General features: G+C 38.8%; 1 protein-coding gene across 1 annotated transcript; it reads right to left on the bottom strand.

The window, feature by feature from the left end:
* Positions 1 to 24,100: 24,100 nt before the first annotated feature.
* LOC148881173 (SPFH/Band 7/PHB domain-containing membrane-associated protein family) lies at positions 24,101 to 52,082 on the bottom strand. Its single transcript, XM_088963471.1, has 10 exons — positions 51,809 to 52,082; positions 51,466 to 51,710; positions 51,111 to 51,354; positions 50,861 to 51,010; positions 42,625 to 42,682; positions 42,449 to 42,541; positions 42,089 to 42,187; positions 41,726 to 41,817; positions 25,311 to 25,370; positions 24,101 to 24,734 (listed from the first exon to the last, which is right to left on the bottom strand). The coding sequence occupies exons 2-10, from the start codon at positions 51,684 to 51,686 to the stop codon at positions 24,471 to 24,473; spliced, it is 1,281 nt and encodes a 426-aa protein (XP_088819597.1). The 5' UTR covers positions 51,687 to 51,710; positions 51,809 to 52,082; the 3' UTR covers positions 24,101 to 24,470.
* Positions 52,083 to 72,089: the final 20,007 nt, after the last annotated feature.

The following is a 72,089-nucleotide window of genomic DNA, read 5'->3' as shown; positions in this document are numbered from 1 at the left end:
ATTTGCATTCCATCTAAAATCTAATTCTCTTAGTAGGAAATATGACCACACCTACCAAAGATCAATTCAAAATCCAACAAGAAATCAAGGAACTATGAAAATCAGTGAACCTGTTAACCTTCAAAGTTGATTGGCTAATCTCCCGTATAAGAGTAACACTACCAGTTTTTGTTTCGAATCTTATGCTACCGCCTCAACCATCCTAGAAAGAAGTGAAGAAGTTCAGCCCGTTATCTTGCCAACCTTCCCAACTTTTTCCCATTCTAGTTAAGAAAGGATACCTTCATTTATTGCTTTGGAAGTCGCATGAGGATCCAAAGAATTTCAACCAAAAGGCTTAATGTGCCTACGATAAAGGACCAGGACATGAAACCAATGAATGTTGGTAATTGAAGTATGCTATCCAATGCCTCATCAATGATGGCCAATATAACCCTGCGGCTCAAGCTTATGAACATACTGCCACCTAAAGAACATTCGCATTGAACTTTGTTCTTTTTTGTAACTTAAAAGCTTTGTGTACTCAATTTTTGCTTAATGAAATCTTGCTTTGTGTCTTTTATCAATCTATATTTGTGTCCAATTGCTTACTCCTGACAAAGCAATGAATTCAACTAGGCCCAATTTAACTTTCCACTACATCTAGATTTGATGATGAAAAACTCGCAACAAGTCTTATGGATATGTCCTTGAGAAAAGTTAGCCTCTAAGTGGAAATTCAAAAAAGGTAATGTTTGGCAAAGGAGACAACCCTGGGTAGCACAAGAGTTGAAGGCACAAGGGCAATGGAGTCAACTCACAACGGCTACTCCTAAGGCAGCATAAAGGCATCACACCCAATATTAATTGCTCATCGATTAAAGAAAGGACTAGAGGCCATTTTTGGTCGATCATTTTCCTCGATCGCTTATCATTCATTTCAGACGATAGTCAGTCCATTTGAGCCTTTCACCTGAACCCTCTTTTGACAAAACCCAAAACTTTCTAAAGATGCTTGAATCAAAAGGAAAATCAAGAGGCAAAAAAAAAAAAATGAAAGAAAAAGCATGAAAAGAGCATGAAAAAGGAAAATGGCAAAAAGAACTAGGAGCAAGTTAACTAAAGGGCCCTACATTGTCAAAGAGTAATACTTCTCCCTTGAAGGATCAATTGGGGATGAGCTTAACATGTATTTCATTTCATAAGTCTTACATCAATCTAGAAATGAAGGGAGGCCATTTATCAATCATTTCACCGTGTCTTTGATCCACTAACCAATCATCTGAACCTCATCTTTGACTAATTCCCTTTTCTCAAGAAATTGATGTCAAATGTTCAAATGCCCTTACATCAAGTCAAAAAAAAAGAAGGAAAAACTAAGGCAACAAAGTGCAATTTTGAAGGAAAAAAAAAGTGGAGCACTTAAGCTAAACATCTGTTTCCAATTTCATCTTGACCCCACCTCATTTTCCACCCCAACGAAAAGTCCTCTTGGATCAAGATAGATGTATGGCTCATGGCATCAAAATACATAAAAAGCATTTCTCATCTGAAGGAAATAAAAAAGAGAGAAAAAATGGAAAAGAAGAATAACTAAAAAAGAAAGTGCTAAAGGCCCCATTTGTCAATTTAAGCATCTGAAACCTATGTAAAAAGAATATTTGAGCCTCCTATCTTTCGATTCTGAATCATGTCCTAAGCCATGTTTCATCCTGATGGAAAAAAATTTGGCCCGACCTCTTGGCCAGCCAACACGTGGAAACAACCAAGGGTGACCTGGCAGGAACAACAGCTTGGCACGGCAGTGCGCTCAAGGCGCGAGCTCCGAGAGGAGGAACCAGCGGACCAAGCTCCCCAAAAGAAGCCCGAACTCTCCCTTTGACCCCGAGCCTTACGAGGAGTGCAAAGGACAACAACCCAAACTGGCCCACCCCAGGGCAATTCGGGCCACACTTCTACCCGAACGCAAGATTTCACCTCGCACACCACTCTGACACTTCGTCTCTAGGCTGCCAAACTGAACAACCGTACTTGACACCAAAGGAGTTCGTATCCTGAGGCGGTGTGCCTGACTGACTTAGGATCTGATGCTTGACAACCGCACTTCAACGAACACCTGCCACCGCCACCTCCAGTTATAGAGACGGCTCCGACAAAGAGAGCGGTGGCGGTTGTCTGCCCCAGCAGAGGTGATGACACCCGAACTGGCAGAAGTGCATAGGTAATGATACCCGACCTGATAGGAGCTTGGGAGTGAGTGCGCGGAGTGGTTATAAAAGACCCTCTTCCCCCCAAGAGTGGAGGTATGTGATAACTTTGTGCCATCTGGTTTTTCATCTTGCCTTTGAGAAAATACTAACTTGAGCTTCGGAGCTCTCTCACCGGGTTCCTCCCTGGAGACTACTCGCTTTCTTCCCCATTTCAGGCACCTTTTGTTCCTGTCAAAGGCAATATTGTTGACAACTAGGACCGATTGGATTGCGCTCCATCAATTGGCGCCGTCTGTGGGAATGCTTCTAAAAGCCTCCCTCTAAAGCTTTCATAGCACCTTTTTTCCAAGAAACCCCAACACCCATGGCTTCTTCCAGCAATGCTGGATGTAGCACGAAAATGAACGCCACTAGGGAACAACTTCCAGTCCCCGTGGTGTGCATCAGACAGTTCACCATCCCCCTTCCGGTGGATGGGATCCCCAGCCTGAATGCCTACGAACCTAGTGCATGGCATGCAGGCCATCCAAGCCCAAATGCAGCAGCTTCAACAACATCAAATCTACCAGCAGCAAATGCTGCACCATGTATCCCAATACCACTGCCAGCAGTAGTTTCCCCAGCTGCCTCAAAGTCAGCCGCAACTCCCACATCGGCACCCTGCTGATAGGCGAGCCAAGCCCTCCCCTCGAGGCGGGCGCCCCCACTAGGATTCCCAAGCTCGGGCCTCCCAGGCTCGGAGGCCCTCTAGAAGCCAGGACTCAACCTTTAGCAAGAGAGAGAGAGAGCAGCTGCCCCAGCCTCGCCATGCGCCGGCAGACCAGGAACTCGATCCATCAAGTCAGCATCACCTCGTTGTTCTCAGGACGGGCCCCTACACATCAAAAATTGGTTCAGCGCTTTAGCCGCGGACTACCTCCAGCAGTCCAGGCCCATCGAGCTACAGTTTCCATAGAGACCACGATCATAGTACCGAACATTGTAATAATCTCCGCGACGAGATAGAGGAACTCATCCGTCTCGGGTACTTAAGAAATTTTGTACAACAACAACAACAACAACAACAACAACAACAACAACAACAACAACAACAACAACAAAATAATAATAATAATAATAATAATAATAATAATAATAATAATAATAATAATAATAAGACAGGTTGGCAAGGGGAGCACGACAAGGATGCTCCCGAGTCCAGTAGTAGGCCAGTCGAACAGTTCCAAAGACAGCCTTCGGAAGAGAGGCCAGTTCGGGGAACCATCCACGTGATAGTTGGAGGTTCGGTAGTAGCGGGTTGTACTTTGGTAGTGGCCCAGGCATCAGTTCAGGAAGCTACCCGAGAAGAGCAGAACCCTCCGAAGAGGCTGAAGACGGAGGAACCGATTTTCTTCATGGAAGACGATGCACGTGGGGTCCACTACCCCCACGATGATGTGCTTGTCATAAAACTAAGGATCAACGACTTCGAAGTCAGGCGCGTGCTTGTTGACTCAGGCAGCTCGGTGGACATTATCTTCAAGTCGGTGTTTGACCAGCTTCAGTTACGGGGAAGCGAGTTGAAGTCCACAAACATTCCTCTGGTGAGATTCAGCGAGAGGAAGTTAGGCCCCTTGAGAAAGTGACAGTAACTGTGGAAGTCGGCACAAGGCCCTGTACGGTCAGACTCAACCACGATTTCCTGGTAGTCGCGACCCCCTCCCCAGACAATGCCATAATAGGGCGGCCAATCACTCATGTTTTACGGGCAGTGGTCTCCACCTACTACTTGGCAATGAAGTTTCCTACAGACTTCAGTGTGGGAGTAGCGCAGGGCGACCAACTCGAGTCCCACAAGTGCTATGTTGCCGCCCTGAAGGGAAAAACCAAGGTGGCCGACGACCTCAAACTGGAGTGGCCTACGGAGCAAGGCGAAGAACGAGTTGCGCCCACAAAAAAAACGGTCGCGATCCCAACTTCATCTGCGGACCAAGCTTAAACACTACAGATCAGTGCTTCCGTCCAGAAATCTCTACGATCCGAATTGGTAAGTTTCTTACCTCAAAATTTAGATATTTTTGCATGGTCCACGGCCGATATGCCCGGTATTGACCCAACCTTATAACTCACAAAATTAATACCGACCTTGAAGTTAGGCTTGTTAGACAGAAGAAACACAACCTAGCCCCAGAGTGATGGAAAGCAGTCGACGAGGAGGTCGCGAAGCTTCTCGTAGCCGACTTTGTGAGAGAAGTCCATTACCCGAGCTAGGTAGCCAACCCCGTTCTGGTAAAGAAGGCCAACGGAAAGTGGCGAATGTGCGTCGACTACACCGACCTGAACTGGGCCTGCCCAAAAGACTGCATCCCACTACCCAGAATCGACCGCTTGGTTAGACGCGACCTCGGGGCACGAGTTGCTGAGCTTCCTAGATGCCTATTCGGGCTACAACCAAATCAGAATGGATTCGGCCGAGGAGGAAAAGACCTCATTAATCACAGAGTTCGGCCTATACTGTTACAAGGTTATGCCCTTCGAATTAAAAAACACTGGGGCAACCTTTCAAAGGCTTGTGAATAAGTTGTTTCAACCCTTAATTGGCACAAAGATAGAGTGCTATGTAGACGACATGGTCGTCAAGAAACAATTCTCGCACGAATTAATACACGATTTGTGTTCTGTATTGCAAATCCTGAGACAATTCAACAATAGACTAAATCCAAACAAATGTATATTCGATGTCACTTCAGGCAAGTTCCTAGGGCACATCGTTAACCGGTGTGGCATTGAGGCCAACCCGGACAAGATTAAGGCAATCATAGACATGAGACCGCCCAGGAAATTGAAGGAGGTCCAAAGGTTAAATGGCCGCATAGCCGCCCTGGGCCGCTTTATGTCCAAATCGGTAGACTGCTGCCTGCCTTTCTTTAAGGCAATTAAAGGCAAAGGGTTCGAATGAACCCAAGACTACCAGCTCGCGCTCGACGAGCTAAAGAAATACCTTGCTAGTGTGCCGGTCTTAACCAGGCTCGAGGAGGGCGATGCCTTAGAACTGAACCTCTCGGAAAAATTTTGCAGGGAGCAGAGACGAGATACCAGCAGATAGAAAAGTTGGCATACGCATTGATAATTGCAGCTCGGAAACTCTGCCCATATTTCCAGGCTCACACTGCCATCGTCTTGATTAACAAACTTCTGAGGCAAGTCTTACTCAAGCCCGAGGTTTTCAGTCGGCTGACGAAGTGGGCCATCGAGCTCAGCGAGTACGACCTCCAGTATAAGCCACGAACTGCTATTAAGGCCCAAGCCTTAGCCGATTTCATCGCCGAGTGCACGTTCAGCTCCGAAGTCCCCAGGCTGGTTGAGCCCGAGATCCCCAGTTCTGGTGAGCCCGGAGCTCCCAGGCCAATAGAGTCTGAATCCCGTGAGGTAGTAGCCAGGGTGGCATCTCTCCTAATTAGGCCAAACGCTAACTGGGATGAGGAGCCCTAGATCCTTCACGTAGATGGCTCCTCGAACCAACAGGGTAGCCGGGCTGGAATAGTCCTGCGTGGCCCGGGTGGCACAAAATTGGAATACGCGCTACGCTTTGAGTTTGTGGCATCCAACAACGCGGCGGAGTATGAGGCATTGATAGCCGGGCCGGCCCTAGTGCAAGCGGTAAGAGTGAAACACATAGTTGTCTGTAGCGATTCCCAGCTTGTGGTCAACTAGGTTACGGGCGAATACGAAACACGCGAGCTAACTATGATCACCTACTTGGCAAAGGTAAAGGAGGCTCTACTCAACTTCCAGTCACACTTCATCAAGCAAATCCCGAGGTCAGAGAACACTGAGGCTGACGCCCTGTCCCAGTTAGCCAACACCAATCACAATGCCATGAGAACCGTGTACATAGAGGACTTACCTCAGCCTAGCATTCTCGGGGGGGGGGGGGGGGCAGAGGAGGTCGCTTCCGTCTTTGAAGCAGAGCCGAGCTAGATCAACCCATTCACGAACTTCTTGCTAGACGGGACCCTCCTTGCAGATCGCAATGCAGCCAGAAGGGTGCAACGCCAGGTAGCCAAATATGTCATAATAGACGAACGACTATACCGACGATCCTACACGCTCCCCTACCTGTGTTGCTTGCGACCTGCCGAAGCCGAGCTTGTACTCCGCGACACTTTGTGCGACGGACACTTGGGGGGCAGGGCCCTCGCCCAGAAGGGACTTTGACAAGGGTACTATTGGCCAACGATGAAGGCTGAGGTCATCGAGCTCGTTAGAAAATGCGACAAGTTCCAGAGGCACGCCAATATCCACCATCAGCCTGCCGTTGACCTCAAGTACCTCACTACTCTGTGTTCCTTTGCACAATGGGGCATCGACCTACTAGGACCATTCCCGCCAGCAACAGGTGGGAGGAAGTTCCTAGTAGTGGTGGTGGATTACTTCACAAAGTGGGTAGAAGCCGAACCTCTCGCGATAATCACAGATCAAAACGTCCAGAACTTCTTTTGGAAGAACATAGTATGCCGCTTCGGGTTACCTCGGGTACTGATCTCCTACAATGGAAAGCAGTTCGAGGACATCAAATTTCTGGAATGGTTCCAAGGTATGGGGATTCGGTAGAATTTCACATCGGTCATGCACCCGCAAGCAACGAGCAAGCAGAAGTCATGATTGGAGATATCCTCCACGAGCTGAAAGCGGGACTAGACCGAGCTAAAGGGCTGAGGGCGGATGAGCTACCCAGTGTTCTATGGGCCCACCGAACTACGGATATAACCGCCACGAGGGAGACCCCCTTTAACCTCACCTACGACACCGAAGCAGTATTACCGGTGGAGATCGAAGTACCCACACTGCGACTAGAAGCATATGACGATCAGACAAACGAAGACGAGCTATGTACCAACCTTGATCTACTCGACAAGGTAAGAGATCTCGCGTACATCCGGACTGCAGCTTACCAGCAAAGTGTAGCTCGGTACTATAATGCCAGAGTAAAAAAGTGAAACTTTCACGTCGGCGACCTGGTCCTTCGTAAGATCATGGCTCCTGAGCCTGGCGTTGGCAAACTCAAACCGAACTGGGAAGGACCCTACCGATTAAAGAGAACACTCGGGGGAGCATACGAACTCGAAACCCTAGAGGGCAAACAAGTACCCCGAGCGTGGAACGTCGTCAACTTAAGATGATACTACCTATAAATCACCAAGTGAAGTGGACTAGGAGTCGCTACTAGAGCCTGAGGGCCAGAATGCCGAGCTAACAAGGACCTCGACACCATAAGACTTAGTCACCTCTTCGGCATGGGCAAGCAAAGGCAAAATGCTAACACCAAGCTGACAGGCAAAGTGCTAACAGTGAGTTAATAAGGACCTTGACATCTCATCATCAGAGGCATATAGTCAGTTCGACAATATAGTCAGTTCGGAAAAAATAGAGGGTGATAGAACAACACTTAACCAAAAGGAGAACATTTCATTATAGCATACTCTGTCTACATTAAAAAAAAAAAACAACAAAAGCGAGTTCACAGGCCTGGAGGTACATCTTCCTCACCCTCGGAAGGCACTTCAACGATACCCGAGGGTCCTGCCTCGTCCTCAGAATCTGGTTCACCGTTGGCCACGTTGGCCATCTCCTAAGTAATGCACGAAGTGGTTATGGCGCTGATGTCGAGCTTGGGGTACGTGTTCATGATCATCCACCGGCTCAGTTTAAAACCACTCTTGTACGAGTTCACCATCGGGTCGTTAAAGCGCAACGAGGCGATATAGTCATCAATGACCTTCTTCTTGGCATCCTCGATGCCCTAAGAAAAGATCTCAGTCCTCTCCCTAATATCCTTCTGAAGGTATTCGACCTGATGCTACAAGTCCAGCCTCAGGTCCGCCATGTGCTTCACCACCACTCCCATGGCCTTGGTGTCTCTCTGAGACCTTGCTAGCCTGGCGTATGCAGTGCAAGAAGCCGCTTCGGTAGCGCGGGAAACCTCTTCGGCAGCTCGTGCCCGCCTTGAGCTCCTTTCCACTTGGGCCACTAAAGCATGGATGGAGGAGTTCACCTACCAAAAGTAAAAATAACGACAATGTTAAAAGAGTAATAGCGAGAAAGGTAATGACAAGGAGCCCGATAAGAAGTCGGTGACTTACCACCATGGCATAAGAGGCAGCACGCCCGACTACGTGGTTCAAAGGGAGCTCGGCCCATGCCGCGACCTCCTTAGGGTAAACGACCTCCCTACTTTTTTGAAGAGCGTGGTTCAGCGACAAGACGCTCCTGAACTCACCTTGGCCTCCCGAGCCTAAAGGCCCAGCCCGGGTATAAGCAGCCTCAGCGTAAGGAGCCCCCATATAAGCAACCTCGGTGTAAGGGGCCCCTGTCGCTTCTTGTACTGGAGAGGCCATCTCGGGCTCCCTGGGCGGATACATTGGCGGAGAGCTCGGTACCTCGGGCTCCACATCTTGGGGCGGTTCGACACGAGCCCGTTTGGCAACTCGCTTCCTCCTCTTCATAGCATAAAACAGGTTCCCACTGCGAGTATTTTCTGCGTCCATCATACCTGTAAAAAGAGCTTGACATCAAGAAAATGAAAGAATGGAAAACAAAGGCAAGCATCTGAGCAAGGAACCTACTCAAACTCAGGCCGGCCTGGATGAGCTTGGCCTCCGTCAGATAATGGTGACATTTTAGCCTGAGCCGGGCCCAGTCCCGGAGGCCCTTTGCCGTCTCCCTATCTAGCGTAGCACCGGGGTCGGGGGCAGCCAACCCCCACCCAGTTTGGAACGGCCACCCCGTTGCACTTCGTACCACGAAGTAGTCCCGTTTTCACGCCGGGACCTTGTTGGGAAGATCATGTAAAAGCTTGAACCCTGGGCGAGGATACAGGTAGTATGCCCGCTTATGCCTGGGAAGGGAACCCGCTTGCTTCTTAAGCATGAGAATAAAAGAGAAGACCTCTAGGTCTAAAGGCAGAATGTGTTCGAAAAAGGGGGAGATAGTCCCAACCAAACTGCAGATAGAGTTTGGGTGGAGCTGACCGATGGTGACACCAAAGTGGTTCATAACCTCGACGATAAGAGGGTGGAAAGGTAGGCGCAGCCCGGTGACGATCTGCTCCCGGAATATCACGATCTCGTCCAGACCATGTTCCCAAGGGAAGTCGCCCGAGGGTATAAAGTAAGTATACTCCCCGGGCAGGTTGAACTGGGTGATAAGGGAGTAAAGCCCCTCAGGTGTCATGGTTGAGGACCCAAACTTGTCTAACGTCCGACCTCAACGGGAGGAGGACGCCAAACTACCCGAGGCGACTCGGCCTACGGGTTCAAACTCTTCCTCAAGCTCTACCTTGGGCTCACTAAGGCTGTCGGGGGCTGCAGCTCGGTTCGTCGAACCTGCATCTGACCCCCTCAAGAAGCTGTCTAAGCTGTCCGAGCTAGACATCGGGAGGAAAGGAAAACCAGGAAGAAAATACTGGCTCACCCGGAAAAAGCTAACGGACTACGGAAGGTTGATGCGAGCTGAAACTTGGACGCGAGCTCAAGAAGCGTACACAGGAGAATGGCGATGGAAAGCGACTGGGGGTCCCTGCTATTTATACCCACAGTGACCGAAAACCGACGGCTCTGATCGAGGCAAATCCAATGGCTCACGATCAAGCTGACCGCACACCTCTTAAGACCGAGACGTGACTGACCGCATATCTTTGGAAACCGAAGCGGCACCGGTACACGTCTCCCAGCATTGAAGGCAGTAGTGACACATTTTTTGAATTTGAAATAATGCCCGCCATCACGTCACCTAGCATTTAAAGACGGATTGGCATGTTTTCTGACTTTTTGGCGCTCGAGGAATCCGAAAATCTCCTGACGTATGCACACTTCACGCCATCAGTCAACCGGTTTGAAGTATGAGTCAAATCCACCCGTTACCTCATGAACTCCCCGCACTAGGGCAAGACCCTTAGCGTGAGGAGTGGGGGGCAATTGATGGAGGAAGATTTGGCCTGACCTCTTGGCCACCCAACACATGGGAATAACCGAGCGTGACCTGACAGGAGTGACAGCGTAGCACGGCAGTGTGCTCAAGGCGAGAGCTCCGATAGGAGGAGTCAGCGGACCGAGCTCCCCAAAAGGAGCCCAAACTCTCCCTTTGACCTCGAGCCTTACGAGGAGCGCAAATGGCAACAACCCGAACTGGCCCACCACAGGGCAGTTCAAGCCACACTTCTATCCGAACTCAAGACTTCACCTCGCACATCACTCCGGCACTTCGTCTCTAGGCCACCGAACTGAACAACCGTACCTGACACCAAAGGAGACCGTATCCTGAGGCGGCGCGCCTAACTGACTTAGGATTTGACGCTTGACAGTTGCACTTCAATGGCCACCTATCACCGCCACATCCAGTTACAGAGACAGCTCCGACAAAGAGAGCAGTGGCAGTTGTCTGCCCTAGTAGAGGTGATGACACCCGAACTGGCAGAAGTGCAAAGGTAATGATACCCGACCTGACAGGAGCTTGGGAGTGAGTGCGCGAAGTGGTTATAAAAGGCCCTCTTCCCCCCAAGAGTGGAGGTACGTGATAACTTTGCGCCATCTGGTTTTTCGTCTTGCCTTTGAGAAAATACTAACTTGAGCTTCGGAGCACTCTCACCGGGTTCCTCCCCGGAGACTACTCTCTTTTTTTCCCGTTTCAAGCACTTTTTGCTCCAGTTAGAGGCAAGATTGTTGACAGCTAGGACCGACCGGATTGTGCTCCATCACATCCCATCTAATAAGACCTCCTCAATCTTTGAGAGATTAGCAAACTGACCTCAGGCACACCTTTTTTGCTAACAATGACAGGATCAAGTGTAGGCCCCCCAAGTAAAAAGAAGAAGAAGAAGAAGAAGAAGAAGGACCTAGAAACACTAAACTAGGGGCAAAAAGGGCAGAACAAAAAAGTGCATTCCAAACTCGGGGCTAGCATATCAAGGCACAAGAAGTTCAGTTCAGCAAAATTGTGAAGAGTCAACCTCTATTTGATGGGGCAATTACCTCTTGCTTGAACGTTTTCCTGAAGTGAAATTCCAATTGGTATTTGACATTTCTAAGACACATATCTCTGAAACCAACAGTGTTATTTTCATCAAATCTCACACCACATTAAGGGTAAGCATATTCTTTTGAGTGTCATTGTTTTGTCAGAAGTAAGCTATCACTTTCATCTAATCTTTGTCAACCTCTTGTCATCATTTTCCATCCGGCATCATACGCATTATCCTTTTCTCCAGCCCAAATGATCCAAAATGGCCAATCATCACAAGAAAAGAAGAAAAGGTTCCTCACCTGTTTATCTTGCTTCCAGATGGGCATATCATTTCTTGCACTATGGCATAAAAACTGTTTGATCATCGAATCTGTTTTAAAGTCCTTCATAGCATTAAAGTCCCTCGTGCCATCAAAGTCCCTCGTGGCACCAAAGTCTCTCATGGTATCAAAGTCCTTTGTGGCACCAAAGTCCCTCGTGACACCAAAGTCCCTCATGGCACTAAAGTCTCTTGTGGCATCAAAGTCCCTCGTGGCATCAAAGTCTCTCATGGCATTAAAGTCTTTCATGGCATCAAAGTCTCTTATGGCAAAAAAAAAAAGGTCTTGCATCATCACATAACATCCTATTTTTTTCTTGCATATAAAGCACCCAAAAATTTGTTTTCAAATCATCCAAAAGTTTTTCAAAAAATCCAAATTCTTTCACCCCAACCATCCAAAAACCTTTCATTAAATCCAAAATTTTGGCATGCACCATCTATCTAAATCCAAAGCCACCTTTTTTTTTTATAGTCCTGTGCAAGTTGCTTTCATTTAAGTTGTCCAAATCCAAAAGTAATTAATCATCCAACTTTCTCCCATTGAAATTCATCAAAATCGAAATCAAATATCATTGAAATCTCTTGCTTCGTGCAATCCGCCTTCGGGCACAATCAAATACCCATAAAAAATCATCGAAATCTCTTGTTTTGTGCAATCCACCTTCGGCATAATCAATACTCATTGAAAATCATCAAAATTAAAATCAAATATCATCAAAATCTCTTGCTTTGTGCAATCTGCCTTCGAACATAATCGAATATCCATAAAAAATCATCAAAATCTCTTACTTTGTGCAATCTACCTTCGAGCATAATCGATTACCCATCAAATATCATCGAAATCTCTTATTTTATGCAATCTGCCTTCGGGCATAATCAAATACCCATCAAATATCATTGAAATCTCTCACTTTGTATGATACGACTTCGGGCATAATCGAAATCGAAAATCATCAAAACCAAATACCCATAAAATATTATCAAAATTTCTCTTTCTTTGTGTAATTCGCCTTTGGGCATAATCGAATATCCATAAAAAGTCATCAAAATCTTTTGCTTTGTACAATCCACTTTCGAACATAATCGTATATTTATCGAAAATCATCGAAATCTCTTGTTTTGTGCAATTTGCCTTCGGGCATAATCGAATATCCATCAAATATCATTGAAATTTCTCACTTTGTTTGATCCACCTTTGGACATAATCAAATACCATCAAATATCATCAAAATTTCTTGCTTTATGCGATCCGCCTTTAGGCATAATCGAATACCCATCGAATATCATCAAAATCTCTTACTTTGTGCGATCTGCCTTTGGGCATAATCGATTACCCATAAAAAATCATCAAAATTTCTCGCTTTGTGCACTTCACCTTTGAGCATATTCAAATACCCATCCAAATTTATCATAATCTATTACCATCAAAATTTATCATCTTGTGTGGCTTGCCTTCATGTAAAATCTTGGAGTCAATCAAAAGCAATCACTTGGCCTAATCCAAAAAGGAAAAAAAAAGAAGAAAATCTCATGTGAGATACAATCGATCAATTGTAGAATTCATAGATCTTTTTCACCTGATGCGTGGCAGTATGTCCAGAAGCACAGAAAGCTTGATAAGTTATGACCAAACCACCTTATCCTCAAACCACCTTTTGTGAAATCTAGATCGTTGCTGGGGGCATTGGACTTACTTTAACACCGTACACTTTACATGACACAGTTTTCGTCGCCTGAATTACAACACACGCTATAGCAATCACAGGACCTTTGTTAAGTTTTCAAAATGATTCCAACATCAAACATCAAAAATCAAAACCTGAAAAAAAAATTAAAATCCATACTAAACTTTCATCAAATATTTTCAAAAATCAAAACCTGTAAAAACTCAAATAATAAACACTCAAAATCAAACAACTAATTTCAAAAATCGAAACCTATAAAAAACCCAAAACTGTTCAAAATCAAAACCTGTAAAAAACCCAAAACAGAAATCAAAATCCATTCCAGAAAAATCAACATACATAAAAAAAACAAAATCAAAATCCTTTCAAAAATCAAAACCCGTAAAAACCCAAAACAAAATCCATATTAAACATCCATCAAATGTTTTGTAAAATCAAAACGAACTAAAAAAAAGGGAAAATCAAAACCCATAAACTTCCATCAAACATTTTAAATAACTGAATTCAAAAATCAAAACCCGTAAAAACTCAAATAAAAAAAATCAAAATCCATATTAAGTTGGTAAACATCCATAAAAAATTTTAAATCAAAATCCAAAATCTATCAAAGGTAAAAAACCATCAAATATTCAGATCAAATAACCAAAAGCCAAAATTCATCAAATATTCAAATCAAATTCAAAAATAAAAAGCCATAAAAATCCAAGTAAAAGGTCAAAAACCATTAAATATTCAAATCAAATAACCAATCAAAAGCCAAAGTCCATCAAATATTCAAATAAAATAAAACCCATAAAAAATCAATTATTTTCAAAAATCAAAACCCATAAAAGTTCAAATCAAAGGTAAAAAACCATCAAATATCCAAATCAAATATCTAATCAAAATCCAAAGACCATTGAATATTTAAATCAAATCAAACCCATAAAAATCAAATATTTTCAAAAATCAAAACCCATAAAAATTCAAAAACCATAAAAAATTCAAATCAAATAGCCAATTTCAAAAATCAAAATGAAGAGCCAAAGTCCATCAAATATTTAAATCAAATAAAGCCCATAAAAAATAAAATATTTTCAAAAATCAAAACAAATAAAAATTCAAATCAAAAGTCAAAAACCATCAAATATTCAAATCAAATAGCTTATCAAAAGCCATAGCCCATCAAATATTTAAATCAAATAAAACCCGTAAAAATCAAATATTCTCAAAAATCAAAACCCATAAAAATTCAAAAACCATAAAATATTCAAATCAAATAGCCAATCAAAAGCCAAAGTCCATTAATAAAAAAAAAACTGAACAAGCTTCACCCTATACTAAAAAAATATCGAATCCTTCAAAACATATGCAGGCAAACATAAAAAAAAACCAGTCATCAACTAATCCTAGCTATTTCTGGGATGACACCACTATGTTTCTCTCATATTTGTTTAACAGTTGCAATTGCCTTCCAAGGCTTGGGGCGGTACAACACTTTCCATAAACTTCAACCTTGACTGAAATTCCAGCAATAAAATCTCCTCCTCCAAACTCTTAGCCCTCACAAAAATCTTCATGTGCTTTTTCTTTGTTGTTCGACAGCTTGCTACCTTCAACAAAGAGGGGCAGCTATTAGCACCCAATTTTTGCTCGGTCCCTTTACCCTACCTCTTTATACTCCCCTTTTGCACTCCAAAAGCTTGAAACACAACCTGACCAACTTGAGACTTTCGAAACCTGAAAAAAAAAACCTCTTACACACAATTCACAAGACAAACAAGAACCTTGATCAGACATCATCCCCAGACTTGAAAAAAACTATAACTTAGTTACTCATCAATTTTCATGACTAAACTCTAAAGATCTACCATTCATCACACTGACTTCCTTTCTAACAGCCTTGATATATGTGATATCCAAATTCCAACTCCTCCAAAATCAAATCCAACATATCCATCACCCCAAGATCACTAGGAAATAATCAACTAGCGAGTTCCACCATGAATATTCAACAACCAACCGCAAAAACATCAAGATCCCATTTGGATGGCCCTGAATGATTACCAAGATCAACCATATTTTTCTTAGTTCAGAACCATCCACTTGACTCCTCACCCTAATCCATGCCTATCTACCAAATTGTAGCTCAAAATTCTCTCATTTAACCCCCCATCAAGCCTAGATCATATTCCAACAAATCTCATTAATTAGAGCCTTCCATTCATCATCACAACCTCACATGACAAATCAGACCTTACCATTGTGTTCGGAGACCCAGAAAACCCTAGCATGTCAAATCTTACAACCAAACACCTCCTTTTGACCGTTGAAAAAGTAAAATTCCATAAGCTAAGACCATGATCTGAACTAAATCAATCAATCTGCACCCCTGATCAAAAGCCCATCACTTCCATTAGATTCAAGATGATCAAAAGTGCCAACCCACTAAATTTCATCCCAAAATTTCTTCATTTGTCCCTTCATCAAACAAAGATTCTATTTCAACAAATCGTGTAAATCCGAACTTGTCAACCATAGATCTCCATCATTTCAACCCCATTTGTCCGATCAGACCTCACCACTATGTTTTGAGACCCAAAAAACCCCAGCACGCCAAATTTCATGATCAAACTCATTCATTTAACCGTTAAACTAAAAATATACCATTTCAATACACTAGATCAAATTGCCATGTCATCTATTTCAACCTGAAGTCTCAAAAGGGTGTGACTATGTCAAACTCATTCTTGACCCATTAGAACACCTTGACCAATCAAACAAGGCCTAATAGACCCAAAAAGCTCAAAATACCAAACAAACCCCTACTTAAGACCCAAAAAAGATAAAATAGCTTTTAAAAGTTCATCAAATTTACATTTTCTACCATTGACAGTCCCAAATACGAGACTGCAACGTCTGACACTCCCCAAGCTCTCATTGAACACACAAAACCTGTGAAAACCACTCCCAAATTGAAAAAAAAAATGTTTCACCAAACAGGTAAGTTTGGCTGGGCACTTATTTCTTTGAAGAATCTTGGCCTATTTGTGTGTAAAACCTCTACTAAATCCTAGGCCCTATACTTGAACGAATTCAGACTTGACCACCCTCCCTTTCTCTACAAATAATGATCTAATTCGAGCTCAAAGGAAGGGCCGAGGGGACGGAAGAGAGGGAGGAAAGGAAACCTAATAAAGGCTCCAAAAAAAAGAAGAGGGGAAGAGGGCAATTTTCCAACTTCTGTAACCCACTTGTTCTACTTAAAATCCCAAAGTCCCTAAAGCCAAGCTGAAGCCTCATCTCCTGTCTTCCAAACTTAACACCAAAAAGCTCAACTTAGTTCTGTGCCTTACTCAAGTTTAGTTTGAATTCCTTTTAGTTGCTGGAAACAAGGTTCAAAGTATCAATACGAATTTCGATACTTTGAACCATGGATGGAAATTTTTCAACAAGGTACATACAAAAAGGTGTCTCTTTTTTAGTTTTTCTGGGTTGCTTGAGGTTCTAAAATGTTAGAGAAACTTGGCTTGCAATTCCTTCTTGACTGAGAGTAGAGGCAGAAAGGCGAGGGTCTTAGGGAAATCAATACCTAAGACTCGATAACATCACCTCAAAATCAGTCATAGGAGAAGTTGAAAGCATGTTCCTCCAGATCTAAGAAATTCTTGCAACCATTTCTGTTTTTCCCCGAAAAAAGCTGAGTCTGAATAATTCCCGTATCGGGCTATTACAGCAACTTGGAGAGAGGGGTGCCTAATACCTTCCCTCTCCCAATCCTTGGGACCCGAAATCTCTTAGTTGTGTGCCTTTCCAAAGGAAAACGGAGTCACTATCAAAGACTCAGATCGATATTTTTCACAACTGAAAATGAGGGCCCATTTACTCTAAAAAATGGGTGGTGACTCCAAACCCTTTTGAGCCGGCCATGAGCTTCATGGAGCCCACAATGAGTGAAATGCTAGTGTGTTTCATGTGTAGAGAGCTAGTATTCCCAATGTGTGACTATAATGGTCACTATGGGTGTTCACATTAAATGTCAAACTGATCAAGCTAGCCCGACCCAACCCGAGTTGGACGGTTTTTCAAAATCACTAGTCGGTTTTGGTTTGTATGAAAAAATAAACCGACAATTGGGTTTGGTTTCGGTTTTCATGTGTGAAAATCGAAGCCAAACTGAACCGAATCGATCCTATATTTTTAAGTAATTATTAATTAGTCCCTACCCTATATGTTAAATGTTGATATATTTATTTGTGTTTTGTTTGAACTTAAAAAAATGGTTATTTATGACAAAAACTAAAAACACAAAACCAATACAAATATAATACAATGGTACAATATTTATTTCAGTTTTGTATAATTTAAATATATATTGACAAAAAAATCAGTTTTGCATAAAAAATTAATCGATTTAAATATATATTTTGGTTTTTCATAAAAACTAAAAAGAAATAAACTTAAATATAAATAGATATTTAGATATAGATAATTTAGTTTAAAACATATGTAAAAACCAACTAAACCGATAAATCGACCCAAAATGACCCTTCATGTTTGGGTCGGTTTTGCTTCAGCATCAGTTGGTTTCGGTTTAGTCAATGATCAAACCGACTGGGTTGGGTCAGTTGAAAAAATGACTCAAACCGACCCAACCTGACCCGTGAACACCACTAATGGTCACTCATTCCATAAAGGTTGAGCACCCTACTAATGGACATGTACTTAGCAATGAATTAAGCCTTGAACTTTTCCTTTTTTTTCAAGTTGGCATCTAACTCTTGCAATTTTGCAGGCCATATTGTCTCATCACGTAGGCCTAGGCGAGCCTGTGTCAGGCTATGGGCCTAGGCTAACCCAGGCCATGGGCTTAATCCATTTTTTTCTTCCTTGTTAAATATTTTCACTTTTTTGCTAAATAAAAAATTAAAAAATTTTGAAAAATATAAAACATTTAGGGAAAAATTGCAAGTTAATACCCTATACTTTGGATCTAGTCTCACTTTGGTCCTCAAACTTTAAAATGTGTCAATTCAATACCTAAAAATGACATGTAAAAAGGCAAAAATACCCTTCATGTGTCATCTAATTTTCTTTATTAACCAGTTCTTTGCACTAATTCTAATACATGGAAGATGACATCTGAAGAGGAAATTGTTGGATTTTAATCTCATAAGAGATTAAATCCAATGGGTTTGATTGGTCAATTACATGAGAAATTGCACCTACACACTTGATTGAAAAATTAGCTTTTCTCTTGCAAAACCCAGTTTTGAATTTGTCCCACATTAGAAAATTATAAGCTTTGTTTTCAGTGTTTTAATAGGAGCTGAGTATGGGGGTCTGATACCGCACAACGTGCGCGCACGCATGTGTGGGGCGCAATGAGACGCGCTTCACGTGCACCCGCGTGGCTCGCGAAGGGTGGCTTTGGTTTTGGTGCATTGCTGACCATTGATCACCGTTGATGAGATCAACGGTTACGATTCGATCGGGTGTGATCAAGTGGCACAATTCAAAGTTAACAGTCAATCATTAACTGTTAACTACTTTCAAACAGTCACAATGTTTAATTGCAAAGTTATTCGATCAATGCATTCTGATTGAGATTTTGGCCTTGACTCGATCAATGTTGTAGGGAGAAGAGTGACAGACTTACTTGCTTGTACTCCTTTTGGACTGGAGAGTAGCCCAAAAATATGCATTTGGTAGATTTAGGGTCAAGTTTTAGGTGAAAAGGATTCATGTCATGAACAAAACAGCTATGACCAAAGACATTGAAAGGCATACTGAAAATAGGATTCTTAGGAAACAGAAGTTGATGAGGGGATTGAAGAGAAAGGGATCGTGAAGAAAGTTTACTAATGAGATACGCTGCTGCTTCAACTGCATCTCCCCATAATTGAGTTGGTACATTCATTTAGAAGATTAGGCCTCTAGTCACTTCAACATGTTTGTTTTTTTTTCTCTTTACACTATTTTGTTGAGAAGTATGAGAACGTGCGCTTTGATGAATTGCTCCATTTTCTTTAAAAAATAATCACATATGCTTTTCAAAATACTCCATAGCACTGTCAGACCTTATTATCTTGATGTACTTTTCAAATTATGTTTTCACCATCTTGAAAATGTTTTGAACAATGGATGGAACTTCGTCTCTACTCTTCATCAAGTATAGCCAAGTATATCTAGAGTAATCATCAATGAATAGTATAAAATATTTATAAGTACCCATACATGGAATAGAGTATGGGCACCAAACATCTGTGTATCAAGTTGAAAGCAACATCACTCATTTTATTACTTGCAGGATACATAGTTCTACTTTGTTTTGAGAGATGACAGACTTCACATTGCATACCCAAATTAGACATAGACTGGCATAAATTTGGAAACAAAAACTTAATGGACTTAAAAGACACATGACTGAGGCGACAATGCCACAACTTCAAAATCTCAAATTTTCATCTTGGCATGACTCAATCTGGCACAATAATCCTTGCTCAAAGGTTTGATTAAAAAGGTAAACTCCATCGGCTTCATGTCCAGTTCTAATCATCCTCCCCATTCTCAAGTCCTGAAAAACACAACAAGAAGGGGAAAATGTCACTAAATAATTATGGGATTTGTTAAGAGTGCTAATAGATAAAATATTCTTGTACAATTTGGGGAACATGAATGACAGAGCTCAAGGAAAGATCATGAGTAAGTTTAACTTCCCCTAGACCAGAGATTGGGGTTTAAGATCCATCAGCTATAGTAATTTCTCCTTCCCCTAGAGCCAATTTATAAGAGGTAAAGTGGGAGGCATACCAATCATATGTGCACCAGCTCCAGAGTCTACAATTTAAGAGCTAGTAGGAGAAGATTAACAAGTGCAGTATCTATTTTTGCAAAAGCATTGGAATGATTACTAGAACCAGTAAAAACAAAGGGCCCAGACTTCTCAATCTAAATCAATAGAATCATGAGCTTCTCCATCACATTAGAGGAACCATGTGTCAGAGCCTATACATTAGGGGGGCAACCAAATCCAACTATAACAAGATGAGCATTACCCTTCTTTGTTGTTTTAAACTTGTTAGGCTTCAAATGGGGATTCAATTCCAACACTTATCCTTCATATGTCTTGGCCTCTTGCAATAATCACATGCCACATCATCATGCTTTTCATTAGTATCCTATCTATTTGCACTCAGCTTGGACCTTGAAGACATGTAGGCAGAATGATCTATCACTAAGGTTTACATCATAGCAACCTTTCTACTCTCCCCTCCCTACACCAAGGACTATGCAGTAGCAAGAGTAACAATATTTGCACTCAAAATATACTATTGAATAAAATCATACTCACCATTCAATCCAACGAAGAAGTCAAACACTCGATTCTTCTCAACATACTTCTGATATTGCTCACCGTCCTTAGCATTCTTCCATTCCAAGTTCTCCAAATGGTTTATTTTTTCCCATAGAGACTACAAAGAAGAGAAATACATGGCTATAGTCCTCTCCTCCTGACGCATATTACAAGCTTCTCTTCAGAGTTGGTAGACTCAAGTTGTAAAGTTTGGGGTCATCAGCTTTTGGCTTCACCTCTCTATCAGTAATAAATTCTAGCTTACCCCTACCTCTGATAGTAAGCTTGGCTGATTGAGACAAACTCTAGGAAGTTGGTTCCATCAAGTTTTACAATGGTTATCATACTATTAGAGACATCGGCATTACCCGAAAGCATTCTGAAAATAGTTTGTAACTCCTTAGGCACATCCATTTAAGTTGGGTAGGCCTTTTAATAGTTCTACAACACTCCAACAGCCAGCCAAGGCATACAAGACCCACAAACAAAATGGGAAATACTCAGTTGGAGTCCAGTGGGAGGCCCAAAACTGAACTAGCGGCAATATATGAGGGAAAATAGACCTCCCGAAGAAAGATTATAGGTCATAAAAATGTGGAACCATTTCCCATACCTTCAGGGACGCCAAATGAACCAAAACCAACAAGTTTCAAGCATGCACCGAACTTAGACAAGGAGGAAAAAATCTAAACATCGAACCAGTAATTTTCTGTAATTTCTTATTGTAAAATCCGGGAAAAACATAGACACATCAGATGAAGATAAGGACCATACCAAAATAACCCTAAAATTAGGGGACCACAGAGTATATCAGTTTCAAGGGTTGTTGCTAGTATCTGTATGGACTACTGACATCAAACTGCAACATCATCCGATGGCGGTCTAATGCCAGCAAGTCTTCTCGAGTTTGGGAGTTGATAGAGAAACCTAGTCCAAGATTTCTTTCCGCTCTGATACCAAGTTGTCGAGTGTAGGAAGAAGAAGAAGAAATTGCAGTTGTGTCCCTATAAGGGAGCCCAAAATACAAATAACAAAAAGGACAACAATACCCCTAAGCCAAATGCATTTTCTCAACAAAGACAAATGGATTAATAGTGTGTGGCTGGACTATAATACCTATATACAATAGCATTAGTAGAGTCAGATTCGGGTTGGGTTAAGCTTGAGTTCCCAGCCCAAGCTTTTGTCCTCTGTTTCTCTTCTTTTTTCTCTCAGGTTTCTTCCTCTATTCCATCGGTCATTAAAGCCCTGCAACTCCAATGCATCAAACTAGTTTGAATCTCCAATGCATTGACCCAACTCTACCACCTCACCATCAATACTGCTATAGTCGCCATCAAACAGTAATCCATGGCCCCCCATCCACACCTACACTACTACCCCATCAAGCTTTGGCTGTTTAGGTTGATATGAGAATCCACCTTTTCTCCTTTGTTTTTATCATCAAGATGCTGTGATAATGGTTATTAAATCGGGACGACCCATGGTGAGGTAAGGGGAGAGCTACATCATATTGGGCTAAGGCATGAAGACCGGAGTTGAGGGAATGGTGAAGTACCGAAATATGAATAGCACCAGGCTGTAGGTTGGAGTTAAGATGTAGAAGTTGGACAAACTATTCTGGATGGATTTACTAAATAGATGGCACTATAACTAGCAAAAAAAAAAAAAAAAAGATGGCATTCTCAAGATAAAGTAATAAAAGGGGTGATCGGTTGCAATGATTGGATTAACAAGGCCTATTCTATGCCATGTTCGATCTCTGTTTCCTATTACAGACTTAGAGCAGCAAAGAGGGGAGGATGAAAAGGGAAAAAAAGGAAGAAAAGAAGAAGAACAAAAGAGGGGGAGAGGGAGGCAGAGGGAAATGTGGTGGTCAGAGAAGTTTGGATTTGGATTTGCCTTTGTCTACCAACAGTGAAAAAGATAGGAAAGAATAACGGATTAAAAAAAATAAGGCCCCATTCCTTTGTTGGTATTTAGTGGGAGCTAAGTTGGTCAAATAGGTAATTGACCACAATTCTTGTGTTTGTATGCCACTATATTGGGTCTCATGGTAAGTCAAGCTACTAGAGAGTATCAGTTACCTAGGTACCTAATACCCTCCTGGAAGGTGGGTAAGTAATTTATCGGTACACCAATAATGAGTTCACCCTCCCGCCCAAGGTTCAAAGTATTGACACGTATCGGCCTGTATCAGCCAATATGTATCGTTCTGGGACCTCTCCGATACACCCCTACAGTGGGTGTATTGGGGGTTTGACCAGTTCAGGGGGTGGAGGAGCTATAAACCGACCCCTCTGAATCGGTTTTGAAAAAAATTAAAAAAAATATCGATTCGCCCGATACACCCATACCGACGTATCAGGTGCATCAATGTTTTGAACCTTGCTCCTGCCTCTTTCTTTACCTAGATATCGTGTATTGCACAAGAACACTAGAACCTCACTTGCCTAGGCAAGTGAAACATGGGAAACACTTCTCTGAGTAAACGTACTACCTAGGTAAGTGAAAACAAACGAGACCTAAAAGAAAAAGAACAAGGAGAGAGAGAGAGACCCACCACTCTAAGTTGAAGAGGAATAGTAGCTCACTAGCTCTTCCATTAGTTTTGCAAATGCAACAGTCTCATGTGACGGAAGAGGTGGCACCCACGCATTTTGTTGGAAGTGTGGACTCCCAACAGACAATTTAAGAATGAAATTTACCCGTGAGGCGTGAGCAAGAAACAAGACCGCGAAGGTTGAAACCGCACTAGAGCTGGGTTACAAATCAAAGGCTTTGATTCGATGATTTGACTGCCCGGGCCAGCGGGTCACTGACCAAATCAACTGTTTTGGCAAAAAGCGGTTTTAAAGTAAAACAGAACCAATTACCTGACCATTCCTGATCAACCGGTCTGACCATCCAATCTGGACCGGTTTTCAAAACCATGGCCAACATTGTAGGAGACTGTTTCTTGCTCAAGGTTACATTTCATTCTTAATCTGACATGGGTGAAGCTTTGGGACTTGCTCCTCACACCCACCTCACAACGTTTGCAAACGTTTGCAGTTGTGCATTGGAAATATTTTCCAAGTCCGAATTTTAAGCTTTGATATAAAATCACCTCATTGATCGGTAAGATGTAAAATCCATATAAACGAATAAGCCAAAGAGAAATCCTAAGATTGCAACAACCAAAAAAACATCAATGATCCACAAAATGCAATTGATCGAAAATGTAAAGTTTGTGTGGTTTCAACCATGTTCACGTTGAGCTCAGATCGAGTCCCAACACAGGATCTCAACATTCATTAAAGCCGTGAATTGGAAAATGAGATTGTTGTCTTTCATGGCGAGAAGTTAGGACCGGTTGTTGAGTCTTGAGACATTGTGTTGGGACCAGATCCGGGCTCATTCACCTTCACCACCCACCAAAAAATAGGTCAACGTCAGTGGTTGGCTCAGTCAATGGAAGCAGTAATAAGGTAATGTTTCAGACTTCAAAAATCGGTAACGGACTTACGAACACAGAGAACACGAAATAGTCAAACCTAAAATGAAACCACCAAAACAACTATAAAAATTAGGCAAACCGAGAAAGAGCAATGCCATTACGAACCTTGTCATTCGCAAAAACACTAAAATCACAAAAGGACAATCAAGTTGCTGGTGGAAATAGACGAGGTTATGCAGGTGTCTCCTTTATGATTTTAATGTCTCCTGATGAAGAAATAGCATCCTAGAAAACGGTCAAAGTGGCCAAAGGTGCAGACCCCTAAATTCTGCTGTAACAAAGCAGGATTATCAACATCAAGACTAACAAACCGCTGTTTCCCCCTTTGCCTTCATTTGAATCTTCAAAGTCAATTATAGAAAATGAGTAAACAATAGTGTTTCCGACAAAATTGATTTGTATGACCGGGTCTTCATCCTTACGATAATCATCAACAGTATCAACTCTTCTCTTCCTTCTTGGGGCTCTGCAGGGAGAAAACTGGTTCTCTCCAATCAGCCTCTGCTTCTGCATCAGGTGCAGGGATCTCGACTCCAGTTTGCCCAGAATGATCACTGTCCGTGTTGCCTGAGGGTCTAGACTGGGATACCTCATAGGTGCCAACACCGGTACTGTTGCCAATCAGGCTTTTGTATATGGTCAGAGCCTGGGCCATCATACTCGCAGGATTGGCAGCAGTGCTAGGGAGCAGCATTGTTGTTCCCTGTGGAGAAGTAAAAAAGTAAAAACATCAAAATCATGAAAAGATCGACTATTCCAAACATTCAGAGGGTGTTCGCCAACATGTATGATATTGTTTTTAAAGCAAGAATAACTGCCACATCAGCAAAATCATATTTTTTGCCAATGCTGCAGAATTCTTGTTCCCTATGAAGAAGCAAACAAAAAAGTAGAAAACATCAAATTCATGAAAACATTGATTATTCCAAACATTTAGAGGGTGTTCGCCTATATGTATGATATTGTTATTCAAAGCAAGAATAACCGCCACATCAGCAAAATCATATTTTTGCCAATGCTGCAGCATGGTTGTTCCCCATGGAGAAGCAAACGAAGCATAAAAATTAAATTCATGAAAACATTGACTATTCCAAACATTTAGAGGGTGTCGCCAACATGTATGATATTTGTTTTTCGAAGCAAGAAAAACTGCCACATCAGCAAAATCATTTTTTTTCCCAATGCTGAAGCATTTTTGTTCCCTTTTTTTTATTTTGAAAAACAAAACCATACACATGCACGGAGACGCCCTTAAAAGTACTGCAAGTCCGCTACTAACCTCCTTGGCAATGTTACTGAACGCTTGGATGTATTGCTCAGCTATTCTCAAACTAGCTGCCTGAAAAAAGTCCAGAAAAACCTTGAGATTCAATGCTAATCAGAAACATTTTTTTCTTGAGAGAAAGTATTGAATTGTATTATATTGATAGATATAAAGAAAAGATACAGTACAACAAGATGCTGTGCTCAAAGGGAAAAACAAAAGCTGCCCCTGCAGCACTAACCCATCAAGCCGTGATTTATAAAAGATTTCTCTGTACAAAAAAAAAAAAAAAGAGAAAAATTAAAATCCACACTTTTAAACAGTCTGTGTATCCAGCCATTAAAAGACCTTCCTCAACACCTTTTGAAAAACTGTATTAGCATAGCTGCATTTGTTGTTGAACATTCTTGCATCTCTCCTGCCATAAACACCAGAAACCACGTCAGGGGTCATATTTCAAGCTAATTTTCCTCTTTTATTCAGCCCTCCATCCCTGCACAAACTCGACTGGCCCTGGATTGCTCTTTACTTCAAACAGATTCCATATATTAGTCCATACTTCATAAGAAAAACGGCAGTGTAGTAAAAGGTCGTTCAGTAATTCTGAATGTCCTGCACACAGCGCACAGTCAACCAAGTCCAACAACATTCCCTTCTGTACCAAGCTGTCTCTAGTCAGAACTCCATTCAGGTAGGTAGTCCAGATGAAGAAAGCAACTTTTGTAAGTACACCCTCACACCAAATGATATTGACAGGGACTGAATGTTCTAAAGCCAACAAGTGCATTGTAAAGAGAATTCACAGAGAACATTCATGATTTCTCCGACTGCCACTGTCTTCTGTCTGAGCTTCCAAACTCCACCCGTGTGCTGTATAGTAAGTGCAGAAATTCCACCATAGCATCCAGATCCCAATCATTTAGGTGCCTTCTGAACTGCAGGGACCATACCATCCTTCAAAAACTTCATCCATGTACCTTCTAAACTCCTGGGACCCAACTGAAGTTTCTATCTCCATATTTGGCTTGCACCACCCTCTTCCTCAGCCCACCCTGATCTTCCCCAAATCTTCAAAACCATTTCCCCAAAAGAGCAATATTCACATTCTTAATCCTCTTCACATCCAATCCTCCTTTGGGTCTTGGTTTGCAAACCTTGTTCCAATTGGCAAAACCCTCATTTTCTTTCAATGAGAGCCACCATAAAAGCTGGGACTGGGGGCACCCTTTTTTTTATTCTTTTTTGGGAGGGTGAATAAACATGTACAAGGGTTGACTTTACAAGGGAAGTATTTATGGAGCTGGAGAAGATTAAATCTTTTAAGATCATGACAGTGAAGCAGGGGTGGGAAATAATTGAATTTGGGGTCTAGAAGGCCACAGAGGTGGTTGTAGGATTGTAAAGGGAGGGACGAAGGGGATGTAAGCCCTCTATTGGGTGGGTGATTTTTGGAGTAAAATGTTGAGAGTTGTGTTGGGTGAGTTTTGCATCTACACGAATCCTGTTCCACCATTGCGCTCTATCAAGAACCATGTTTTCTGTCAAGTTGTCTTACATCTCAAGCCCAGATAAATAAGAGTTCTCAGTTGGCAGTTGGCATGATCAAAGCCCCTCCTTCCCCATGACAAACACATCAAATGGATAGACCACAAAAGGTTGGGATCAAGGCTGAGAAGTGGTAATCTGCAAATAAGAACAGTACGCCAGAAAATATATCTATTCTATAAAGCAGATATCCCACTAGCATGGAGGACACACAGAAAATCTACAGTGAACCTCCTCATATTTTCTGTCCACTATTAATATCACATGTAACACATGCCTTCCCTCTCACTTCAATAATGCATGTATAAATTATCAAGATCGAGAGAGAGAGAGAGAGAGAGAGAGAGAGAATCATCTAAAGCATGGACATTAATGCTTTCTTGATGTATGACAAATAACGTATCTATCAACAGAGTAGGTACACAATAAACTACTGATACACAAAAGAAGGTTTATTATCTGTTCATAGTATGGCATCAAAAAATGAAATTTTATTTTTTCATAAAATTTTAAATTATATGTTCATAGTATGTGAAAGAAAAAATATTGCATGGGCCCAAACTAGGCCAACCTTGGCTTGGCTTTGGGTCTGACACAAAAAGTAGGGGGTGGGCTTATCAGTTATCACAAGCCCATAATGACTCACATGTGGGACTTGGCTTGGCTTGTCTTGTCTATCCTTTTATGGATGAGGGCCTTACACCTCTCCACCCCTTGCTTAGCTAACCCGTCAGCAAAAGAATTAGCTGATCTTTTTACCCAAATGATTTTAACTTCCTTTCCTCGAACCAGCCATCTAAATTTCCTCCTCACATTACTGAAATGCCATAAACCACTGTTGTCTTTATTCAGCCATCCTACCACCACCTCCGAATCCCCCTCATTTATGAGTTTGTTGATATTCATCTCCCTAGTTTTCTGTATTCCTTCCATAATTGCACGGATCTCGGCTCTGAGAGAGTCACCCACTCCAATTGGGCCTGAAAACATGGCTAGAACAACCCCATTCTCATCCGTAAAAACACCCACAATCCCTGATTGCCCAGGATTCCCTCTGCGACTCCCACCAAAGTTTAGTTTTATGAAACCTGCAGGTGTGGGGGGGTCTAAGACATATTCATCACTGTTTTGGTCTGGGAACAGTTAGCAATCTCACCCCACTTCCTTAACATGTCATCCATTGTATAATCTGTGAATAGCTATAGGGGTGTCATCCACTGTACGACCCTTATAAGGATCAGAGCCCTCAATTCTTCAGCACCTCTCTCCACATCAGAGAATATCCTGGAGTTTCTTTCTTCCCACAAGGGCCAGCATACCGCAGCCCTCAATCCTCTCCACATAGTCCTTCCCCTTTTCATACGCCACCTGAAAAAATAAGGGGAAAACAAACTTTGCAAATTTGATGGAGGGTTCCAACTACACCCAAATAGACTTCGCAAATTGGCAAGACACCAGTAGATGAAAACCAGTCTCCCCATCAGCTTTACAAAGAACACACCAGTGAGGAGACAAACAAGTATTGGGTATTTTCTTTTAGTGTTGAATCTTTCTAGAAAGGCTTCCCAGCAAAAACTACCAACCCTAGGAGGAATTGGTCAACACCAAACCTCATTAACAAGAAAAGGGAGGGCTACAGGACTGGTGGACTGGTTTAAAACTTTGAAGAAAGAGGCATAGGAGAAAGAACCAATGGGGGTGGGGGTCCAACTTCTAGAGTCCACCATTGCAGGGTCCAAGAAAATATTGTCAAGAAGCTGAAGGAGATTCGAAATCTTGTCAAGGTCTAAGTCTCTCACAGTCCTTCTCAAGCCCAAATTCCACCCAAACCCAGAGATTGAGGAAGAAAGGGTGGTGAAAGAGGAAACTGACTCATTTTTAAGGTTAAATAGGGCATACAAAGAAGGAAACCGGTCCTTTAGGGGGCCATCCCCCACCCAAGTATGTTCACAGAATTTTATGGAATTACCTGAATTCAAATCATACTTGGTAAGAGGGGAAACAACTGGTAACAACTCATGGATGGCTTTCCAAGGTGAAGCACTTGTGGTCCTAGCTCTGATTCCCACATCCCATCCATTCAGCTCTAGCCATGTATGCTTGCCATTATCTTGGCCCATAATTTCTCCTTCTCCAATGGGAATCCCTATAGCCATTTCCCCATAAGGGCCAAATTCCTTTTTCTAATGTTCCCGAGCCCCAAACCACCATTGTCTTTGCTCTTGGTCACCATCTCCCAGCTTACTCTATGGTCCCTCTTCTCTTCTCCCGGCTCCCAAAGGAAGTCTCATCATCTTTTCCAATCTGCTAGAGACCTTTACTAGGATTTTGAACACTAAAAGGAAATAAATAGGAAAATTTGCAAGTGTAGCCTTAATTAGTGTCATCCTCCCTCCCAGAGAAAGGTAATTCCTTTTCCAAGAGACAAGTCTCTTTTCAAATCTTTCCACCATTGGATTCCAGAAACTCTCTCTTTGGATTGTCACCCAATGACAACCCTAGATAATTCAAAGGCCATTCTGAGGCTTCACATCCTAGCACTTCTGCATTCTCCCTGATCTCTCCCTCCTCCATGTTCACACCCATAAACTTTTCTCAAAATTCACCTTCAAATTTGACATTTGTTCGAAGAGTTGTATCACCAATTTCATGTTCCTTATATACCCCATATTTCCTCTTTCACAAAACAGAATCGTATCATTTGCAAACTGTAGATAGGTGAGGGGGGTTTCCTCCCTTCCAACTCTCCAACCCTTAATAAGACCCCTAGAATCTGCTTTGTGAATCAATCTCCCTAAAACATTAGCAATCAGTGTGAATAAGAAGGAAGACAAGGGGTCTCCTTGTCTTACTCCCCTAATGGCTGGAAAGAAGTCAACCATTGTCCCGTTCACTAGTACAGAATAATGACAATTCCGAACACACCCCATAATCCATTTGCACCATCTGGTCCCAAATCCAAATTTAGTCATAACTTTCCTCAGAAAATCCCAGTCCACCAAGTCATTAGCCTTTTCCAAATCCAACTTACATACCACTCCCTTCTTCCTATCCTTCCTAAAATTCACCACACTCTCATTAGCAATTAGAATTTAATCTGTAATTTGTCTTCCACTCACTAAGGCTCCTTGATTTGGTGTAATAATAGCTAGCAATACTTCCTTCAGTCTCAGTGACAACACTTTTGCAAGGATCTTATACAAGCTATTTACCAAACTAATTGGCCTGAAGTCCTTTCGATGCAAAGCGTCTTTCTTTTTTGGGACCAAATCTAAGAAGGTGGAATTTACACCCGGGTTAACCACTCCTCTCCTATGAAACTCCTCAAACACCAACCGAAGGTCACCTTTCACCGTATCCCAACAGTCTTGGTAGAAAGCCACTGTGAACCCAGCCGGACCTAGAGCTTTTGTTCTATCCATAGCAAACACAACCTCCTTAATCTCTTCCAACTCAAACCTTCTCTCCAACCTTCTCCTGTTATCAAACCCTATTTCTGGCCAATCCAATCCTTCCAACCATACCCCCTTGCAGGCCTTCTTAGAATGGATTTAAAATGTCTCACAAATGCTCCTGCAATCTCATCTTGGTGTGTTAACTCAACTCCATCCACTTCCAGTTTGGAGATAAAATTTCTCCTTTTCTCCCATTTGCCAAAGAATGAAAGAAACTGGTATTCCTATCTCCCTCCTGTAGCCATTTACATTGAGATTTTTGCCTCCAGCTAATTTCCTCCTTATGTAGGCAGTCCTCAAGCTGACTTCTCAAACCTCTTCTTTGTTTCTTGTCTGCCTCTCTAAAATCTCCCCTTTCTTCTTTCAAGTCAAGGCTCTCAATTTGGTCCATTAATGTTCTCTTTCTTCTAACCTTCCAAACTCCAATTGATGTAACTCCTTGATCTTTGCTTTCAAAAATTGTAACTTCTTATGGAACCTCATCCCTTCCAATTCCACTACTGGGTTACACTCATTCCACCACTCCTTTACTCTTTTAGTTAACCCAGGGTGGAGCAACCACGTATTTTCAAACCTAAAGGGGGCAGGTCCACCACTCCTTTCCTCCTTGCAAATCATTATAGGCCAATGGTCAGAGGTCAATCTAGGAAGAGCCCTAGATTCTAAATTTCCCCAATGTTCTTCCCAATCCAAAGAGAACAGAAACCTATCCAACTTAGAGCATATGGGACTCGATTGGAGATTTAACCAAGTGAATGTCTTATGGGCTAAAGGTAACTCTTTGAGTTCAAAGGCATTCACAAACTGATTATCATTCCTCATACTAGTTGTCGCCCTTTGATTAGCATTGTTGGTTTCCTCCGTGAATCTAATCACATTGAAATCCCCACCTACGCACCAAGGCCCATCCCATAGCCCTCTAATATTTGCCAGTTCCTCCCACAAATCCTTTTTTTCTCTATAATCATTTGGTCCATAAACATTTGTGAACACCCACACAAAATTATCCTCTTGTTGCTTAAACTTCATTGAAATTGAGTATTTTCCAATCAGTTCCTCCAAACCTTCCACCACATCCCTTTTCCACATTGTCACTATCCCCCCTGAAGCACCCCAAGAGGGAGCAGCCACCCAGCTAATCCCCCTAGCTTTCCAAATACTCCTTAACCATCTATTATTAAACTCCATTCTCTTGGACTCCTGCATTAGTACAATGTCTAGGTCATACCTCTTTGATCGTTGCTCTTTTCCTCGCACTTCCTATACCCCTCACATTCCAACTCATTATCTTCATGGTCTTCTTTTTTACTCCCTTCCTCAAAAGCTACTACCTCCCCCCTTTCCTTCTATCTCCCTTTACCCCGAATTTCTTGTCACCTTCCACATCTCTTTTCAGTCTCTCAACTTCACTCAGTTTCCTTTCCTTTATTTTAATTTCCTTCTTCTATAGACCACCTTTCAAAACTGTTGAAGATTAATTAGTTTTATGATGTTCTGAGTAGATGTTTTATGTTAGTTGTTAGATAGGAGGTAGGGACCACAGTAGTTATGTGAGTCCAAATTTTGTTATGTTTTTTGAGTGATATATATGTTGTTTTATGTTTTTCCGCCCTATAAGGGCATAGTTGTCTTTGTACTGTTATATTCTTTTAGTATAAATAATAAGTGAAGGGGGCAGCCAGATTATTGCTCTCTTTTCCTTCAACTTCTCCTTCTCTCTTCCTTCTCTCTTCAAGAAACTACTTTCTTTCATATTTTTTAATTCAGCAGATTTCTACTTGGTATCAGAGCATCGCTAGGGTTTCTTGAAGCATTCTCATGCAGCCCTAGATCAGCCGACTGCATGTAGTAAAGGGCTGATCGATCTGCTGTAGATTGCCCAGTTTTGGAGTTTTTGGTGGGACCTATACATCAGGAAGGTGATCTACTGTTCGGCATCAAAATCATGAAGAACTGGAGTACAAGAAAGAGTCCCAGAAAAGTTGGACTCTTTGTTTTTTATCTAATCTTGGGCGCCCAGGTATTGTTAGTTTTCTTTTTATTTTCTGAAGAGGGCGGTTTGGTTTCTGAAATTTTCTAGGCCTCCCGGAGTGATCGATTCACTTTTCTCTCTGTTGGAAGGCATGGGGAGGAGAGAGATTTCCCTCCAATTAGGGTTTTCTTCTTCCGAAAGGGTTGGTTTCTGTGTGTGTGGTATTAAATTATTTTTGAAGGTCTCTAATCTATTTTTTCTTACTGTTGAACTGTTCAAAGTAAAATGGAGAGTTGGAATACCGAGATGAAATCTACCGGTACTGTGGGAATGGGTGTTGGAGGTAGTAGTGATATTTTTGGGTCTGGGATCATTACTATAGTAAAACTTGAAGGTACAAATTATTTGGAGTGGGCAAATCAGCTAAGATGCTATTGGTACCTGTGGAAAATTAGGATATCTCACTGGGGAGAAGAAACCTGATACAGACTCTTCCCGATGGGTGCAAGAGAATTGCATGGTAATGTCTTGGCTGTGTAATTCAATGTTACCTCATATTGCAAAAAAATTTCCTATGGGCTAATACTACTAAGGAGATTTGGGATGGAGTGACTGAAACCTACTCTCAGAAGCAAAATGAAGCCAAGACTATCAGTTAAGAAATCAGGTGATAAGTATGAAACAAGGAGAAAAACCTCTTGTTGTGTATTTCTCCATGTTGAAAACCCTATGGCAGGAAATAGATCACTTAGAAACTGTGGTATGGGAAAGTGTAGAAAGGAATAGGGTTTTTGAGTTCTTGGCAGAGCTGAACCCTGAATTTGACATTGCTAGGCAGCATATTCTTTCTAGGGGGGGGGGGGGTGACACTCTCTCAGGCCTATGCTTTTGTCTCTAGAGAGGAGAGTAGGAGAAATGTAATGCTGAGACCGCCTGGGATTGACCAACCGGCTATGGTTGGTACAATAAAACCTAAGCTGAATGGAGACAAGGGGAGTAGTGAGACTAGAAGGGAAGATAAGGACTTGGTGTGTGATTATTGTAAGAAGCCTAAACATACCAGGGACACTTGTTGGAAGTTTCATCCAAAACTTATGCCTGCTCGGATAAGAAACAAGAAGGGAATGCAAATGTAGCCACTACAGGAGACTCTTAAGCGCCTCTCCCAAACTGATTGGGAATCCATTGCAGTAGCAGCAGTGAGAACAGAATTGGAGAGGTTTGGACAGCATATGAGTAAGAAAGATTCACCCAGCTCTAGCCTTCCAGATGGACAGTAGAATGCAGGAGCCAACTACACCACTTCCTTTGCACATACAGGTAGTTCATATGCAACTGCGAATCTTGCATCCACTTTAGGTAAGGAGGGACCTCCCTGGATTATAGACTCAGGAGCATCTGAGCATATGACTAATGCCCCTACCATTTTCAGTTCCTATCGGTTGTGCTCTGGTAGAGACAGAGTCTCTACATCAGATGTTTCACATATGCCCATTGCTAGGGGAAGGAGACAGTTAGAGTGACCAATGATATAACTCTGTCATCTGTTTTACATGTCCCTAGACTTTATACCAACCTATTGTCTGTTAGTTCTTTGACAAAAAAATTGAATTGTTCTGTGACATTTCTTCCTGGTAATTGTGTTTTGCAGGATCTGGAATCAAAGAAGATGATTGGGAGTGGTCATGAGGTGAATGGAGTCTACCTTCTGGATGAGATTCCGAGACATCAGGGCCATCATGTTAGCAGCAACAGTAGTAGTGGGTTGGAGTTATTAAATTAGATTATGCTTTGGCACAATCGCTTGGGACATCTTTCTTTTAGTTCTTTGAAATGTTTTTTCCCCGAGTTGTTTGAGTCTGTTCAATTATCTACTTTGGAGTGTGAGAGTTGTTAGTTAGGAAAGCATTGTAGACAGTCTTTTAAACCAAGTAATAAAATAAGTACTGCTTTTAATATTGTTCACACTGATGTATGGGGGCCATATCAAATCTTCCATGGGAGGATTCCGTTACTTTCTCTTGTTTGTGGATGATTATACATGATATTCTTGGATATATTTGATGAGGTTCCTAACTTAGTACAGCAATTCCACCAGATGGTTTTCACACAATTTGGAGTGAGAACTAAGGCTTTTAGATAAGATAATGCCAGAGAGTACTTTGAGAAGGACCTAACCACGTATCTCTTAGAACATGGTGTAGTTCATCAGAGTAGTTGTGCATATACACCGCAACAGAATGGAGTTGCTGAGAGGAAAAACAGACACATTGTGGAGGTGGCAAGGAGTCTTATGGTGTGTGCTTCAGTTCTTGTGCAGTTCTGGGGAGATGCAGTTCTTATAGTCGTAGATGTGATTAACCGTGTTCCTTCACGGACTTTGGGGTTTAAGGTGCCATTTAGCCTCATTTTTCCAGATGGAGAGATATTTCATATACTTCTGATGGTTTTTGGTTGTGTTTCTTTTGTTCACATTCTTGGCCCTCATCGCAAGAAATTGGATCCTAAGGCCAAGAAATGTGTTTTTCTTGGGTATGCTCAGAACCAAAAGGGGTATTGCTATTATGACCCAGTGTCGAGAAGCAGATTTGTCACTATGGATGTTACCTTTTTGAATCCACATTTTTCTTCTCGAGAGGTTCTCCTCAGGGGGAGAGTTTTGGGGAGAACTAACAATCTGTTCCTCTTCCTGTTTCTGTGGTGCCTCCATTAGTTCAGCCAGCATCATCATCAGTTCAGCCACCACCTGCAACATCAGTTCAGCCAGCATCGGTTCAGCCAATAGTTGCACCTCCAGTTTCATTACCTGAGCCACTACAGGCAGCCTCACAGCAATATCAACGCCGACAGATGATGGTTGACTCCACACATCCTCGACCAACACCACTCTCTGTCAGTCCTTCTGAAACTCTAGATTCGGGAGATACAGTTCCAGGCATTTCTCTTGAGCCTGAGCCTGAGCCTATTATGTTTTCTGATGATAATGTTTCTGTTCCTAACACCATTGTTGCAACTGATCCCACTAACCTTGATCTTCCCATTGCACTTCGTATGGAGAAGAGAAAGTGTACAACCCACTGCATTTCACACCATCTTTCCTACAATGCCTTATCACCCTTCTACGATGCTTTTCTTTCTTCCCTGGATTTTGTGTCTATACCAAGGAATGTTACTGAGGCCCTCTCCAAACCTAAGTGGAAAACAACCATGCATGATGAGATGGATGCTCTGGTCAAAAACCAAACTTGGGAAGTAGTTGATCTCCCCCCAGACAAGGAGGCAGTCGGATGTCGATGGTTATTCACAGTGAAGTATAAGGTCGATGGCAAGATAGAGAGGTACAAGGCAAGGTTGGTAGCAAAAGGGTATACTCAAACCTATGGTGTTGATGATCTAGAAACCTTTGCACCAGTAGTTAAGATGAGTTCAGTTCGTATCATTTTATCTCTAGCAGCCACCTATTCATGGCCCTTGTTTAAGCTTGATGTCAAAAATGCTTTCCCCAATGTTAACATACAAGAGGTATATATGGACATTCCAGCAGGCTTTTATGAAAATGTTGGTAAAGGAAAGGTGTGCAGACTCAAAAAATCTCTGTATGGACTGCAACAGTCACCTAGGGCTTGGTTTGACAGGTTCAGAGGGGCACTCATCTGTTTTGGATACACACAGACACAGTCTGATCACACCCTCTTTATGAAGAAGAGAGATGCTTTGGTGTCAATTATGATTGTGTATGTGGATGATATAGTAGTGTCAAGAAATGATCTGGAGGAGATTGATGATCTCAAAAAATCATTGCAGCAAGAATTTGAGATCAAAGATCTTGGTGAGCTCAAATACTTCTTAGGGATTGAAGTTGCAAGATCCAAGCATGGGATCTTCATTTCACAGAGAAAGTATGTACTTGACCTACTGCGAGAGATTGGGAAGCTAGGGACCAAACCAACAGACTCTCCTATTGATCCAAATCACAGAATTAATGGTGTGGATGGTGAATTGGTAAAGGATGTGGGGAGATATCAAAGAATGGTGGGCTGACTGCTGTATTTGTGTATGACATGACCAGATATTTCTTATGCCGTCAGTGTTGTGAGTCAGTACATGCATGCACCTCGGGTTCAGCATTGGGAAGCTATTGAGAGAATACTTACATATCTGAAAAAGCACCCTGGCAGAGGCATTCTTTTCTCAAATCATGAGAATCTGAAGCTAGAATCCTATACAGATGCAGATTGGACAGGATGCTTAGATGACAAGAGGTCTACATCAGGAGTGTGTACCTTTGTAGGTGGAAACTTGATCTCCTGGAGAGTAAGAAGCAAGCGGTTGTGGCAGGGTCAAGTGCAGAGGCTGAGTATAAATCCATGTCTCATGGTGCCTCTAAACTTCTTTGGGTTAGATCTCTTTTGAGTGAGATTGGGGTGAAAGCAGAGGAACCAATGATGTTATACTGTGACAATCAGGTTGCAATCAATATTGCCCACAATTCATTTCAGCATGATAGAACAAAACACATTGAAGTTGATATACACTTTATAAGAGAAATGGTAACAATTGGAGAAGTTTGTTTGCCTTATGTCTCTTCAGAGTTGCAGCTGGCTGATGGTCTCACTAAAGGGGTGGCAACGAACAAGCTTGAACATGATCTACGCAAGTTGGGAATGTGTGACATTTACTCCCAACTTGAGGGGGGGTGTTGAAGATTAATTAGTTTTATGATGTTTTTTTTTGAGTAGATGTTTTATGTTAGTTGTTAGATAGGAGGTGGGGACCACAGTAGTTATGTGAGTCCAAATTTTATTATGTTTTTTGAGTCATATATATGTTGTTTTATGTTTTGCCGCCCTATAAGGGCATAGTTGTCTTCGTGTTGCTCTATTATTTTAGTATAAATAATAAGTGAAGGGGGGCGGCCAGATAATTGCTCTCTTTTCTTTCAACTTCTCTTCTTCTCTTCTTCTCCTTCTCTCTTCCTTTTCTCTTCAAGAAACTACTTTCTTTCATATTTTTTAATTCAGCAGATATCTACTAAAACATTCAAGTCCTCCATTCTACATCCCAACTTCCCCATAAATTCTGCTATCAAGTCCTCTCTATTAGATCCCTCCACCCCTGTCCTCTCTAAATACTCCCCTCCATTTCTCTCCACCTCTTCTCCCCTTCCAACTAATCCCTCCCCTCTTCTCTCCTCTATATCCTTCCTCCACAACATATTTTGGTCAACTTCACTAAACATTTTCTCAATAATTTCCCACACCACCTCCATCCTATACCTTCCTTCCCTTACCTCCCCACAGTCCTTCAATCCCATCTCCCTAAACATTGAAGATCCACCACCTTGGTTGGTTCACATGCAAGGGCTGCAGGACTTGGAACGGGAACGAAATCTAGAGCATAGGACACAAAAAACACATTAGTATCACAAACCGAATTCACTTGGTTACCTGGGTTTGACTAGAAAGATGGAAGATCACATGAGAAGTTGTTCCCAGCCTCCCTATCTTGTTCGGATGGTTGGTAAATATCTGTCTCCCTGAGTTGGTTGGTAAGCATTTCAGTCCTTTGGGCAACATGGTAATCTGTCCTCTCTACCCTTTGTTTATCCCTTACTGATGCGTTCCTGCTCAGCCTTAGGTTCTCCCAATTTACCCCTTATTTGCGCTTTGCACAACCAGAAGTGTTGGGGAAGTGTTATTCCGATTATCATCTTCATCCTCATTTACTTCAACAGACCTAGGTCTTCTGCCATCATCTATTAGACTTCTCTGGCCATCTGGATTAAATCCCCACTTTTCCTATATGTCCCCCTGGAATATACTTGCAATGTTCAGCAGACCCAAATCACCTTCATCGCACTCATCAACATCGTTCACGCTTCCAATGCTGGTATCTTCACCTGAACTGTCTTTTGATTCATCGTTTATTGCGCAGTCCACCCATCCTTTGTCCACCTCCGCCCTTTCTTTCGTTCTCTCTCTTACATACCTTGGGTTCGGTTTCTCTGAGGAACATTGCAGTGAGCTAACGTCCTCATGATTTCGGCATAGCACCCACCGTAGGTCACCTTGCTCACTTTCTCTCTGCCGCTGCATCTTTTTCCCTTGAGATCGCACGACTATGGAAGAAGATAGACCATATGGTCTGTCTACAATCGGCCATTTTTCTTTCCTTTTGCCCCGACCTACGTGATGTTTTAAGTTATCACGTGGGTCACTTAAGTTGCACCCCGGTTTAGTAGCCGATCCGCCCAGAGATTCAATCGGTTCAGACTAGGCCTTTTGGCGGTTTGGTCCACTTAAATTATTCGCCACGTCAGCGAAAGAAAAGTGGCCCGCCTTATCTTTGTTTAATTCAAAACCATTTGAATTAGCTTCCTTAATGGGCAGCCTTGTCGCTTGGTATTCCCCGGCCGAAAAATTAAAAGCTTTCTTGGTTTCCTCCTTCAACTCCTTTTCACAACTCAATCTCTTACCTCCACGTGTCCACCACAGATACGATATGTATTGGTCGATACGGCCCAATACATATTGATATTTTGAACCTTGGGCCTTGCCTAGGAGGAGATTTCTCATATGTGATCTATACATGTGTCAACTCCTGAATATGTATAATATAAATTAAAATTTTTATATAAAATATTTAAAATATAAATAAAATGTATTTGTATATTAGCATATAAAATATATATTATATAGATATAACATTAAATATATTATTGTATATAGTAGATAATATAATATTTTATAACATAAACATATTATATGTACACATTATTAAATATATTATATAGACTGCATGCTGGGCTGGGCCTGAAATGTTGGGCCAGGCTCAGCCTGGAAATTTGTGGGCCCAGATTTGATCTGGGCCTGAACACAAAATCTAGGCCCAAAATTTCTGAGCCAGGCTGGGCTGAAAATGATCACCCCTAGTGGAAACCCCATCACAACACCATCAAACATCAGTATGAGGTAGAACAGGATAGGGAATCCTAAACTTTCAGCTCTGGTTTTGGACTTTGTGGGGTAAAGAAAGGACTTTGGGTGATAAAGGATGAAAAACAGGGATGGAGAAGCAACTACACAGTTTACTACCCACCAAAGAGAGCCCAAATATCCTAAAAGAAAAAACTCGAAGAGCATGGCATCTAGCCACACATTAGGAATATCACCCATACATGTATATTAAATTCATGGGGAGATGTTTCCAATGTGCGGATGGATGCCCATGCTCTCAGAGTGTTCGCACCTTTCAGGAGATCCCATCTCTACCAAAGAAAGAGCAACTCTTGCTGCACCAAAGAGATAGGAGAAAAAATAGGTGAGAGAGAGGGGGGAGGGGGAAAACTGGCAACAATTAGAATTCACTAAACCAACTTTATTTCATCACAATTACAACGGTTCTATTTATAGACCCACCATGTAGGATGCCCTTTACAGACTCCACCTATCCTACCAAAACTAACTTAACATAAAGACACTGGAAATTATCAATAATAGTAAATCATGATTATACTATAAATAGAAATATATGAAATACTATATATAGTAAGCCTAAGAGTTACCATAAATAATAATTTTTAAAATGACAGTAAATTTCTAGAAAACTTAAAACACTATTCCTGAGACACCTAAAACTAGAAAATAAATTTTAAAAACTAAAAAAATATCAATATCCCTATCACCCAAAAATTCTGAATTCTGAAATTGGTTAGGAATTGGATGATTTTTTTTTTATGAATAACAGAATGAATTTAGGCTGAGGCCACCATTATTTTATTAATCCATAAATTGTGAGCTGTGACCTGATTGCTAATGTGTTGCCAGAATGGGTGTGTCCTCTGACTACAATAGTTCTGCATATTGTTTTCATCAGCACTTTTGTAGTGACTGTATTGGTCAGTTAACATACCCATGTCATATCAATGGACTTGCAACTGAATGCAGTGCAATCTATGAACCTCTATGAAACCCAACTTGTGACAACCTATGTTGCATATGAAAGCCTATGAAATATGAACTAATGCAGGAGCCAAGTGGGCAGACATAGAATATCTGAAAATTTCATGTAGTTTTGTTTTTGTAGACAATAGACGTTTCGTGGTCATTTCTAATGTTGTTTGTTAGGTCTGGACACCTTAGGTTGTGTTTGGTAAGGCTGCCGAGTGCATCTCTTGGTCTTTTTCCATTTGGTACAAACAGCTCCACATAGGGTGGCTAATGGGTGGGTTGGGTTGGGTGCGGGTTGAATACCAACCCACCCATATTGACCCGTTGACCCAATTGCCACCCATATTTATTGGGTGTTAGTGGGTCACAATCCACCTTGACACTGACCCACCCTTATGACCAGCTAACTCAATTCAAATATTTTTTTATGAATAACTCAATGCAAATATTAAGAAGATACAAATATTTTAACCAACAAAAAATACAAATATTAAGAAAAACACAAAAAATAATAAAAACGCAAGATTATAGAAAAACACAAATTGATAAAAACTGCAGAAAAAACAAGGAAAATGATAAAATTATTTATATATATAGAAATTGCATAAAATGCATAAATCGATAAAAATTCAAAATAATTATATATTTCAATTCAGAAATTGTTGAAAAACAAAAAAAGATAAAAAAACAGAAATTGTATAAAACACATAAAATGATAAAAAAATAAAAAAGTATATACTTCAACCAAAAATAATAAATCGTAGAAAAATACTTAAAATTATAAAAAATCAAATATATATTTCAGATAATGCCAAAAATACAGAAAATAATAAAAAATTAATATTTATAACCAAAAAAGTAGAAATTGAAGAAAATACATTAGCTGAAGTGGCTGAAATGAATGACACATTATTGTGCCTTTTAGTGAATAATATAATCAAAAAATATTATTCATCAAAAAGAATATAATAAAAAAATATTTGATTTGAGTGCACATTAGGGGTGCAACTTGGGTGGGCTCAGTTGAGCTTTTGTAAAATTTTGAAGGGTCCTAGGCTCCTATCCTTTTTCTTTTGAAGGATAAAAAAGGAAATTTCATTAACCCGAAAAAGGCAGTACATCTCAAAGTGATGGTTGTCAAGTTGACAAACCAAATACAAATCAGATATCAAACTGTAAAGGAATAAAAATTACTAGGCTCCTAGCCAAATGCAGTGTAAATCTTCATAGTACTTTGTTCTCCTTTTTAATAAAATCTTCTTTTATTTTACTCCCCAAAAAATACTTTTCATGACTCCTAAAATGATTTCATATAGCCATCTATAAGTAGTTGGGCTAAAGATTTCATAATAAATTATGATGCAGTTAGTTCTTTTATAGTCTAGACAAAAGAACTTTCTAAAATAATCCCACAGAACAAGTGAATAGCATCCAAGAGAGAGAGATCTTTGTCACATAAGACAGACTAAATTGCTAGACCTTTAAGAAAGAGAAGGAAAACAATCTAACCTCAACACCTCCACCTGTTTTGATGGCTTCAGATAGCAAAAAGATCCCTTTTGCAGTTGCTTGTGCTCTAGCAAGGATGGCTTCTGCTTCTCCTGATGGTTTGAACAAGAGTTGTCAAAGAACCAAAACACAACAAGTTTGATATCTCATTACTGTTTTCACCACTATCATTGTCCAAAGCCTTTCCCCAACAATTGGGTTGACTAAAAAATAGTGACCATCATCATCTGGCCAACTATAGAACTTCTCTAAAACATGAATACATGATATTTACTGCCCATTTGGACTTAAGCTCACTTTACATGAAAACAAAACCTACATATATGCAAGGTTAAAAAGATAGATAAAAGTTGACTAAGTTACCTTTTGCTCTATTCACTTGATCCATCATTGCAGCTTCTGACTCTAAGATCACTGAGCTTTTTTTCCCATCTGCAATGTTAATGTTTGCCTGCCTTTCTCCTATCAATTCGAAAATGAGATCTCCATCATCAGAAACGTTAGAAAATTGAGAAATGAGGGGCTTCACCTAAATATCGGCTTGGACATAAGGCATAATTACGCAAGCCACTACCCCATCATTTTTTAAATCATTAACCAAATTAGTAGAACTTTATAAATCAAAATAAAACAAAAGAAGAAAAGAGTTCAAACAATAGGTAAATGTAAAAGAACAAGTACTTTCACTTCAAAAGAAAAAGTTATTAGGGACAAAACGAACACCTTCTGACTCAAGAACTTGAGCTCGCTTTCTACGTTCTGCTTCTGCTTGCATCTCCATAGCTGCTCTCACTCCAGGAGGAGGAGATATATCCCCTAGAAAGAATATGACCATAAATATGTACAAGCCGCTAGGACAAAACATCCACTAAATAAAGGAAGATAAGACTTTGTCTTACTTATCTCATAACGTAGACACTTGAGGCCCCAATTTGTGGCAGCCTCATTGATTGATTTCTGCAACACCAATGTGTGGAACAACCACTTAACATAATTAGAGATGAATCTGAAGAACAACTTTACTAGAAATGTATGCTGTAGCAAATACAAACATCTAGATAGGGTGACAGGAAAAAAATGGTTTTATAATTGGTTCAAGCATGTGAAACATTCAATCCCTTTATTTCTCTACCAATCACATTACTCTAACTCTATAAGCCGTTTTGTACCAAGCCACTTGAAGCGTGCCCAAACAAGTCTATGCCAGGATTAAATTCTCAAATATGTACTTAAAAAGTTGGTTTTATAATTTAGTTATAGTTCCTTATCTGTCAAAATATGTCTTGTATTAGGAAGAATGAATTAACAATATTTTTAAAATATTTCTTGGAGGCAAGATGCAGGCCATAAAGTGCAAGGTGCACCTTTTGAATCACTGCTTTTTACTTTCTGTTATGTCCTATGATTATTGAAAGCATGCAAGACCCCAAGGTTTCTATATAAAAATATTTTTTATTATCTTGAAACTTGTTACATACACACTTTATTACTATAAGTGTTTCAGTCAATAAGCTAATCAAGAGTTTTAATTCATGTGCATTAGTATAAACCTAATGAAGGGGCCACAATCAGTGCTTTATCTATAGTCAACCCTAGAGTTTGATTCATAGCTTGTTCTTGATCCATTCTTCATAGCATCCAACCAAGAAAAAGGTACTTCTGGCAAGCTAGGGGTGCAACTTGGGCAGGCTAGGCCAGGTTTAAAGTCAACCTAAGCCCAACACTAATACATGGGCCTAAGGCCTGAGCCATATCCTAATATTAAGCCCGATCTGCCCAACCCAGGGCCAGCCCAAAGTAAAACTTGATACACTCAAATTGGGCTCTAGCCTAAGTTGGGATTAGAATGATCAATGGGGCCCAAGTGGCCCTATTGGGCCCAATATATTAAAAATGACCCAAAACCTATCTAACTATAGTTGGGCCAGGTCTGACTATTGAAGGGCTAAACCTGGGCCCAGCCCAACCTAAAAATGACAAAAAAACAGGGTTTTGGGCCTAGGCCCAGCCCTAGTTACAGGTTGGGTTGGTCAAAGCTCGGGTTAGGCCTGCCCTAGTTACACCCAAGGTTCAAAATTTCATCACATACCAGCCCATATCAGCCAATACGTATCGTATCGAAGGTTCATTGATATGCAAAATAGGGATGTTTTGGGGTTTGACCTATTTCAGGGAGTAGACAAGCCTAAGACCTAACCCCTAACATGTTTCTGAAAAAAAAAATAAAAGAAAAAGGTGGCCACAAGGTTCAAAGTACCAATACACCCTTTGCGCCATATTGGGGGGTATCAATATTTTGAACCTTGGTTACACCCCTATGGCAAGCATTTGGGAACTAATGGCAAACCCAGTATTCAAATAATTGGCACAAAACCTGATTGTAGTTTTTTGTAGGGTCTTGATTAGCCAACATGTCAGTCAAGCATCTCTTTTCCAAACTTTGGCTCACGCCTTGCCTCATCAGCATCATCTTCAACCTCTCGCATTTCCCCCCCCCCCAGCAATGCTTCGTGTTCCAATGCAATCAAAACCTTCATCCAAACTCCATCCTAAAAGACATCAAGCGATCGAGGTACTTCTTCCAACTTCACTCCAGCGATTTCCACCATTGCAGAGCTTAGATTTGAGGTATTACAAGATATAAACATCCCTCCTATCGTTGTCACTACCCTCTCCAGCATAGAATTCTCCCATAGATTGAAAAGAAGTCCAAACAATCTGATGGCAAAGACTCCATTATGAAACACCTTGTTGTTACAAGAGGATGTCTAGTTCTGCACCAAAATCACTCCCAACTCAGTTTCTAACCTGTCAAAATCCATTGTTCTTTCTCCAACATACAATATTGTTCGTCTTTTGTCAAAAGGGAATATCATAACTCCTGCATCCACTTGAAGTTTCTTTTTCAGCTCATCCGGTATGATTCCCTAGTCTGTAATCTCCTACCTACTTCCAAAACCATTCTTCTCTGTTTCCTTCTAACAACATTTTTTGCACTTTATAGACGCTACTTACGAATTACAATCACTTCTCGTTCTACCTCTTTATTTTGATTGCTTTGATAGACTTCTCCTTTGGTTAAACTATCAACCTTCATCGTCATATATTCTTGTAGCTTCTGAGCGAACAAACTCCAACCTAGAGTTGTAAAATGAGTCGTGTTGGGCCAGCACAGCACAGCCCACGTGCGGCCTGTGCAAAGTGCAGGTTGGACCAGGCCTCCCCTCCCCTGGATATTTTGGGGTCGGTCCGAGCCCACACAGGCCCATGTCAAGCCATGGACCAGGCCAAATCTATTTATTTAAAAAATTGAAAAAAAAACTTAAAATTTTAATTTCATATGAATTTTGATGTATAAAATTTATATACAATAATTAAATAAAATAGTATAATAAAATTGAAAACAATTGTTTATTTTATTAATATATTATTATATAATTATAATTTATATAATATTATATATAAATATATAAATATATAAATATATAAAAGATATAAATATTATATGTATAATATATATGGGCCAAGCCAAGCCAGCCCACAGGCCATGGGTGGCACGGCACAACAGTGCGAGTCGTGTCGGCCCGACCTGCCGACCTGAAACCCCAAGTCCGACATGGCACAAATGTCACGGCCCGTGGACCATTGGGCCGGACCAGCCCGATTTACACCTCTACTCCAACCCGACCCTTGTTTTCCTTTTGGGAGACAAACCAATTGTTTTCTATTGTTACCAAGAAACTCACTCACAGCCACAAACCAACCCTTGTAGTTGTATTTCAGAACCACCTAATACTTTCTTCTTGGAAGTTCCAACGAACTCATCCAACCATTTTTCTTCACTAAGAAAATTACTCCATTGATGAACCCTTTCAAACATTATGTAGCTTCCCCTGTTAAGAAAATAGTTGCTCTTCCCTTTTCTCTTAATTTCAGAACTGAATGGTCTTTGCTTCTTCCTTCTTCTAACACCAGCTTCTTCGTTTCAATCATGGTCTCAACTCTCCATCTCATTGCTGAAATCTCCATTGTCATTGTCTTTTGTCAAACTTGAAATCTTCACTTCGTTTCAATCATGGAGAGCCCTCTTTGGGAGGATGAATGGGCTGTAATTGGGAAACTTTGTGAAATCTGTCCAAGGTGATATAGTCTGACTGAGCATCAGATTACCATTGATCAGTGCTACAAGATGGGGGGGGAGCAACTGGTTTGGAGCCAGAAATTCAAAAGGCCCCTGCATGATCAAGAAGTGGATGAGTGCATTCAGTTACTAAGTAAATTAGAACAATCAATGTCTCTTCTACTTTAGAGGGTGGTCTTTGGTGGAAAGAATGTAAGGATGGAAGGTTCTCGGTGAAGTCCTTTTATTTGGCATTGGTCAGGGACAACCAGGCTTTGGATAATGTAAAAGGTATGGGGGGAATCTAGTGCCTCCAAGAGTGGAGACATTTGCTTGGCTTGTAGCTCTTGATAGCATCCTGACCACAGATCACTTGAAGAGAAGAGGATTCATCCTTCCAAGCTTCTGCTACTTGTGTAAAATGGACGAGGAGACAGTTTGCCATATGTTTTTTTCCTGCAAAGTGGCAAATATCGTCTAGAAATTCTAATCTTTCCTTTTTGGAATGAGTGTTTTCAGCCATCATCTCCTGCAGAAATTTTCTCTAGGTGGTCAAAAATTAGAGGAAGCAAGAAAGCCAGAATCATGTGGAGCTGCATTCCCTTCATAGTCTGCTGGTCTTTGTGGATTCCTATAGTGTTATGTAGAACCCGAGCTTCATCATCATTGTCTTCTTCCTTAGTCCTTATGCCCCTCCTTCCAAAGCTCAGCATCAATAGAGCTGACAAGCCAGCACTGTACACCAGTCCACCTGATTCAACTTTTTTCTCCTTGGGATGTATTCTTACCTTGCCCCAACAACTTTAATGACCGCTGAGTACAAATCCCCCAAGAACAAACCCACAAAAACCCCTCTACATAAGTTTACCATTAGGCACAAAGCATACTATGACCAGAGATGAAATGGTTGCCCTAAAATTCTTATCACTACTCCTGTTGCAATGGATTTAGCATTCGCCAAAGGGAACCACTTCGAGATCATCATCTGCCCTTCTTCAGTTTCTACAGCTACTGCATTAATCTCTAGTGAGTCATCAAGCAAATCCAAGAGGGCTTTTCCTTTGTCAAAGGGAGTTGGCATTATCGCACCTTTTGGCTTTAATTTTCTACTTATTTCTACATCTACTTTGCTCAATCCAGCACCTCTTTCTTGTCCATCAACACCAACCATTGCTCAAACTCACCTTTGCTCTGGATGATGGACAGTTTTGACATTCCAGCATAACTGACCATATTAAGCTAATCAAAATATTTTTCGGCTTCTCCCCCTTTTCCAGCTCCACCTTGTGTTTTCCTTGAACAACACTTCTCTGCTGACCTTCAGCTGTTACAAACCTACTTTTTTTTTTTTTATAAATATGTTAGAAACCTACTTTGCTTCTCATCAACAAAAATCATGAACTGTTGAAACAATCTCAACAGGTACAACCATCCCTCTGCTTTCCTCCCTTCAAGGATGCATACTATCTGCTTTGAGCCCTGGCCAAAGAACTCAGACAAGGTTAAAAACCCGCCTTTCACATTTCTTCTTTCAGCAAAATATCTCCTTCCTTCTGTTTCCATTGATCCTTTCCAATCCAGATTTCTTTTGGAAAAGATTGCACCATCAAGAAAACCTTTAAACCACGAAATTGACTCCCCTACCAGCAAAACTGTTTTTTATCTTGCCATTCTCAATCCCCTAAACTTCAAAGTTGGAGATCCTCTCACCACCAATTCCTCAACTACAGAGGTCTTTGCTTCAATCTTCAACGTTCTTCTCCATCCTACAGCATGAACAAAACCTTCCTCCACCATTAAACTTTCAAAGGCACAAGAAAATGGTTAAATGGTCAACAGAGAAAGCCTACACATGAAACCACCACAACTAAAGACAGCCAAAGCATGTGTCAGAGGTCCCAATCTTCCATGTACATAATTTACAATTCCACTTCCAACTTTGAGAAAAGGTGGCCCATCCTTTCTCCCTGAGACCCCTTAGGCTGAAATAACATTTGTTATCAGTAAAGAAGATTTTTTATTAAAATATGAAGAAAGTTTAGTACAATAGCTTGGTATATTCTAAAAGCCTAATATACAAAAGATTTACACCAAAGCCCAGGATAAAACATCAATGTCTATAACCCCTTGTTTTACTAATGAATCCGCCATCCTATTTGCAATTCTTCTGACCCAATTATAGGTGTTTAACTCCCTTGAAAGACCTATTTCCCTGAAAACATGCCTATATATCCAAGGAACTTGTCACAAGCCTTTTGCCATGTGATTATCAGTTTCAAGTCCCCCTCTACTTCCAAGAAATGGAAACCAGCTTGCTTTGCTAATCTTAGACCTTGTAGTAAGGCCATCAATTTCAGCTTTCAGAGAGTCTCCCACTCCAATAAATCCGGAATACAAAGCCACCACCCTTCTTGAGAAAGCTCTAAATACACACCTTATACCTGCCAGCCCAAGATTGCTCTAGAATTCCTGTCAAAAAAAAAAAAAAACCTTTAATGTATTGCTTGGTGCCACTGCCTACCACATAAGTCTCCCTCTTTTCTTCAGCTGCCTCAAAAAACTTGGGCTAAAGAGATTTACCACATCTTGAGAGGGAATCCACCTGCACCGGTGCACCCAGAAAGAGAGCAAAATTACTCCCAAATAGAAAGTACAAAAGGGCAAGAGATTAGTAGATGGGATAAGTTTCACCACTTGCTTTGCAAAGGAAGCATATTTGAGGAGATAGGCATTTATTTAGCCTTCTTTTTTGCAGCATGTCACAGATATTTAACTTGCCAAGGAAAGCTTCCCAACACAAAGCTTGAAATTTAGGCTTACTCCAAAACTCTTTCACCTGGAAGTTCTCCCTCAAAGGATTAGAAAGTAAAAGGTAATTGAAAAAGGAGGTGCAAGTAAAACAAAAAAACACCCAGATCGGCTGACCAAACTCTAGAATCCCCCAAATTCTAAACCAAAAAAAAACTAAGTCCAATTTAGCTAGTAGTTGAACAAGGGGATCACATTCATCATCTCTCATTGCCCCTCCTAAACCCAAAGTCCCAATTTAAACCCACATGAGAGAAGGACCCAAACTTTGAGACAAGTTCAGGTTTACAACTAGAAAGAGTATAAAGTAAAGGGAATTGCACTTTGAGAGGAGACTCACCCAACCAAAGGTCCTCCCAAAAAAGGACTTTATTCCTACCACCTATATCAAAACGGGTAAAACAATGGAAAGTTGGGTATTCCAAGGAGAGTTTCAACTTTGAAGGGGAGAAAGGAGCTACCTTTGCATCCCAGTTGTTGTCCCACACACCATGAATACTTGCAATAACCCTATGCCACAACATCTCCCAAAGCCATTTTCCTAAGAGAGATGTGTTCCTAAGACTCAGGTTCCAATACCAAGCCCAACCCAATCCTTAGATTTTCTAACCTATTCCCATTTCACTAAATGGTCTTTCCTTTCTTCCTCTGGTTCCCAAAGAAGTCTCTCATAAACTTCTGTAACTACCCAGGTACTCTAACTGCAATACGGAAGGTAGAAAGGAAATAGATGGGTAGATTAGCTATTGTGCCTTTAATCAAAGTTATTCTCCCTACCATATACACTAAAGGCCAATCAATGATCCAAGGTTCAAAGTATCGATGCACACGAACAGGTGTATCGGGTGCTTCGATACTTATTTTTTAGTTTTTTCCAAAATTACTTCAGCGGGTCAATTTTAGGCATCCCTACCCCCTGAAAGTGCTCAAAATCCAAAACACCCCTTATTTGGGGTATCGAAAAGCGCCTGATAAGATACAATATGCCCGATACGAGGCATATCATATCACATTCTACTTAGAACCTTAGCAATCAAGGTGAACAAAAGGGGGATAAAGGTCTCATTGCCTTAGTCCTCTTTTTGTTGGAAAGAAATCTCTAGAAACATCATTTATCAAAATTTAGTAATGCACTGAGTTTATACATCCTTTTATCCACATTCTCCAATGATCACCTAAACCGATCTTCTCTAAATTCTCTAGGAGGAACTGCTAGTCTGCCAATCCACTAAACCATAAGCCTTTTCTAAGCCCAATTTTCAAATCAGACTCTTCCCTCCCAACTTCTTATCTGCCACACATTCATTTGCAATCAAAATTCCCTCAACAATTTAAAATTGGGAGATTAATGAGGGAAAAACTTTTTAAATCTTTCAGAGAGGACCTTCGCTATTATTTTGTAGAGACTCCCCACTAGACTTATGAGTCTGAAGTCCTTCGGTCTTGGCTTCCTTCTCTTTTGGCATCAAAGTTGAGTATTGCCACTCATTTTTTGGGTGGAATCTCTACAAATAGCAGTCAATTTGATTAATGGATTGCCATCAAAGGTGCTTTATAACCAGTCTCCATATCAGCCTTTTATGCACAGATGCACTTAAGAACTTGCCTTCAGTCTTCCCTTAAGTATTTGGGTGTGCGTGCATGATATGAGTCCCACAAAAGTCAAATCCAGCCCAAGGTTCTCAAGTGTCTTTCTTGGTTATTCCTAACCCTACTTCTAGTAAGTAGCTTGTCTATAAAAATGTTACATTTTTAACCAGTGCCTTACTTTTCTTCTTATGCCTTCTCTTATCCTTTTGTTGTCCTTATTCCTAATTCTTCTACCATTCTTATTAATGTATCAAGGATAGAATTTTAGGTGTATACCAAGCATAAGAAGGTAGTGTAAAATTCCCTCAATGGAAGAAAGCCATAACTCAAGAGATGGAGGCACTAGAAAGAATCAAACCTAGGAATCGACTGAACTTTACCAACACAAAAAACATGTTAGATGTGAGATGTACACAATGAAATTTGAAGCAGACGTATATAGCATTGAATTTCATCAAGAGCAGTATTTCATTGGGATTTTGGCCCTTTTTCCTTTGTTAAGACTACATGTTAAAGTTTTGAAACAGAGAACAAAAGCAGGCATCCATACGTGATACGACTAGGCACTCTTAAATAGAAAAATAGAAATAAAAATGAAAGGAGAAACCCAAACCAACCACAATGTTTTCATTTAGTGTATCCCTCTCTTCAAACGTCTTATCCAATGTGATTTTTCCCAGTTCACTACGCATTGTCGTCTGAGCGAGCTGAATAACTGCAAATATCGGATTCTCAACACCATACGATGCTAAGAACGCGTCGACAATCTGTAACCAAGAGAACATAATCATCAAAATAAACCCATAAAAAAAAAGATACATAAAGAATTTGCAAATAACAAAGGTAAATAAGTAATTTAAAATGCACCTTTACGTACAGTACTCCGTCAATCAAGATGCTGACATTATCTTTTGTTATAGCAGATTGGTCAGGAATGGGAATGGCCTCTTCCTTTAGGGAGTGCACATAAGCGATTCGATCAACGAGAGGAATCAAAAAGTGAATTCCCGAATCGAGGGTCTTCACGTATTTCCCGAATCGTTCAACGACGTAAGCCTTCTTTTCCGGGACAACTCGGATGCCCCAATTGGTCGGGGGCGTAGTTTCATATCTATCCTCAATTTCCCAAAATTAAGAAAGTAAATATAGACTAAGGTTCAGAGAAAACAAGAAAGAAGAATGGGACCAAATGATCAGAGTTTAGAGATGGAAACAGGCTGACCTTACACTGATATCATCTCGATGATGACGACTGCCTCGGAAATAGCGAACCGAGGTACGGACTGGGGTTGGGATTTGAGATGACCGAAAGGAGAGGGGTTGGGATCTTATCTCAAGCAGCGACGGCGACGACAGTAATGAGAGCTTTCTGCAGTCTCTTGATGCTTCCCCAATCAAAGATCTCAAAGCAGTCTTAACAGAGTTAACTTTCCAGATTGGCATTTCTTCTGTCTCGTTCCGTTAGAACTTAGAAGTAGGAAGAGAAAGAGAAAGTAAGCTAAATTAACAGCTTGGAGAGGACCCCAAAAGCCCTTGAAAAAAGCCCTTATTGCACGAAACAATACCTGATGTGAATGCGCAATCCTGCTTCTTCTTGGGCTTGTCTTCCTTTGTTACAGAGCCCTCAGTGGGAACTTGGAACCTGAAACTTGGAAGCAAGAAATGCAAAATACCCCTGCTCGGAGGTTGGAGCTCAGGGCTCACTCAGCATTGTAACCTGGTTGTTAGCAGACTTTGGCCGGGATGATCATTTTCAGCCCGGCCCGGAAATTCTGAATTGGGCCTAGGGTTTGCAAAATTCTGGACCGGGCCGAGACCAATACTAGCCCGGCACAGCCTGCACAAGTATAGTATCATACTATCATTTATAATTTTAAACTATATTGAATATTTAATGGTGTCCATCTAAGTTCAATTCATATATTATTTTTTGGGTTATGCTTAGTTTATCCAATCACAATCTAAATTGCGCTTGAGTGAGAAAGTGACCAATTTCTTATTTTCTAGATAAATTTATATTTTTTTATCTTAATACTAATTTTTATTAATTTTTTTGAAAAATAATTATTTATTTATTTTTATTAGTTTATTATTATTTTTGTATCATTTTAGGTAAAATTGTAAAACAAAATCCTCTTATAACAATTCTATAAACCACCTTTGTGTTATGACCCTAACAAAGGCCTCCCCTTTAGTTTTGAGAAAAATGTGCAAATACCTCTTTTCTCTTGGCTTTTTGGGTAACAAAGACATTGAAGTTACCAACTTTACCCTCCCCTATAGTTTTGAGAAAAAAGTGCAAATACATTATAATACATAATTTAAAATTTCAACCTTACCCTTCACTAATTTATTTTGCAAGACAACTTTCAAAGAATAATCCCCTTGACAAAATAAGGTAAAAAGGTTGAAGTAAAGTAAAATTAATGCATTATATCAATATTTTTTATTTGGAGTGTTGATAAAAGGCTTTTGTTAAGGTCAAAACACTGGGGAGTTTCATAGAATTGTTATAAAAACCTAAGGAGTAGGTTTTTCTATAATTATCCTTATTTTTAAATGGAATTTCAATTGATTTCAAAATAATTAAACTATATTTAAAATTAAATTTATTTTAAGTGTATTAAATTCTGATTAAATCGAAATTACTTATAAAATTTAATTAACTATATAAATTTTTATTTTTCTATGGATCTTAAGTTGGTTTTAAATTAATAAAATTTAATTATAAAACTAATAATTGTTTGATAATCTTGTATTAGTTTTATATTAATTTTAAATTGATATCAGTTTATAATTTATCTTAAATTCTTTTTATTAAAATAATAAAAATATGTTTATCAATAATTATAATTATTTTTATTTTATTTAAGTGACTCACAAAATTATTTTTATTATGGTTAATTAATTTTTATTATTTTCAAATGGGTTATAATTTTAAATGGAAGTAGATTATTTAGCGCAATAATTAAATAACTTGATTTTAAATGGATTATAATTCTCAATGATATAATTGAATATCTCAATTTTAATATAATTAATCTTTACTAATAATTATAGTTTAATGCAAATATATCTAATATACATATTTTTTTTTGTGGATCTTAAGTTGGTTTTAAATTAATAAAATTTATTTATAAAACTAATAATTGTTTGATAATCTTGTATTAGTTTTATATTAATTTTAAATTGATATTAGTTTTTAATTTATCTTATTTCTTTTATTAATTAAATTATTTTTATTAAAATAATAAAAATATGTTTATCAATAATTATAATTATTTTTATTTTATTTAAGTGACATAAAATTATTTTTATTATGGTTAATTAATTTTTATTATTTTCAAATGGGTTATAATTTTAAATGGAAGTAGATTATTTAGCGCAATAATTAAATAACTTGATTTTAAATGGATTATAATTCTCAATGATATAATTGAATATCTCAATTTTAATATAATTAATCTTTACTAATAATTATAGTTTAATGCAAATATATCTAATATACATAAAATTATAGTTAAATTGAAATAGATATATAGATAAAATTAATATTTTATGCAATTTAATGGAGTAATGGAGATGAGAGAGAATTAGTAGCATGAGTTATTTTAATGAGGAGAGATTATTAAAAGAGTTAATGAGAGAGAGAGAGAGAGAGAGAGAGAGAGAGAGAGAGAGAGAATGGTGTATTAATGAGTGTTAAAAGTTTTAAAAGTGATTGGTCACTTGAATTATTTTGTTCAATTTAAAATTAGAAAATTCAAAAAAAAAACTGAAAAATGATAGGCCCCACGTAACATATATTGAGGAATTAATGTTTAGAACTTGTATTATATTGCCCCACAAGTCTTATGACTAAAAACCAAAACATAGAAGTTTCCTATGTTAAACAAAGGGAAGATTTAAAAAAAAACACAACTGATAACCAGTTCTATGATTAATACCTCCTTTTTTATACTACCAATATTGCTCCATAAGTTCTATGACTAATACCTCAATTTTTTGCATTACTTCAATAAATGATAGGGACGACCAAAAAAAACATAACTAATTGGAGGATTGCTTCCCTTCTATTTTGCACCCAAGTGAAAGCCGGTATCCAAGCTTCCAAAATGGGAAAAAAGTGTTGAAAATGCGTTGACACCACTATTACACCCAAACCCTCCATTGGATTGGAATCTCCTAACTAGTTTGGTTTCAGTTGTGGATATGAGTCATGGAAGGAAGGTGCTATGGCTAAGGAGTGAAATGAGAAGAGACTGGAGAGTAGGCACTAGGCAATATGATGAAGGGTCGTGGGGAGGAGCAAGAGTTTCGGCGTAGGTGGTTTTTTCTTATTATTGAGGGAGTTTCTCCTTCTCTATTACCTAATTCAATCCATTTATGTAATGGATAGGGCTTAGTTTCATTTGGCCATCCAAACTCTCCTCTTACAACTTAGATCTGGAATTAGTCTTCCATCATATCTCAGGTTTTCCAATGGGAAGATTCTTTATAGAGTCAACGACAATAGGGTATACGTCAAGATTGACATACAAGTGGCATAGGTCTAGGGATACGGTGTTTGTAGCATCAAAATAGAAGAAGAATGAATGCATGAAAATGATATGTTTTGAAATTTGAATGAACAATCAAGGATAATTTTGTCTTTTACATTTTATCTAGAGTAAATTACAAAGACCCTCCTGTACTATGACCGTGAGGCAAATACCCCCTTCTATTAGCTTTCCGTTGAAATCTGTCGTTGTAATATTTTTTAAACCCCATACTACCCTTGTAATAACTATTCGGACAATTGGGAGAATAACATTGTTCATCTTCCCTAACCTCACGATACACAAATAGCAGTGGCAGTAATCCCTTCTACCTCAGATTCCTTCACATTTCTCTCTCTCCCCCCCCCCCCCCCCCAATTTCTCTTCCTCCCCTTCCCCTTTCTTCTTCCTGCTTTCCTTGCTTTCCATTACTCTTGGCCATAGCTGCCACAACTCATTGTCCAGATGCTTAGCGGACGAGCACACAAGGCCACTTTTGTATTTTATAATATAATACATAGCCGCACTCTCTCTCTCTCTCATTCCCCACACTCAGATAAATGCAGGTTTTGCAGTAGAAAAGTTGTGACATACCAACTAACTCTTCCCCTAAATAAAGTTAACACAGTTTAGTTACTTCAATGCTTAAGGCACTAGACAATTTTGAATTTCCGACGACTTGATTCAGAAGGGGAAGCAGCATGGTGAACCATGTGTGGTCATCGTGAATTGTCCAGACAAGACCGGCCTCGGATGCGATCTTTGCAGAACCATCCTCGAATTCGGGCTTTGCATTACTAGAGGAGGTCAGGGTGATCCTTGGTTGTAGTTACTGTTTTCCAGTATCGATTTTATTAGTTGTTGTCTTGGGTTTCTCTCCTGTTGCTTTCGGGTGTACATCCATTTTTTTGCTTGAGCTTGCTATTTATATACCACTCAATTTAGTAATAAAGACTGTTTGATTAAATTGTCTTTCCCTATCAATAGACAATAAGTTTCATTTGACTTGGTTCAAGTTGTGTTATTTTCCTTTGTGGGCAATGTTACTAATTTTGTTAAGTTTGTTGAATTTCAATTGTACTAGTTTTTTTTTTTTTTTTGGTTTTATGAGAGTTGGTGACTTGGTGGTAATTTCTGTGTAGATGTTTCAATTGATGGAAGATGGTGCTATGTAGTATTGTGGGTGGTGCCTCCTCATCCTGTATCGCTTACTATTAGTTGGGGAAATTTGAAAAACTGTCTTCTATTTGTATGCCCATCATGCTCGGTTTCATTTTACTTCAATCAACATTCAAGTCATTCTACTCCTTCTACAGTTTACCTGTTGAAATTATTTTGCCTTAACCGAAAAGGACTGCTACATGGTAATTATAGATGTTTTAATGAGAAAGATAAATATTCCAAGTCTTATTTGCTGAGAAAGATATAATCCACCAGTCTGTTGGTAAGGCAACTTTGAGGCCTGGGAGCATGCCTTGTAGTCTATTTTCAACAACCAAATTAACCATTGCAACAAGTTGTGGCGGCTATGATCGAGAGGAACAGAAAACAGAAGAAAGCGGGAAGAAGAAAGGGGAAGGGGAAGAAGAGAGATTGGGGGGAGAGAGAGAGAGAAATGTGAAGGAATCTGAGGTAGATGGGATTACTGCTGCTATTGTTCATGTATCATGAGGTTGGGGAAGATGAATAGTGTTTTTATACCACTTGTCCGAATAGTTATTACAAGGGTAGTATGGGGATTAAAATATTGCAATGGCGGATTTCAACGAAAAGCTAACGAAAGGGGGTCTTTGTTGCAAGACAAAGTACAGGAGGTCTTTGTCACAAACCCCATAGTATAGGGAGTCTTTGTAATTTACCCTTTTATCTATTAGACTTAACCTTTGAAATGTCAACAAGACAACAAGGTATGTATAAGTAGGTTTTGAAAGTTCATGGTACATTTAATTAGTTTCCTAAATATACAAGGTATATATAAGTAATTAACTTTATGTTATATAGTATTTGGATTTGGGATAACTATTTAAACTATCTCTAAATTATTATTGGCAATTAGTAAAAGTATTCCTCAACTTTAAAACCCTACTTAAACTACCCCTAAACTTTTTGCAATATGAATTACAAAGACCCTTCTATTAGTTGAATGTTATAAGCTGTGTACACGTGGCATCACATGACACTTTTATTTTTTAAAAAAATCCAACTTCCTTTCTAACACTTGGGTTACTTTAGGCCAAGTCATTGAATGGAAAGGTTCCAAGAGGAACCCACTAGATGCATAGGTAAGTCAAGTATGTGTTTGATGAAATATCGCACAAGGAACAAAATAGTTATGATTTGAAGCAAGTAGAGGTGGATTCGAGCCGAGCCGAGCCGAATACTTGATTATTCGAGCTCGCCTTGCAAGAATAGTATCAGGTTGGAACTCGATTATAAGCCAAGTTTTTTTGAAAAATAAAAATTATATGTATAAAGTTATTTTTTATTTTTTAACAAAAAATTAAGAATTATAAAAATTATTTAATATTATATATGCAAAAAATAATTATAAAATTATTTACTATTATACATAAAAAATAAAATTATTATTATATATAATAAAATTATTTATTATTTGTATGTGTGTATGTATGTATGTATGTATGTATATATGTATGTATGTATATATGTATGTATGCATGTATGTATGTATAATAAAAATTATTTAAATACTAGGCTCGCAAGCCTCACAAGTTGAGCTTCACTGGGCTCAAGCTCAGCTCGATTAGCAAATGAGCCTATATATCGGGCTTGAATTCATCTCGAAGCTCGGTTTAAACCTAGCAAACCAAGCTTGAAAAGCTCGCAAAAGGCTCGACTCGTGGCCACCCCTGGAAGCAAGGTGTTGCAGAAGATACATAATCAAGAATAAACAAAGATTCCTTAAATTACCAACTAGAAAGTTGACAATAAGGAGGAAAAGTGAAGCTTCAATGAGAGCTCTCTTGTTCAAGGTTTTTTTTTTCTTGTATATTAATGGTGTTTATGGAAGTTAGGGAGAAAAACTATAAATTTATGGCGACATGGTTCCTGAGAGGTCAAAGCCTCCTTTCAATGGAAAATTTTATGGACATGCTTTCTTAAATGCATGAAAGTAGATTCAAATGGAAAAAATTCCTCCTTTTAATGAAGATTTTCAGTTTCTAAAGGCCAATTCATAAGGCTTGGTCACCCGATGCAAGGAATCTACAGCATTGAAGCAAAGATATTCCATCAGCTTCAAAAGCCTCAAGGACACAATTAATTATCACACATTGAAGCTTTTTTAGGGAAATCCAAGATTAATAAGGATGTGGACGATGGACTTGAAGAGACAAAGGTGGTATCCAAGAGTAACAAGGGATATCTGAATCACTGCTAAACGCTATGATTATAAATGTGTGTGAATACAATAAAGAGACAAAGCAATGATTTTAGAGATGTGTAAATACAATAAAGAGACGAAGCAATCATACAAAACAGGTATATTGGAATTTTTTTTTGGTTATTACATTTCATTTCTAATGATGGTTTTGACATTGGGGCATCACAATTTTAACCTTACTAATGTCAACATAAAATCCACATTATTTAGGGCTAACCACAAAGCTATTGAGTTCAACTCATTCCCAATAGTGATTTGAGCATTGTAAAGTTGAGACAACCACGACCACAATGATGACCAAATTGCAAATGAAACATCAATGGCCACATCATAAAGAGAACTTTGGTTCCTATTGAATTATAGTTACAATCACCTTTTCACAGTGGATTTAAAGTCACCTTATTCAGCATTCAAAATTTTTGACAAAAACAATGAGGCATGAATTCATAATCATCGTTAAAAGAGATTGTACATACAATTTAAAAGGATCGAAAGTTTGATATAAGTGTAATGAGTCAACGATAGCAGATCACAAGTGAAGCTTCAATGGCCATGTCACGTGATATAAGTGCATTATGAGTTATGAATCAATAACACCAAATTGTAAGCAAAGCCTCAATAGTCATGCCATACGAAATAAGTGCATGCATCGGGAAAGAGGGCACCTCAAGTACTGAGGCCTTACAAGGACACGTGGTGATTCTCCAACCAACGTAGGTGGCATAGATTGGGCGGATTCTAACCCTTCAAGAGTAAGGGGTAGCCAATACATGAAAATGCCTCTAAATGTGTTTTGGATGATTTATAATGACTGTGAACATTCAAATTGAGTTTGGGTTCACTCCATGGCTGAAATTTGTATGGAGCCTCCACCCACCAATACAAGGAACGTGGGAGTGATGGGCCTCCCAAGTTCAAGAAACAAAACAAGACTCTCATGTGAAACAAAAAAGAAGCTATTCTATGGGCCTAAGATTCCCATCCTTTAATTTTACTAATGATTGCCTTATCTTTACAAAAACAATTATCCCAACTTGTTTAAAAATCAAGGAAATCATTTCTAGCTTTGCAAGAGCTTGAGGGCATATCCCAAAAAGAAATTTTCTAAGAAACTAGCAGGGTGAAAGAAAAATACCCTCTTTATGGCTGGGAGACTAACACTTATAATTACGGTTACAAATATGATGCCCCAATTTCTAATGAGATCTTTCATGCTCCCAAGTAACATAATTGCCAAAAAATTTTACATCACAAAACATTGGTACGTGGCCGAAAATGGTTACATCAGGACCCAAATAGAAAAAAATAATGAACAATAATAATAGTAATGATAATAATAACAAAAATAATATATAATAATAATAATATCAATAATAATAATAATAAATAAAGAAAAATAATATATTTTGCGCACATTTCAAACGTTTTGCTCAGAAAACAATTTTTGAGCAAAATATTGCAAAACAGAGGATAATAGCACAAAAAGGCTGAAAGGTAGATGGCTGACCTGACTTCTCCGATAAATCTACGATGAGAACAACGTGAAAACACACCCAAAAACTAGATCTGGTGAGCAACGTGAAAACACACCAAAAGACATGAAAAAACGATTCAAAATAACACACTGACCTGATCACCAATGAGTTTTAAATGATTTCGGTGGTCGCCGGTTGTTGAGAAAGCAAGCCTTGGTGCCGCTAGTATTCTGGTATGCACAGTCTAGATGAGAAGAAGAAGGTAGGTTTAAAGTCATATGAGGGCAGTTTGGGTATTTAAAATATAATAAGGGACTGAACTGTCCCAAAAAACTTTAATATTCACTTATTTAAGAAGTGCTTAAAAAAGCCACTTTGAAGTAGCTTTTTTTAAGAAGCACTTTTCTTTTAAATAAGTTCTTTTTTTGTCACATTTTTATCAAACATGCACAAACACTTTTTTCCACCTAATGTGTATTGTGTAGTTCCGACACTTATTAGAAGTTCTTGCTTATTACAAGTGAAATCAAATAGGGCTTAAGTGTGGTGTTGTACAACTCGAATGACTCGTTTGGGAGATTAAGAAAAGCATGATAATAGAAAAGGCTTTGACCAATCAAAACCCCTTTTATGATACTATTTAATTGATCATAAATTTTCCAGTATAATGCCTTTTCGGCATCATAGTCAAACCCCTTTTTTTTTTTAATTAAAATTGAAAGTTTTTGCATGGGCATTTAAGAACATTCAATTAGAAAGTTGGTCATCAATCATCATTAATACGAGTCTCATGCTACTTTAAATTGACGTACTTTTTGATGAGTATTTTTTTTGGTGAACTTCGAAAGTGAAAATTAACTGTCCTATTTTTGGTAGGTGTTACTTGTCCAATAAAATTGTACTTAGATTAGGTTCAATTTGGGAAGATTACAAAGCGCAAAGTTTTATATTTTGTATTGTTTTGTATGTATTTACAGTATTTATATTCTTTTCAAATTTAACCTTAAATACAAATTATATTTAAAGAAAGAAAGAAAGTCGACATTACTTGTAACAATTTACTCATTAAATGAAATGTACTTATTAATAATGATTGAAATATTTATTTTATTCTGTATATCTATTTTAGGGCTGCACTCCAGGTTGGCATGTAGATGCCGGCCTCTTCTTCCCCTTCGTCCGCGACTTGCTTCTCATATGACTCCCCGTGGAGTAGACTGCAGACGACCGCAGTGTAGCGGCGCCTCCTCGGAATTCATGTCCACCACCTCATTCTCTAATGCCCTTGGCCTCTTTGATTGTCGAGGAATACCCTCTGTGGAGTGACATTGAGAGTTTGCATTGGCTACCGTAGTCGTCGCTTTCCTCTAGGCCATGGCCTAGAAATGCCTCATCCTCTCCTTGTCACCACCATTCATATCTATATTTGCACGTCATAAAAACAACAACCAACACTCAATAGAAGGCCAAAGAGTGAACACAAAGCCACACTAAGTCAAAACCAACCAATCGAGGACTATATTAGCATGGAGGGCGAGGTGTACTCTTGAACATGCACCCTGACAATCTGCCTCACGGCTACCAACTCCTCCTTTGATAAATGATCTTTGGTTGGGGCCCTCTCTTTCGTCCTCGGGATGACCATCTTAGAAGGAAATGATTAGTCGGCCCGGTGCCTCATGAAGAAAAATCCCTCCTTCCAATGTTTAACCAAAGAAGCGGTTCCGATAAGCACCTTGACAATCGACCAAGCAAATAGGTAATAATAGTCCTGCTGGTGCTTCTTCAAGTAGAAGAAGTACTTGAATATCAACAAGGTGATCTCTATGTCATTGATAGTGCAATAACAAAGAAGCCCGACCAAGTACCGAAAGGAGTTCAACATTAGTTGGATAGGTTGGACGCGGTGCTACCTCAGCACGGCCACAACACTTTGATTTAGTGGAAACCTTTGGTCCACAATTAGACTGTGCTTGTACACACAAATCTCATCGGGTCGAACCGTGGTCGTCCTTTCACCTATCCTCAAACACCTTGGTTCAAACTCCTTGGGAATGCTATATATTCCTTCTTGATCCGAAAAATGTCATTAGTCAACAGCCTACAAGGGCTGAGGCGAAGTGTTCCCCAAACATCAAAGGGACACCTTGCTCCTCCTCTTCCTCCTATGATGGAATCCCAGCTTCAACCTCGGTAGTCCCCCTAACTTCGGCTTCTCTAGGGACCTCGGCGACCTCTTGTTGAGGCCTCGGCTCATGCTCACCCTGAGGTGAAACTACTAGAAATCAAAGAAAAGAAAAAAAAAGACTAAGTGGAAGTCATCTTATTGAGGTAAAAGGAGTATGGAACACTTGAAGCACCAAGCAAGGATGAAGTCTAGTCAAGCACTAGCTCAACTCCAAAGCATGCTCTAGCTAAAAATGACAAAGTAAATGTCTTGCCCCCTTCCTCCTTATAGGTAGCCAATGGTCCAAAGCAAATACAATGGATGATCTAGATGCATCGTCGCACCCCACACACACGTAAGTTTAGGAAAACAAAACGATGCGACCATTGGATTGTAGGATTAGTGGTAAAGTACTCCTAAATCAGCACAATGGTTCTCCAACACGGTTCGACCATGCTTTGACTAACCAAAAAATCTATTAAGTTCCTCAACTGAGCACTACAGGAGCTCTTCCACTCCATTGTGGCTGAGCACCAGGTAGTATCCTAGCTGGTCAAAGTTACCACATGGGCACTTCCATGCCCAATGTCCTCGAACCACATCAGCGCGCTGCCCATCAAGAAATGTGGACAATTATGTCATTGAAGATCTTGGACAGAAGTAGAATCCCTCAAAGGTAAGGATAAATGCCACCTTCCAAGGATAAGTGCCCCCCTTGGGGAAGGTGGATCTTCTGAAGACTTCGGTGAGCGGTCTCATCCCTACAACCCTGTGAGGAGTATGTCCAGATACAAGACAAACACATGACTATTTAAAGGCATCTCTCCTAAGGTTCGCCATCTTTTACCTATCTCATTCTCCTGCTCTCTTATCTCTCATATCTTATCCTCGGCTCAGACAAGCTTGACCCAACCGACTTTATCACTCTCTTACTGGCTTGAGCGTTAGAACGCCTTCTTGGGGATCTCATCTTTGGGCCTCTGATTTTCTCTTTGCTTACAAATCTGCTTGGTACACAACTTTGTCCTACCACCTTGGATTTATCCAAATTGGCAAGACTTCTTTGTTGCATATTCGGGTACGTTGGATTGAATAACATCAATATAACTAATAAAACATATGCAATAGGGTACGAAATCTAGAGTTGACAATATATGCCACAACATGTGAAAATGACTTGAATACAAGACAAAGTTCGGAAAAGTACGAATAGGTTCAATGCAGATTTCTGATTTCGACTGCAGAGGCATAAATATTCAAAATGTCAAAAACTCACACTTTATACACCAACACCACCTGTGAATTGGCATCAATTCCGGGCTGGCACCCACCCCAATTGTACTTTGGGCCTAAAAATTCTGATGCTGGACTAAACTGTCATTCTCACTACAAAGTTAATGGGTTTGGGTGTTTAGGTAATAGATGATTGAAATGTTTATTTTATTAAATAAATATATTTTATTATTTAATTTAAATAGATTAATTGATTTCATGTGAATTGGAGTTGTAGGTGTCATTTAGTACACAATTAAACAGGTTAATCATATTAACTATACATGAAATGACAAAATTATTAGAAATAGTAAAACTTCTATTTGAATTCAAACCTTCTAAAACATTTCACTTTGAAGAAAAAGTACTTCCTGATGAAACGTGGGTTCAAAACACAAGCTAAAATGATCAAGGTATAAGATTTATTATAAATGGAGACTTTTTATATATGAGACCAAAATTATGGAACTTGAGCAAAATACCGGAAATGAATCCCTTGGGTATTAATTTGTCAACACATTGTACTCGTTTAGATGATCAGTTTTGGCATATACATCGAAAAAGGATACCCGAATCAAAAGCTATGGTTGCTTAAAGTTTTAGTTTCTTTTCTGGTCTCTTTTTCTGTGTCGATCATGAACCTCTAAAAACCTTTTAGCAACTTGTTTTACATCAAGTTTAGATAACATGTATTTATTTTCTTCCTAATTTGGTATAACAAAAAATTTATATGACAGCTGACCATTATCATCAACCTTACATTAATTCCTTTAGAATACATTTAATGGCAGTTCAATTTAAGGCTATGTTTGGTTTGATAAAAATAAGTGAAAAAGAGAAAATTGAGAGAAATTTCTTAACAAATTTGTGAAATTCCTTGTAAACACACCCTCAACTTTATATATCTTTTCTATTTCTATCAAGCCAAACACAGCTTAAAAGAAGATACTACTAGATATTACTAACAACTTGATAGGATGGTCATCAAATGTCCGGGGGCGGAGGGGAGCCATGGCCTCCTTATGCCTTGCAAATTCCAACAACCCCATTGGTATCCAAATTATATTTTTCCCTCAATTCATGTTTATTAGCTTTTGGCCCCCACCCTATATTATGTTTATTAGCATCAAGAAAAAAATCCCGACTCTGCCCCTGCTAGCATTAGGTAGGACTAATAATTGGGGGTGAGAAAATGGGTAAGTTCTACATGGAACCAAATGAAACGGACCTTGAATTGGCCTTGAACCGATCCTATCAAATTTGTCTGGTTCCAAATTATTGGAACTGACCCCCACTCAGGTCAATTCTTGAGTCAAGGGGGTTTACCCAACCTGAGCCGACCCGGTAAACCAACCTTGGTTGGCCTTAATGGAACTGACCTTGGAACTGAACTTGTCTTGAAATATGCTCCAAAAGTTTTTAAGGATGTGAAGATTTATTTGAACCCAAGCACTCATAGTTATAATAACAAATTCTGGGCCATATATTAAATATATTATGATAATCCACATAGTAAATTACTTAATTTAATTAGTAAAGATAATATAAGTTTTAAACTATATATTATCATTATTAAAAATTAAGTTTTTAAAAGACATGTCTTTTTTTTCTTTTTTCTTTTTTCTTTTTTTTTTGTGAAGGGGAAAAGTAAAAAAAGAACAAGTTACATGGGTAAACCTTGGACTGACTCCAGAACTGCCAAGGCCAGAACCGACTCTGGAACCGACATTCACATAATAGGTGCAGTTCCAAAAACCTAAAATCGTCCCCTCCAAGGTAGATTCCAGGTTCTAGCATGGAATTGAACCGAACTGACCCAAGCTCACCCCTACTAATAACTGTTAAATCATTTGGTTATTTTAACAGAAAAATAATTGGCTGATGCTAGCGCAATTGACTTCATTGTTCTTGGTCATTTCAATCACCACATGACAAGTAAAATCTATTCTGCCAATCACTAAACCTCTTCCCTCTCTTTTGGCATGATGAGGTAAGGGAAACCCTGCAAACACTCTAAAACACAGGCATCCAGACATATGGGGAACATCTCCCTATAATTCTAACAAACATGTAGGGGAGATATTCTCAGTGTGGCTGGATGCTGTGTATGCAGAGCTTTTGCTTGCAGGAGATGTGGGCTCTGCAATTGGGCTAAGAGAAATGAATGTTGATTGGGCATACCACGTATTAATAAATGGAGCATGCAACTAACTGAGAATCTAAAAATAACCATGAGCAGCCCTTGGTAAGTAGTGACCTGCTGTAAGTGCCCATTGGTTGAGTTGAAGATTCAGCTAGTTTCGTTCAGAATAAGAAAAAGGTTAAGGTTTAATTTATATATGCTTGTGTGTGTTTGTGTAACATATATATTGAATTTATTATATATCAATTTATCTATTGGTTTTATATTTAAATATAATTAATTATATAATTTTTATGTATCAAACTCAACATATAATATAATATAGTTAGATTCGAATTTTAATCAGAAGAAGTTAATTAAATCTATATCCAATCTGATTATTAATCGGATATCAATCTAATTGTATAAACATATCATCTAAATCTGAGATATTGGATCGAATTTGAACTTTCAAAATGGGTTAACAACCTTACCACAATTGATTTGAACTCTTCGGATTTTTCCCTATATGGGCACATCTCGGAAAGCCATAAATGGGCATCAAATAAAGGTATACATAAACATATCATCTGAATTTCAGATAATTGGATCCAATTTTGAACATTCAAAATCCCTTTAACAACTTTACACAATTGATTTGGAGTCTCCGGATTTTTCACCAAATGGACATATCTATACTATCTATAAAAGTACAAATAGATGTGGTTGGCTTATGAAATTTTCACTAGACTAAAATATATCATCTCTAAGGTTTAATATAAGAGAATGAGCAATTACAAATATGTAATTTTGTTTTCTCATTTGATGCTTATCAAGAAATGCCTCTTTTTTCTCATTTAATGCTTATTACAAAAAGACAAAAAACTCCATTTTTCTTGTTCATAATTGTAAAACAAGTCATCAATGGCAAAAATATTATTTAATTAACATTCCCATTTAATGCTTGTTAGGGAAAATACAAAAAAGGAAGTCATCTTTTTGTTGAATAATTGGAAAACAAACCATGGTAATTACTAAAACCTTCCTTGAAGTTTTTGACTGTTGCCCAAACCTCCCCTGAAGTTTGGGAATTGCAATCACCTCCTCTAAACTTCTTGACATAGTTGCAAGTAGACTCCCTTTGTAAAATCCTTTAACAAGACATGAAAATATCCAAAATACCCATGTAATTATTATTGAGGCTAGTTTGTTCATAAAAAAAACAATGTAAATGTTATGAACAACAAATAAAAGAGTTTAAAGTTGAAATTTTAGCTTCGAGCAATTGGTATGAAGGGCAATTTTGGACAATACATCAATTTCGAAAAATATATTAGAAGGGATTGGGGTAGTGATTGATATAAAGAAAAAAATTTGAAAAATAAACATTTTGATCAAAAGTAACTATATGGGTATTTTGGACATTTTGTGCTTTTTGTTAGAAGATTAACAGAGGGTTTACTTGCAACTGTGTCAAAAAGTTCATGGGAGGTGATCGAGTTTACCAAACTTTAGGGGAGGGGGTTCAGCAATGATCAAAAATTTTACGGGAGTTTTTAGCAATTTACTCTTTCATTTATTTAAATTAAAAAAAAAATCTGAAAGTACATCTTATGTTCTCAATAGCCAATGTTGGGTCACATTAACCACCATGAAGAAATTTTTGAATTGCAAATTGATGAGCAATTTATTCTTTAAATTATTTTCTTATTTTTTTAAATATTTTTAACCTATTTTCATTGATTCAGTTCTTGATCATTAAGGTAGTAGATGGTTTTCTCTTCTTTATTCCCACCATATGGTGGGTTAATTTTTCATTCCGTTATCTTAAAGCCCACATAATTGGATGACAAGATATCCACAAGAGTAAGTGATATTTTTTTATAGTAGTTCATTATAATATTTTCGACAGTGGAAGTAGCTGAAATTGGATTTATCATATAGAAGTTAATTCTTGCAAAGGTAAAGAGAATTCAAATAAAATTCTGACAAATATGACCGATAAAAGTTATTAATTTTATTAATGAACCATAATAAATAAGAATAATAAGGATTTTATTAAATCTTATTACTTTGCAAAAAAAAAATATTTGAACATATCTTTATATTAATGAACCATAAAAATGTGATAAATAAGAATAGTTTTTATAAATATAAAAATACAAAAAAATTGTAAAAAATTTTAGAAATACATTATATATCATCATTACACAAATACTAGTATAGGAAAGCCATAAAATGGGCAGTCTGTGTAGCCAGTATAATACACAGCCATTCCTCAAGAAAATTTGATAATATGCATATTCAAAGGGTCACACTCACACCAATTTTGTCAATGTCACATCTCGACAAGCAAAAGAGGGCCCTCTATCAAAATTCAAAACGTCGTTATAACCTCCAGATAAAGATCATATATAACGAATTAGGTTTTGCTTTTGGCAGTGTGAACATTACAATGGCCAATGGGGAGTAGTTTCAATCAACTTTGCAAGCAAAGGCAGGCGAAAGGGCGATAAGAACAATTTGAATCACAGTGCAAACGAACTTAGATCCAAAGACTAAAAGTAGAAAACTCCAGTCTCCCTCCACTTTCATGCCAATTCCTCAGGCAATTCTGCATTAGAATATAGAGACCAAACTTGCCTAGTGGATAGTCAAAGTCTTCCTCTGATGTTGGTCAGTGACCTACTTTATTTGACCCACATAGGTTTCAGACTTTCGGTTGTGCATATATTAAACTAAACTAATGTTGGTCAGTGACCGCTGCCTGCGCACATTGAATCTAATTGAAACTGGATCAGCATAATTGACTGAAAACAGTTCTTCAAAGAGAGGGAAGGTGTTGGGCAAATGGGTTAGTGAAAGAGTATGTATTCAAACTTCAAATAGGGCCCTTGTGTGTATTGTGTGCCTCTTCTGATCATGCAAGTTTTCAATGTCAACGGAAGGTAGGTAGAGAGGCTGGTTGTAAGCCAAATCACCAATGAAATTGATTATTCATCTTAGGTCCTACGTTTACGTTTTGGATATCTAGTGACCTTTTATTGAATTCATTTACTTATCTTAGTAGCAACTGATGAAAAGAAAATAGACATGGGGAGAATTTCAGTACTGAGTTGTACTCTTTCTGGCAGTATCCTTTAGGCAATGTTTAATTTGATGGAAAATTAAGATAACAGAAAATTGAGGGAATTTCTTGAAGGACTTTTGTGAAACTAGTCAATTACTAAAGAGATTTCATACAACTTTCTGTTTCTTTCGTATTTCTGTCACTGATGTTAGGTGGATTACTATATCCTTCAATATTTTATTGATTAATAAACAAATTAATATGCTATTCAGTTCAACCACTTCATCTCTTATCAAAGAGTCTCTTGAGTTTTCCCACGTTACCCTAGGTGGAGGGGCAGCCGTCTTAAAATTTTATTAATCATTATTAGGAGAAAGGAAGAAATTAAGGGTCTATTTGCTTCTCCTCCCAAAATGGTGATCCACATGGTCCATAGAATGTTTGTTAAATTTTTTTTTTTTTTTGTGGGGAGCCTCAAATTTTGGAAACAAAAAACATTGGATTGGATGGACAAAAATTTGTAACCCTATTGATGAAGCGGGTTTGGGAGTGGGATCCATGTTTGATATTATTAAGGATTTCAGGTTAAAAGTTTGGTTTAAAATTATTAACAAAGAGGGCATGTGGGCAAAGTTTATGAAATCAAAATATATTAAGTCCACACCTCTAACTTTGCTCACTACTCCTTCCTCTAGTAGTAGATTCTGGAAAGATATGTTGGAGATCAAAGATATTGCTATTAATTCTTGTCAATGGATAATAGGGAAAGGTGAAATTTCCTTTCCGTATGATAACTGGTTGGGTTTTGGGCCTTTGATTTGTCAAATTGATGAAAGTGAGGTTGAAGTTGTGGATTTTAGTTTAAAGGGGAATTGTCTAAAACTCATCATTAGTTTCTAACATTTCTCTTAAACTCACCACAACTTTTTAAAATATCTAAAACTCACTATGTCAGTAAGTTTTTATTTTCCAAAACTCACATTCCGTTAGTGTACCGTTAATGCTTCTTAACAGAGGTGTCCATGTTAACATAAATAACATTTTTATTACCAAATTACCCTTGAATGGTGAGTTAGAGGAAAAATGGTCTTTTTCAGTTTTCAATTTTCTTGTTTTCTTTTTGCATTTTTAGTTTTTTGTTATAATTTCCAATGTGTCTTATTATTTCTGTTTTTCTTACATTTTCCTATTTTCTACAATCTATAAAGTTTTTTGTATTTTTGTTATTTATTTACAATTTCTGTGGTTTTCTATTATTTTTGGTGTTTTTCTACAATTTTTATTTTCTGATTTTGTTTTCTATTTTCTATAGTTTCTATAATTCGAAAACAATAATTTTGTTTGCAATTTCTATAATTTTTATAGTTTTTATAATTTTTGTAATTTCTATATTTTTATGTAATTTATATTTGAAAATATTTTTTTGAACTCTTTCCTTTTTTTCTATGAAGGTTAAAATGGTAATATATTAACACCTGTTAGTCTGTTTAACGTCAAGCTAGTGACATGGTGAGCTTTTGACATTTTGAAAAGTTGTGGTGAGTTTAAAAGAAATGATGAAAACTCATGATGAGTTTTAGAAAATTTCCCTAGTTTAAATAAGGTTTTGAACCAAGAGGGATTATGGTATTTTCATGATGTTGGAACTATTCCTCATGCCATTCAACAGAGAGCTATGGACTCAATAGTTGTTTAAGTAATGAAGATGATAGGTCAATTTGGAAATTTAATCAAAGTGGCTCTTTCACTACAAAATCTGCTTGGAATATCATTAGGAACATGGGCAGCACATCTACTGGTTTAAATATGTTTGGAAGGTTAATTAATCTCTCAAATAAAATAACCATTTTTATGTGAAGATTTATGCATGGTATTGTTCCAGTTGATGAGATCATATCACAAAGAGGTGCTAATTTGGCTTCCAAGTGTTGTTGTTGTGGTAATCATGGGGTAGAATCATTTAATCATTTATTTTCCACAGCAGAGATACTCAAGTGAATCAAGTTGTTTGCAACACTTCATCTATAATCCTTTGGACCATATGGAAAGAAAGATGTAAACATATATATGATGGTAAGGGTTTTTCATCCTTATTACTTATAGAAAATATTAAGAAATGGTTGAGGGACATCAATGCTCGTACTAATGATCCTTCAAATATGGATAACGACCCTCTTTCACTTCTAGTGCTAAACATTCCTCTGAAAGCATCAAAATGAAACAGATTCAGATAGGTTTGCTGGAAATTTCCAAGTAATTTTGCTCACAAGATGAATGTGGATGGGGATTGTCACGACAATCCTAGTAAAGGAGGAGGTGGGGGGTTTACTTAGAAACTCTTTCGGAACTCTCATATTTGCTTTCCGCTGTTACTATAGTCAGCCTACCTCTATTCAAGCAGAATTTTTAGATTTGTATGATGGTCTAAACCTGTGTTTGCAAAGAGGCAATAAAGAGATTGAGGTTGAAAGTGATAATAGGATAATTATTGACATTCTAATGAGTATATCAAACTATCCTTGGAATTTTGTTTACATCTTGCACAGGATTAAGAACTTACTGCAGAGAATGAAAGTTAGGTGGACCCAAATTCTTAGAAATTTGGCTAATCATATTCACGAAAATAATTTGGGTTTGCCTAACCTTAGAATTAATTAGGTTTTGTTAGGATTTTTTGCTTTGTTTTTCTTTGGGTGGTGCTTGGGTTATATATGGGGCAAGGTAGGATAAGTCCTCCCCAATTATTACAAAATTTCCTTTGGAAATGTATGGATACGGACAAAAATTATGAAAACGCTTAAATACACTAGAAAAACGCATGTGAATTCCATAAGTACATTAATACAACTAAATTTAATGTCAAAATAAATGCAAATAGTTTATAAATACATAGGACATATATATTTTAATGGTATATACAAAGAAATACATTACAATTATTATATTAGGAAACATAGATATCATGACTTTATTGATAGTACATTAATCAAGAGCCCAACACATATATTATATAGATTTAATTTTTACAAATTAATACATACACAACCATTATTATTTTATTTTCTATTAAAGTCCAAGGCAAAAAGAAAAAACATATGCAACTATTATACTTTAATTATTTTAAATTTCCCTTTTTTAATTTTTAACATTAACAAAAAGGTCAACTAAAATTTTAATTCTAAAATGTTTGGTGAATAATAATTTTATTTTTTCAAACAATAAATATGTTATTATAAAATGTAAATTAAACTATTAATTAATTATTTACAAAAATATATAATCTTAAAATATATCAAATCTATTAAAACTTTGAATATACATATCATATGTAAATTCATAATTTTTAATTATTGAAATAATTATTTTTTTATTAATATTTTTATTTCTTTAAATTATCAAATTTTTATATAAATGTAGATTAGTGGATTTGATAGATTCAATTTATTCTACATTCTTAATAATTTGTAAAGAATACTTTTATTTTTAATAATAAATACATTGTTATTTAATAGAAAATAAAGTATTAATTAATAAGTTATAAATTTTTTAAGATACATATCATGTGCAAATTTATAAATTTTAACAAAAATAATTATTTTATTATTAATATTTTTATTTGTATAATTCCTTGAAATTTAATTTTTTTTACACTGATGATGTGTGACTCGACAGCTCCCTATTAGAGGGCAACTTGGATGCTGAAATGGCAAGTTCATCGGGTTGACCTGCAAAAAGACAATATTAGTGTACCCGGACTTCTTTATCTAGGGTAGGCACTTCAATTCTTAAGTTAGCGAAC

This window comes from Nelumbo lutea, chromosome 1 (genome assembly GCF_056320005.1).
Source record: "Nelumbo lutea isolate HS-2025 chromosome 1, American lotus-T2T, whole genome shotgun sequence".
NCBI classification, from domain to species: Eukaryota; Viridiplantae; Streptophyta; class Magnoliopsida; order Proteales; family Nelumbonaceae; genus Nelumbo; species Nelumbo lutea.
Note: the sequence above shows the minus strand (reverse complement) of the source record. Positions and strands in the feature narration are given on the sequence as shown.

Coding starts and splice junctions, on each gene's coding strand:
- LOC148881173 (XM_088963471.1), bottom strand. CDS start 51,686: ATGCCAATCTGGAAAGTTAACTCTGTTAAGACTGCTTTGAGATCTTTG. Junction 42,542..42,624: donor GTGTCTACGTTATGAGATAA/GTAAGACAAAGT, acceptor TATTCTTTCTAG/GGGATATATCTCCTCCTCCT. Junction 24,735..25,310: donor TCAGTAACATTGCCAAGGAG/GTTAGTAGCGGA, acceptor ACTTCTCCACAG/GGAACAACAATGCTGCTCCC.